Source organism: Lagenorhynchus albirostris, chromosome 11 (assembly GCF_949774975.1).
Source record: "Lagenorhynchus albirostris chromosome 11, mLagAlb1.1, whole genome shotgun sequence".
In the NCBI taxonomy this organism is placed as follows: domain Eukaryota; kingdom Metazoa; phylum Chordata; class Mammalia; order Artiodactyla; family Delphinidae; genus Lagenorhynchus; species Lagenorhynchus albirostris.
Genome location: NC_083105.1, coordinates 61,020,590 through 61,091,748, shown reverse-complemented (window position 1 = coordinate 61,091,748; position 71,159 = coordinate 61,020,590). Strand labels below are relative to the sequence as shown.

Below are 71,159 nucleotides of genomic sequence, written 5' to 3'. Positions count from 1 at the left end.
GCAGATGCAAAGCTGGGGTGTCCAAATGCCTGGGCCATCTCTCAGAGGCTAATATAAGCTAATTATTTTATCAGATGTTTTCACTGTTTTTGCTTAGGCATTTTATAGTATTCTCCCCATTTTCCATGCCCTTTTCTGAAGATGCCTTTTTGAGAATCCTGGACCCAAGCATCTTTATACAGAGTGAAAGAATTTAGGTTTGTTTTCATCAATGATTATCCTACACTCAAACATGTGGAAATAAGTAGCTAAGCAGGATAATTATATAAATATGTGAGTTTGGACATGCATGTGTTAATTATGTATATCCTTATGTATATCGAGTCACTTGGATCTGATTTTCCCACCTGCTAGTTGTGTGACCTTGAGCAAGTTAGTTAACCTCTCTAAGCCTCGGTTTCCTCATCTAGTAGCTCTCTGGATAAACTCTAAGAACGCTTCCACCCCTAAAACTCTGGTACTTACCCTCTTTGCTCTTCCATCCTTATTCTGCGTTCACACGGGGGCACTCATCTCCTTCCCAAAATGTCCTTTCTGTTCCTGCCCCTCTACTTTTGCCTTCACTGTTTCTGACGCCTAGGATTCCCATATTCTTCATCTCTATGCATTGAGAACAGCATTTGTCAAGGCTAGCTCAAGTGCCACTTCATCCAGGGGGCCACCGCCCCCAACTCATCCTGCGAGAAGACCCACCTTGAAAGCTGGAAGGGAACCTGGCCATTCACTCAGCCCAACCCTCTGATTTAACAGACAAGGAAACAGAGCAAAATGAGGCAGTGACCTAGAGACAGAGTCAAATGTCTTTTTACCTCTTCGCCTCTGGGTCCACAACCCTCAGGGCCACCCTTATAACTTGCACTTATTATTGCTTCTATAGGTCTCTATGCCTCCCTTAGATCACAAGACCTCTGAGGGCCAGAATCATATTGTATTCATTCTATTCCCTACCTCCACTCCTGCCCTGCACCAGCTCTCTCTCTCTCTCTCTCTCTCTCTCTCTCTATATATATATATATATATATATATAAAAAATATATATATATCTATATTTATATCTATATATATATATGGCATTAGCTCGCATGAATAGGGAGGCTGAGAAGTCCCAAGACCTACAGTGGCCAAGCTGGAGACCCAGGTGAGCCAGTGGTGTAGTTCCAGTCTGTGTTTGAAGGTCTAAGAACCAGGAAAACTAACAATGTAAATTCCAGTCCTAAGGAGAAGACCAATGTCCCAGCTCACATATTCAAGTTGGCAAATTTGCTTCTTACTCAGCACTTTGCTTCTGTTTTGGTCTTCAGCTGATTGGATGAGGCCCACCTACAGTGGGAAGAGCAAACTGCTTCACTCAACCTACAAAAAGGTTCAAATGTAAATCTCATCTAGAAGCATCCCCACAGAAACACCTGGAATAATGTTTGACCAAATGTATGGGCACTTTATGGCCCAGACAAACTGACACATAAAAATAACCAATAAATGTCTGTTTAGTTTAACAGAGAAAAGTCCCATTTTGATCCCTGCCCCAAACCCATATGTCTCATTTGAAAGCTCCTTTTGTTCTGATCTCTGACTAGTGTTGTGCTGGACCCAGTTCTGCTGGCTTACAATAGCCAATTGATAAATTTTCAAGAATTTTGTGAGCTGGTTTTTAAACATAGCCATAATTCAAATTAAATTATATCAACTTACAATTAATTAAATCAAAAGCAAAGGTAAGAAATGTTTAAAACTGATAACTTCCTATTTTACTGTTCTCTAAGCTCTTGAGGTTATTTACATCTATGGAATCTGTAGGGTGGAAATACCACACAATGATGGGCCCTTGCATATTTCTGCAACTCTGAGATCAGTGACATCGTGTTGGTAGCTTGAAACCACCACTATGGGAGCATCTATACCAAAGGAATCACCAAACACTGCAAATCAGAGCTTAATTTACTGTTTTTCTTTTTTTTCTTTTTGTATTTTTAAAATTGAGATATAAGTGACATATAACATTATATTAGTTTTAGGTGTACAATAAAATGATTCTATATACACATACATGTGTATACACATACATGTATATATGTATATATTTTACTGTTTTGTTGGTTGTCTAGAGCTACACTATCTATCACGGTTGCCACTAGCCCCATGTGGCTATTAAGCGCTTGAAATGTGGGAGGTCCAAAGTTAGACATGCTGTAAATGTAAAATACACATTGGAATTTGAAGACTTAGTATGAAAAAAGCATGTAAAATATATCATTAATCATTCTTATATTGGTTACATGTTGAAATGATAATATTTTGTATATATTGGGTTAAGTATAGTACATTATTAGAATGAATTTCACTTGTTTTTTTTTTTTTTTAGTGTGGCTACTAGAAAATTTTAAATTGTATGTCCAGCTTACATTACACTTCTGTTGGACAGCTCTGGCCTAGATTTAATGAAGTGATGGTGAAAATTGTTATGCAGATTAAACTTAAAAGTGTGTCCTGTCTATAGCCATTACATTGTGGACAGCAAAAAAAAAAAAAAAAAAGTGATCAAATAATCTTCCAGGATTCATAAGCTGTTACCTGATTCAGCCATGAAGTCACTCACATCACTGAGGAACAAGGGAAGCTCTAACAACCATCTTCATTGTTTCACTTTCGTCTTAATCATTAGCATGAAAATATGAACTAACGTTCCTGTCAGAGTTATACTTGTTTGTCAGTTGTAACCACAGGCTGGTGATAGATGTAAGAACTTAACAAAAATCAATTGAAAGCATTTCGTGAGAATCAGTAAGCTATTACAAAGTTTATAATAAAGAGTATTGAATATTTTATTATTATTTATAACTTCTGTGTTACACACCTTATATATCAGTAAAATGTAAAATTATGTATGTACATATATGCGTGTGTGTATGTGTATTTACACATACATACATTTTTCAAAGAGCTGATTAAGCTTTAACCAGCACACCACTGTCTCTGACCCTCTTGCACCCAGGCCCTGCTCTCTGTGGTACTGACTGTCCCTCCCGAACCTTCACTTTCCAAATCTGCAGGCTTCAGCGATGTGACTGGCAGCCCCTCCTCCCCCTTCCCCGCCCAGCTTTGTTCCACTCAGGACGTCTCTTTTTCAGCCTATTCTCCTCTTACCCATCCTGGCTCACACCCCAGTTTCCAGACACCAGCCCTGAATAGTCAATCACGGTGCCATGGAGATTCCGTTCCCAGGCTTGGTGCTTAACCCGAGCCCTGCCTGCCCACTCTTGCCCTGAGACTCTGTCAGCTGGAAGTCAGCTTTGACAGTGACTCCTGGCACACCTGGCCCTCGGGGATGAAAGGTGGCCATTCCCAGCCCCGTTAGACAGGTAGGTCCGCAGCGAGGCAGAGGGGTGAATGAGCGGTAGAGAAGGGAGACTGAGCGGCAGAGAGTGGCATGGTGCAGGGACGTGATGTTCAGAGCTCTTGAGACACGACTCTGCAGGTGTCTTCTTCCCACCATCATCAAAAACAGCGAGTTCAGTCCTGAACACCACACAAGAAGACATTGCACCTCCCAGGCTCTGCCCACCGAGGACCCTGGAGGAAAAGACAGCTCCACCACCGAGACTACTAATAAATAGGCAGGGGGTCCATGGGGGCAAAGTAGCAATCCTGGTTAAAGTAAACGACAAGCTGAGCAACATATACGCGTCAGGAGCCAGGCAGAGCTTTAGGAGGAGATTCCAGGGGTTTGGTTTCGGGAAAAGTCCAGGGGCAAAAGCTCCATTCTGGCAGGGAGAGACTGAGAAGGAAGCCGTGGGCTCTGAAGAACCGGGCTGGTTCCCTGGCAGAGGCAGTTTCAGAAACATGGGCTCAAATACATCAGTCTGGGGGACAAGCCAAAGATGAAGGAGATAAGCACTCTTGCTGCTGGGAAATCAAATCAGGACCGGAGTCCCAGTTAAACTCTAATTACCTGTGTTTCCTAGCTATCATTATCCCTAATAATAATAATAATAACAATAATAACAATAATAATAAAACTAACGTTTATTGTGGGCCTGGTATTTTATGTCTCAACTACAACAATGCCAGGAGGTGGTTATTATTATTCCCATTTTTGCAGAAGAGAAGCAGACACAGGGTATAAGGCACTTGCTGTGAGGCGCAGCCCTGCAGGGTGGAGTCTGGGACCAGTGCCCGTGCCCCTCCCTGCCCAAAGACATCCCTCTGCAGGATCATCACTGTTAACACTCCTTTCATTCCGTAGCTCATTTTTCTACAGGCTTCCCGTTTATTGTTCCTTTTGATGATTTTCTCAATGGCGTGTAGTTGACAGAGCACTTTTATTCTCATTGTTTGGATGAGGGTCTAAGATAGGAAAAGGTCGCACAATAAATGCTGAGACAGGGCCCACACTTGAAGCAGTTTTTACTGGTCTGGAGCTAAGGGAGTGCCAGGCAGTAAGTTTCTCAGGTGGCTAGCAATTTAAGCCTTGAGGATTGAACTTATTCTGAGAGCACGTCCTTCCTACTGTTAAATGGTCCTTTTCTTTTATGAAAGGATAAAGGCAGTGGATGGTACAATCTGATTTGAAATCCAGCTGGATCGTGGACTCTGAGCATGGCGCTCTCTCACCACACACCTCTTCCGGGCAGGGGAAATTAATCCAGTGCACTTAGGCTGCTTAGAAAATACGAAGGATCCCCGACCTCCATCATCCCTGACTGTGGAGGAAAGGGTGTCAGAGGAAACGCTGGGCCTAGGCTGCCCTGCCAGCTGAGGACGTGCAGAGGGAATACCCCGGTCTTTCTGGCTTCAGAGGGTGCGGTGTCCCCACCAACCCTTCTTTTCAAACCTGCCTCATCCTGCATGGGGCCCCTTGCCCTGACGCTCCATTTGCTGACTTGAGGTTGGCGATGGGGGTTGGGCAGGGGAAGTCAAACAGGAATCTTCCCACCATGCATCCATCCCTCAGGCAGTCAAAGCCATGATTCATCCACCTTTTATTTGCTTCGAGGATTTTCTATGGCAACCTAGAAGGCCCTCTTTCCTGATTTGGCTGGATGCCAGGACTATCTATGAGCTGTTCAAACAAAGAAAAAAATCAGGACCAAGTGAGGGGAGCTAGTTCCTAGAGGATAAATATATTTTCTATATCTTGTAATGGAAATAATCCTTGGATCATCTATGCTTCTGAATTATCTGTTCTGTGGCCTAGTCTTCATTTTTGGATTGCTTTTCCTCCCTCTTCCACCAGCACTGGCAGCGGCCAGTGATTGTATTCAGTCTAGAATGGGGGAGCAGAAAGAGCTAAGGCAGAGAAAGGGTTGACACCTAGACTTGAAAATATCTTGTCTCCTCGAGCTGGTGTTGATAAGCCCACAGTTGAGATTTGGGCCAGTGGGGTTAGGGTACAGGACCCGAGAATCTCCAGCCCTGAGAGGCAGCAGGTGAGTGATCCAGACGAGAAACAATCTTCACTGCCGGGCAAGGTAATGCACTCAGGGTAGGGAACCAGGTCCTGTGTGGCAGGAGGGGTGGCGGTCAGACAGGAAGCAGAACTTTTCTAAGGTCAGATTTTGAGACATGAAGACTCCAGAGTCTCCTCAGAAGGCGCTCAAGAAAAATGGGGATGCCTCTGTCGGGGGTGGTGACAGAGGTGATGGCCGTCTCCAGCTGGCTGCGCTGGCTACCACACTGATGCCTAGACAAAGGACAGTGCCCTGAAGAGCTGACTTGCTTGGCCGGGGCTGTCTCCTTCATGTATCTCCAGATTCTTCTTGCTGATCTAGGGTTTCATTTGGATGCTTCTGCTCGCAGAGCCCAGCCAGCCTCTCGGGATAAACGGCCCGCCCCCATCTGCTTCAGCCCCATTCCCTCCAAAAGCTCCCTCCACACCCCTCTCCTGGGCCCACCTCCACCACCTGCTCACAGCCTCCCTCCTCATCCACTCCTGCTCCAGGGGCAACACCACCCCACTGCCCTGGCCGCCTCTGGCATGGGAGATTAGGACTTCAGGAGGAACTTGATCAAGGTGCTGCCTTGACGATGCCCACTATTGAGGGGATGAGCTTCTGTGACTGACCAGTGACAGTGTGGCCACAGTCTCTGCAGGAAGCTTGCAGTATGTAAAACTGAGATGGCTTACACAGCAGTCAGGAGGTGGAAAGGGAACCCAGCCCAGTGCCTAGGACTCAGAGACGTCAGGCTTCGAATGACGGAATATGATGAAAGTTCCAACAAAGAGCAGGCAGGGAACCCGTGGGATGTCAGTGTAGGGCGGGAACAAACACACAGCAGCTGAGTGGGCAGAGCCAGACAGTTTCCACACCAGGAGGCATGGTGGCGATGTGCAAAGAGAGTGGGCTTTGAAGAGACAGAGCTCATGGAATCCTGGCTCCAGGTACTGGTTCTGTGGCCCTGGATTTAGCATGTCTGTCTTAGGAACAACACCTGCCTCAGAGAGGTGTCCAGCCAGAGGAGATTCTGATCCAGTAGTAGGGGCTCTGTAAACATTAGTTTCCAATCCCTCCCCTCAGACTCCCACCTGGTACTCCGGGCCTAAAGTATAGGAGAGGGTCTAAGGGATGAGGCTTCACAGATGGAGAAAAGAAGCTGGGCAGGGGTCAGTGTCGGGAGGATTCAGCCCCTCGGCAGGACCCCTGGGTGCAGCGTGGAACCCCTTTTCCTCTCCTTGCCTTCCAGAGTTGTCCAGAGGGTACCAACATCCACATCTACAGCCTGACTCCGAGCGGCCCCTGATAGTCCCCCCGCTGGGCCACTGCTATTCCTGGCCTTCCTGCTGCAGGGGCCTCCAGTGGGGTGTCCAAAAGGCTGGCGTCCGTCAGGAGCCATGATGGCAGCCCGGAGTCAGGGCCTGCGGAGAGGTGGGGGGTACGTAGTCCACCAGCTTGTGCTGAGTGCAAATGGTGTGCCAGGCACAGGAGTTCAAAGGAGTACGATTCCGTCCCTGTCACTGGTTTTGGGGGAGGTGATGAGTAAGGTGGGTAGGGGAGCAGCGACGATGTTTCAGAAAGCAAGGGACACTCACCAAGTATCAAAGGCCTTCACTATTAGCATTTGAGGAAACGAACACATGATGACTCCTCTCTTTCCTCTTCTCCCATAGTCACGGACAACCACAACCTCTATACCCCTAGGCTGCCATCCTAGCCCTGCCCTTGCCCCTCAGACCCACTCCAGGCTCCCTCTTGCACAAACTATCCTGTCCAGTGGAGCTTTCCAGCTGTTTCTAGGGCTGTCTTAGACCAGTCTCCAGCCTAAGAGCTGCCCTAGCAACTCTGTCACACCTGGTGATTGACCTTCTGACATTCCAGTTCCTCTCTGCAGGCTGAGGTATTGTGGGAGAGGTGTCAGGTGGGCCCTGTCACCCCCTTCCCACTGTGGGAGCCCACTGAAAGTGTCCTGGGCCCTGGACCTGGCCCTTTAGTCAGGGAGGGACACAGCTCTGTGCCTTATAGTGTTCTGTGTCTCCCACTCTCGAGTCAGTCTCTACAACCGCATCTCATACTTTAGTCATTTGCACCAGTTTTTCCTCCACCTGCGTTCTCCCTGAGTGGTTCTTCCTGCCTGTAGGACCAGAAGCTTCCTGGTGCAGGGACTATAAGTTTGCTTTCTCTTTCTCCAGCATCCATTGCACAGAGCATCCCATCAATGTGAGGAAGACAGCAAAGTGGGACAGATCTGGGGGCAGGACTTGAGGCCCATCACAATGCTCTTACAGCCCTGGGATCAGCTCCCTTCCTGCCCCTCACCCTCTGCTTGTGCCCACACCCTGCAACACACCGTCACTCGGCACAGGGCCATGCCTTTTACTTGACCCAAAAGGCTAGGCTATTAGATATGAGCTTTTTCAGCTTCCCAACCCCATGTCCCCTTCAGAGCTCATCCTTCCATCTCTAGTACCTTGATACCATCTCTACTCCCTTATTCCAAGACCTTGCTACATTGGCTGGAATTTGTTTTTGTTTTGTTGGTTTGTTTGTCGACATCTCAAAATCTACTTTATTTTTCTTGTTGATTTACTACGTTGTGTTAATTTCTGCTGTACAAAATCAGCTGGAATTTGAACCACTCTCTCCACTGAACACATTCCCAGAGACTATAAATATGCACCATGTGCTCCTTACCCTGTACCTCATACTTCCCCATCTGTCTCTCTCCCTTCATGGTCAAGTTGACTCCAACCCACCCCACTCCCACTTCAATAGGCCTTCTGCCCAACTCTTGCCTGAGCCCACTTAAGCCAGGTCTCCTCCCATCCCCATCACTAGACCCAAAGCTGTATTTTTTTGTTCTTTCCCTTTCCTGGCCTTTCTGCAATATTTGCCCCTCTTGATCCTTTTCTTCTTCAAGAATTTTTCCTTTCTTGACTCCTGAATGCCTTCTGCTGTTCTCCGCCTATCTCTCCAATCACTCCTCCTCAGTCTCCTTTGCTGGATCTTCCCCCTTTGCCCCAGGGCTCTGTTATAGACCCCCTAATTATCTCTCTGGGTGTCCTCTCTGTCCCCAAATTCTGATGCTTCCAAATCTGAATCCCAGGCCTGACCCTTTTTAATTCAGTCACTTACTGGACATCTCCATTTGACTGTACTACAGGTACAACTCAGCTTCTCCAAGCCTGAACTCCACGTCTTCCTTTCAGAACCTAATCTTCTTCCTATATTCCCTTTCCCTGTAAATGGTGTTACTGCCCAGTCACCTAAGCTAGAAACCTCAATGTCTCCCTAGACTCTTATCCATCCCCTACCCACAGTCACTATGGTGGGCAGATTCCAACGTGGTCCCTGTTGATTCTTCCCCTCCCTCCTCTCCCTGAGAAGAGTCCCAGCACCTCGGGAAAATACCCAACTGCCCAGATGGGCTTGTCCCACCATACAGAAACTTAACAAAGTTCCAATGATGAAACCAAAAGGAAAAGAAAGCCCAAATCAGAAAACACTACTCTAGATACAAATGCCCTTCATCCCTTTACTCTGGGCTTGGCTCTCTCCATGAAATCTCCTTCTGGGACTTAGTAGCCAAATTCAGGCAGAAACAGTTCAGTTATTAGGGAATTTAAAGCTCTCAGGTTGGAAGAGATGTCCACGGATCAGTAGCATGAGCTACACCTGCAAGCTCTGTAAAAATGCAGACTCTTAGGCCCCAGCTGGGCCTACTGAAGCATAAGGTGCATTTCAGCAAGATCCCCAGAAGATTGATATGCAAAAGAAAGTCTGACAAGCATTGGTCTAGTCAAACTGTCCATCCAATTCTTAAGTCCCCTATAAAACCGATCAAGAGTTGTTGAGTCTGTTCTTGAACATCTCTAATAATGGTGAACACCCTATGTCTTAAAGCAGCCCATTCCATCTTGAGTATGGTTCATAACAGTCCTCACGGCATGATTCCCCCACTTCGTTCTTGTCCTTGGCTTCCTCACTTCCCATCCCTTAGTGTCACTTTATCGTGGCTCCAGGGACTCAATACCTATAGCAAACACCCCAGGAATTCACCCCAAGCCCAAATTATAGGAACCCACTCTGAAGGTCAAAGGAGATCCTATTTCTGTGAATCTCCCTGCCCAATTTTTATTAACCTTCCTGCCTGATGTCATTTAAACCTGGATTTCAGCACTACAGACCTTTGACCTGGAGCTCTCAGAAGACAGAGGGAGCCCAGCTACAGAGCACTGCAGGGCCCCCTGGTCTTCCAGGGCCCGGGCCTCCCTCCTGCACACCCCCACCCCGACCATATTCTCCTACTGGGATGATGCAGCCCGGTCCAAGAGCCGCTTGATGCCCGTGGACAGGAACATGGATGTGTCTGAGGCCCAGGCCTGTTGGTCCCCTCCTGCAAGGCGGTGGGAAGCTCAGCTCCAGGCCAGCAGGCCAGCTCTCATGACACAGTAGCATGAGGGACTCCCTGACTTAGGGCACACTTCACACTCCGAATGCACATAACCAAGTCTTTACCCTGTTGGTCCCCACACCAGATGGATTTGGGGATCCAGCAGGAATTGTTATGACAGGTAGGAACCCTTCAGGAGCAATGAATTTGGAGTCAGTGGCCTGGGCCAGTCTCCATCACTTACCCCTTCTGAGGTTCAGTTTTGGGGTGTGTAAGTGGGAAACGGACATGAAATGTGGTCCTGGGGGTGGGGGAAATGGAAACAGCTCAGTATCTGAGGAAAACCAGGCCATGTTACCTCCAAGGGCACCTTTAGCCCCATGTCAACCGACTCAGTTACAACTCTGACCCGCAGGGCCAGCCCCGATGGGATCCCCTGGGAAGCAGCTCTCCTCACAGCCCTTCCGTCTGAGCCTCCAGCTCCCTGAAGGCCCCTCCACATGGGCCTCATCTCTATTACAGTGAGCCCACACCTCTTTTCCTTGCCTTGAATGTCTCCAGAAACCCTGTTCCTTCCCTCTGCTCCTCCTGGGCTTCAGGGAGCAGAGGCTTGAGTGGGGAAGAGCCGACTTGCTACACGTGATGTACTTCCTGCTTCCCCAGACAGCCTCTGCCCTGCCTCTCCCTTGGCTGCCCACTCCTGAGCCTCCCTGAGTTGCCGCAGACCCACCTGCACTCCTCCACCCACGGACGCCACTGAAGGCTGTAAAGTGCTCACCTCTCTATGACTGTCCAGCATCCCCTCTGCTCCCGAGGCTACCCAGGTCCCTAACCCGCCAACCTGAAAGGAACACCCCCCTCACCCATGTTGGAGATCAATGCCATTCTGCCATGGATGTGATGGAAAGAGCACCGGGCTTTGGGGTCTGAGCCTGGCTCTGCCCCTGACAACCTAGTTCACCTTAGACAAGGCCCCTGCCGCTCCCTGTGTCTCAGTTCACTGGTGAAATAGAGAGGTTCCTGCTATGTAGCACAGAACGGCCACCACATTAGGACCATGGGAGGAGTCAGGGCAGCACCGTGCCCTCTTCCACATTGACCCTGAGGTTGATCTCCTCCCGGAACCTGCCAGGAGGGAGGAGCCGGCACGTGGCAGCACTGCCAAGGACAAAATATCCAGATTCACGCACTGGAGCCAAAGCCCTGACCCCACTCTCCCCTCAGCCCTCTAAAATTAGGCAGGCAAGAGACAGGGTACCTTCAGGGTCTTCTCCAGCCCAGGGTGGTTGTTGATAGACAGGGGATCTGAGCCTCAATTTTTTTTTCTGTAAAATGACAACAGAAGCATTCCCTCACACTCAGTGCTGTTCAGACAGTGGGTGTGAAAGTATTTGGTAAACTGTGAAGCGACAGGTGGGCACCAATGAGAGAGGGCATCGTGTGCTGTGACTCACTCCACCTGCAGCCATGGCAGGCATTACTAATCAATCACACCCTTCTTCCCTTCTGGATGGTTAAAGTCACACCCTAGGCCTATAGTTCTTAGCTATGGCCACTCCCTTGAACCACATCACTAACTTTCAAAAGATAACAGTGAAACTTTGGCCTCATCCCAGTAGCCTGACTTAATAGGTTTAGAATAGCGGCTCAGACATCAGCATTTTAAAAAAGTTCCCAGGTTATTTTTCAGCCCATATTGCTCTTGGCAACCACAATCCGATGACCACGTAGACTCATGTAACATAGTGGCTACCCTGCTTGCTAGTCATTTTCCTTAGTCCCTTCCCCAGAGCACTGTCTTTTTTCCCAAACTGTCCACCAAGTCCTGTCTGGTCTGTAATGCACATCCAGCCCAGCCCTCTCACCCTCAGACCTACCAAGCTAACTCAGGTCCCAACTGTGGGCTTCAGTGTGGGGCTCTTGACTGTCTCCTGCAGGAAGCTCCACTCAGTCTCCAGCACCTTGATCTGCTGTTCTAAAAAAGAGACGCAGTACCCAGAATCACCTTCACACCCAGGAGACCGCTGGGAGCCCTGAGGCAGAAAGGGCTGTGGGAGAGTTCTTAATTCCACCACAACCACCAACCACAATATGGGTGATAAAATGGCAGCATTTAGAGAAGCACCCTCGATCCCCATATTTGAGAATCTAGCATTTCTTCTAAACCTCTCAACTGGGAAGTTCTTTCTGATATCCCACCTCAGTCCTTACTGCTGCAAAGGGAACAGGGTGGCAGGGGCAGCAGGTGTGTGTGCATCCTTTGCTGAAGAAATGGCAGGGTCTCAAACCAGTTCTGGAAACACACACACACACACACACACACACACACACACACACACACCGGCTAACCGTACCTAAACAGGTAGGGTTTAGGGTACAAGTTAGGGTACGACAATGGGTTTAGAGTTACTGTACAGTTTAGGGTAAGGGTACGAGATAGGGTAAGGGTTAAGGTCAGGGTTAGGGAATGGGTATGGTTTAGGGTACAGGTTAGGGTATGACAATGGGTTAGGGTTAGGGCACATGTTAAGGTACAGGTTAGTGTTAGTGTACAGGTTAGTATTAGGGTACGGGTTAGGGTAAGGTTTAGGGTTAGGGAACGAGTACGGTTTAGGGTTCAGGGTAGGGTACGACAACGGGTTAAGTTTAGGGTAGGTGTTAGGGTACGGGTTAGTGTTTGTCTATGGTGTAGGATTAGGGTACGGTTTAGGGTAAGTGTTAGGGTTGGGTGTAGGGTTAGGGAACGGGTACGGTTTAGGGTACAGTTTAGAGTACGACAAAGAGTTAGGGTTAGGGTACGTGTTAGGGTACAGGTTAGTGTTAGTGTATGGTTTTGGATTAGGGTTAGTGTTACGGTAAGTGTTAGGGTTAGGGTTAGGGTTTGGGAATGGTTACGGTGAAGGGTACAGGTTAGAGTATGACAACGGGTTAGTCTAAGGGTATGGGTTAGTGTACGGGTTACTGTTAGTATAAAGGTAAGGATTAGGGTATGGGTTAGGGTAAGGTTTAGGGTCAGGATTAGGGTGAGGATTAGGGTTAGGGAATGGGTACAGTTTAGGTTTAAGATTAGGATATGAGAACGAGTTACAGTTACGGTATGTGATAGGTTCCAGGTTAGTGTTAGTGTATGGGTTAGGATTAGTGTATGTGTTAGGGTAAGTGTTAGGGTTATGGGTAGGGTTATGGTTAGGTAAGAAGTATGGTTTAGGGTACAGGTTAGGGTACGAAAATGGGTTAGGGTTATGGTACATGTTACGGTATGGGATAGTGTTAGTGTACGTGTTAGGATTAGGGTACAGTTTAGGGTAAGGGATAGGGTTAGGGTTAGGGTTAGGGAGCGGGTATGCTTTAGGATTCAGGTTAGGGTAAAACAATGTGTTAGTGTTGGGTACGTGTTAGGGTACGGGTTAGTGTTCCTGTACAGGTTAGGATTAAGGTACGGGTTAGGGTGAGGTTTACGGTTAGGGTTAGGGTTACGGTTAGGGTTAGCGTTAGGGTTAGGGTTAGGGAAAGGGTACGGCTTAGCGTACAGGTTAGGATACGACAAGGGTAGAGGGTTAACATACGTGTTAGGATAAGTGTTAGTGTTACTGTACGGGTTAGGATTAGGGTTCGGGTTAAGGTAAGGCTTCGGGTAAGGGTTAGGGTTAGGGTTAGGGTTGGGGTTAGGGAACGGTTATGGTTTAGGGTACAGGATAGGGTACGACAAAGGTTTAGGGTTAGCTTACATGTTAGGGTACTGGTTAGTGTTAGTGTATGGGTAAGGAATAGGGTACGGGTAAGGATAAGGCTTCGGGTAATGGCTAGGGTTAGGGTTAGGGTTAGTGTTAGGGAACCGGTACGGGTCAGGGTAGAGGTTAGGGTACGACAACGGTTTAGGGGTAGCATACGTGTTAGGATAAGTGTTAGTGTTACTGTACGGGTTAGGATTAGGTTTGGGTTAGGGTAAAGGTTAGGGTTAGGGTGAGGATTAGGGAACAGTTACAGTTTAGGGTACAGGTTAGGGTATGACAATGATTTAGCGTTAGTGTAAGTGTTAGGGTATGGGTTAGTGTTAGTGTACAGGTTAGGATTAGGGTACAAGTTAGGGTAAGGCTTCAGGTAAGGGTTAGGGTTAGGGTTAGGTTTAGGGTTAGGGAACGGGTATGGTTTAGGGTACAGTATAGGGTATGACAATGATTTAGGGTTAGTGTACGTGTTAGGGTATGGGTTATTGTTAGTGGATGGGTTAGGATTAGGGTACGGGTGAGGGTGAGGTTTTGGGTAAGGGTTAGGGTTAGGGTTAGGGTTAGGGAACGGGTACGGTTTAGGGTACAGGTTACGGTATGACAAAGGTATAGGCTTAGCGTACATGTTAGGGTACAGTTTAGCATTAGTGTACGGGTTAGGATTAGAGGACGGGTTAGAGTAAGGCTTCAGGTAAGGGTTAGGGTTAGGGTTAGTGTTACGATTAGGGAAAGGGTATGGCTTAGCGTACAGGTTAGTGTATGACAATGGTATAGGGTTAGCGTACGTGTTAGGATAAGGGTTAGTGTTACTGTACGGGTTAGGATTAGGGTTCGGGTTAAGGTAAGGCTTCGGGTAAGGGTTAGGGTTAGGGTTAGGGTTTGGGAACTGATACGGTTTAGGGTACAGGATGGTGTATGACAAAGGTCTAGGTTTAGCGTATGTCTTAGGGTATGGGTTAGTGTTAGTGTATGGGTTAGGATTAGGGTACGGGTAAGGATAAGGCTTTGGGTAAGGGTTAGGGTTAGGGTTAGTGTTAGGGAACGAGTACAGCTTAGGGTAGAGGTTAGGGTATGAAAACGTTTAGGGGTAGTGTACGTGTTAGGATAAGTGTTAGTGTTACTGTACGGGTTAGGATTAGGTTCAGGTTAGGGTAAAAGTTAGGGTTAAGGTTAGGATTAGGGAATAGTTACACTTTAGGGTACAGGTTAGGGTACTACAAGGATTTAGCATTAGTGTAAGTGGTAGGGTATGGGCTAGTGTTAGTGTATGGGTTAGGATTAGGGTATGTGTAAGGGTAATGATTCGGGTTAGGGTTAGGGATAGGGTTAGGGAATGGATATGGTTTAGGGTACAGGTTAGGGTACTACAAATGTTTACGGTGAGTGTACGTGTTAGGGTACGTGTTAGTGTTAGTGTACGGGTTAGGTTTAGGGTACGGGTTAGCATAAGACTTAAGTTAAGGGTTAGGGTTACGGTTAGTGTTAGGGTTAGAAAACGGATATGGTTTGGGGTACAGGTTAGGGTACGCCAACGGTTTGGGGTTAGCATATGTGTTAGGGTATGGGTTACTGTTAGTGTACAGGTTAGGATTAAGGTACGGGTTAGGATAAGGTTTCGGGTAAGTGTTAGGGTTAGGGTTAGTGTTAGGGTTAGGGTTAGGGAATGGGTACGGTTTAGGGTACAGTTTAGGGTACGACAACGGTTTAGTGTTAGTGTACGTATTAGGGTACGGGTTAGTTTTAGTGTATGGGTTAGGATTAGGGTACAGGTGAGGGTAAAGCTTTGGGTAATGTTTAGGGTTAGGGTTAGGGTTAGGGTTAGGGAACAGGTATGGTTTAAGGTACAGATTAGGGTATGACAATGTGTTAGGGTTAGTGTATGTGTTACAGTACAGGTTAGTGTTAGTGTACGGGTTAGGATTAGGGTACGGGTTAGTGTAAGGCTTCGGGTAAGGGATTGGGTTAGTGTTAGGGTTAGGGTTAGGGTTAGGTTTCGGGAATGGGTACGGCTTAGGGATCAGGTTAGAGAACGACAATGGTTTTGGTTAGCGTACGTGTTAGGGTACAGGTTAGTGTTAGTTTAAGTGTTAGGATTAGGGTACAGGTTAGGGTAAGGGTTCGGGTAATGGTTAGGGTTAGGATTAGGGTTATGGTTAAGTTTAGGGAACACGTACGGTTTAGGGTACAGTTTAGGGTACGAAAATGATTTAGGGTTAGTGTAAGTGTTAGGGTGATGTTTACTGTTATTGTATGCATTAAGATTAGGGTACGGGTTAGGGTAAGGCTTCTGGTAAGGGATAGGGTTAAGGTAAGCTTTAGGGTTAGGCCTACGGAATGGGTACGGTTTAGGGTACAGTTTAGTGTGCGACCACAATTTAGGTTTAGCGTACGTTGCAGGGTACTTGTTAGTGTTAGTATACGGGTTAGGATTAGGGTACGGGTTAGGGTAAGGATTCGGGTAGGGTTTCATGTCAGGGTTAGGGTTAGGGTTTGTAATGGGTACGGTATGGGGTACAGTTTCGGGTACGACAACGGTTTAGGGTTAGTGTACGTGTAAGCGTACGGGTTAGTGTTAATGCAAAGTTTAGGATTAGGGTATGGGTTAGGGTGAGGCTTCAGGTAAGGGATATGGTTAGGGTTAGGGTTAGGGTTAGGGAATGGGTACGATTTAGGGTATAGGTTAGGGTATAACAATGGTTTACAGTTAGCGTACGAGTTAGGGTATGGGTTAGTGTTAGTGTGTGGGTTAGGTTTAGGGTACGTGTTAGGGTAAGGCTTCAGGTTAGGGATAGGGTTTGGGTTAGTGTTAGGGTTAGGGTTAGGGAACAGGTACGGCTGAGGGGACAGGTTAGGGTACGACAACGGTTTAGGGTGAGCGTACGTGTGAGGGCATTGGTTAGTGTTAGCGTACGGGTTAGGATTAGGGGACCGGTTAGTGTAACACTTCGGGTAAGGGCTAGGGTTAGGGTTAGGGTTAGGTTTAGGGTTAGGGTTAGGGGACGGGGACGGGGATGGTTTAGGGGACAGGTTAAGGTACGACAACGGTTTAGGGTGAGCGTACGTGTGAGGGCACGGGTTAGTGTTAGCGTACGGGTTAGGATTAGGGGACTGGTTAGGGTAAGGCTTCGGGTAAGGGTTAGGGTTAGGGTTAGGTTTAGGGTTAGGGTTAGGGAACGGGGATGGTTTAGGGTACAGGTTAGTTTACGACAACGGATTAGGGTTAGGGTACGTGTGAGGGCACGGGTTAGTGTTAACGTACGGGTTAGGATTAGGGGACGGGTTAGGGTAAGGCTTCGGGTAAGGGTTACGGTTAGGGTTAGGGTTAGGGTTAGGGTTAGGGGATGGGGACGGTTTAGGGGACAGGTTAGGGTACGACAATGGATTACGGTGAGCGTACGTGCGAGGGCACGGGTTAGTGTTAGCGTACGGTTTAGGATTAGGGGACGGGTTAGGGTAAGGCTTCGGGTAAGGGTTAGGGTTAGGGTTAGGGTTAGGGTTAGGGGACGGACACAGGGACGGTTTACGGGACAGGTTATGGTACGACAACGGTTTAGGGTGAGCGTACGTGTGAGGGCACGGGTTAGTGTTAGCGTACGGGTTAGGATTGGGGACGGGTTAGGGTAAGGCTTCGGGTAAGGGTTAGGGTTAGGGTTAGGGTTAGGGGACCGGGACGGTTTAGGGGACACGTTAGGGTATGACAACGGTTTAGTGTGAGCGTACGTGTGAGGGCACGGGTTACTGTTAGCGTACGGGTTAGGAAGAGGGGACGGATTAGGGTAAGGCTTTGGGTAAGGGTTAGGGTTAAAGTTAGGGTTAGGGTTAGTGTTAGGGGACGGGGACGGTTTAGGGGACAGGTTAGGGTACGACAACTGTTTAGGGTGAGCGTACGTGTGAGGGCATGGGTTAGTGTTAGCGTACGGCTTAGGATTAGGGTATGGTTTAGGGTAAGGCTTCGCGTAAGGGTTAGGGTTAGGGTTAGAGTTAGGGTTAGGGTTAGGGGACGGGGACGGTTGAGGGCACATCTTAGGGTACGACAACGGTTTATGGTGAGCGTACGTGTGAGGGCACGGGTTAGTGTTAGCGTACGGGTTAGGTTTAGGGGATGGGTTAGGGAAAGGCTTCGGGTAAGGGTTAGGGTTAGGGTTAGGGTTAGGGTTAGGGGACGGGGACTGTTTAGGGGACAGGTTAGGGTACGACAACGTTTTAGGGTGAGCATACGTGTGAGGGCACAGGTTAGTGTTAGCGTACGGGTTAGGATTAGGGACGGGTAAGGTTAATGCTTCGGGTAAGTGTTAGGGTTAGGGTTAGGGTTAGGGTTAGCATTAGGGTTAGGGGACTGGGACGGTTTAGGGGAGAGTTTAGGGTACGACAACGGTTTAGGGTAGCGTACGTGTGAGGGCAAAGGTTAGCGTTACTGTACAGGTTAGGATTAGGGGACGGGTTAGGGTAAGGCTTCGGGTAAGGGTTAGGGTTAGGGTTAGGGTTAGGGCATGGGGACGGTTTTGGGGACAGGTTAGGGTACGACAACGGTTTAGGGTGAGCGTACGTGTGAGGGCACGGGTTACTGTTAGCGTACGGATTAGGATTAGGGGACGGGTTAGGGTAAGGCTTTGGGTAAGGGTTAGGGTTAAGGTTAGGAGACGGGGACGGGGATGGAGACTGTTTAGGGGACAGGTTAGGGTACAACAACGGTTTAGGGTGAGTGTACGTGTGAGGGCACGGGTTAGTGTTAGCGTACGGGTTAGGATTAGGGGACGGGTTAGGGTAAGGCTTCGGGTAAGGGTTAGGGTTATGGTTAGGGTTAGGGTTAGGTTTTGAGGATGGGGACGGTTTAGGGGACAGGTTAGGGTATGACAATGGTTTAAGGTGAGTGTACGTGTGAGGGCATGGGTTAGTGTTAGCGTACGGGTTAGGATTAGGGGACGGGTTAGGGTAAGGCTTCGGGTAAGGGTTAGGGTTAGGGTTAGGGTTAGGGTTAGGGGACGGGGACAGTTTAGGAACAGGTTAGTGTACGACAACAGTTTAGGGTGAGCATACATGTGAGGGCACGGGTTAGTGTTAGCGTACGGGTTAGGATTAGGGGACGGGTTAGGGTAAGGCTTCGGGTAAGGGTTCGGGTTCGGGTTAGGGTTAGGATTAGGGTTAGGGGACGGGGGCGGGGACGGCTTAGGGGACAGGTTAGGGTACGACAACGGTTTAGGGTGAGCGTACGTGTGAGGGCACGGGTTAGTGTTCGCGTACGGGATAGGATAGGGGACGGGTTAGGGTAAGGCTTCGGGTAAGCGTTAGGGTTAGGGTTAGGTTTAGGGTTAGGGTTAGGGGACGGGGAGGGTTTAGTGGACAGGTTAGTGTAAGACAACAGATTAGGATGAGAGTACGTGTGAGGGCATGGTTTAATGTTAGCGTACGGGTTAGGATTAGGGGACGGTTTAGGGTAAGGCTTCGGGTAAGGGTTAGGGTTAGGGTTAGGGTTAGGGGATGGGGACGGTTTAGGGGAAGGTTAGGGTACGACAACGGTTTAGGGTGAGCGTACGTGTGAGGGCACGGTTTAGTGTTAGCGTACGGGTTAGGATTAGGGGACGGGTTAGGGTAAGGCTTCGGGTAAGGGTTAGGGTTAGGGTTAGGGTTAGGGGACGGGGACAGTTTAGGGGACAAGTTAGGGTACGACAATGGTTTAGGGTGAACGTACGTGTGAGGGCATGGGTTAGTGTTAGCGTTTGGGTTAGGATTAGGGGACGGTTTAGGGTAAGGCTTCGGGTAAGGGTTAGGGTTAGAGTTAGGGTTAGGGTTAGGGGACGGGGACGGTTGAGGACACAGGTTAGGGTACGACAACAGTTTAGGGTGAGCGTACGTGTGAGGGCATGGGTTAGTGTTAGCATACGAGTTAGGATTAGGGGACGGGTTAGGATAAGGCTTCGGATAAGGGTTAGGGTTAGGGTTATGGTTAGGGTTAGGGTTAGGGGACGGGGACAGCTTAGGGGACAGGTTAGGGTATGACAACGGTTTAGGGTGAGCGTAAATATGAGCGCATGGGTTAGTGTTAGCGTACAGGTTAGGATTAGGGGACAGGTTAGGGTAACGCTTCGGGTAAGGGTTAGGGTTAGGGTTAGGGTTAGGGGATGAGGACGGTTTAGGGCACAGGTTAGGGTACGACAACGGTTTAGGGTGAGCGTACGTGTGAGGGCACGGGTTAGTGTTAGTGTACGGATTAGGATTAGCGGACGGGTTAGGGTAAGGCTTTGGGTAACGGTTAGGATTAGGGTTAGGGTTAGGGTAAGGGGACAGCGACAGGGATTGTTTAGGGGACAGGTTAGGGTACGACAACGGTTTAGCATGAGCGTACGTGTGAGGGCACGGGTTAGTGTTAGCGTACAGTTTAGGATTAGGGGACGGATTAGGGTAAGGCTTCGGGTAAGTGTTAGGGATAGGTTTAGGGTTAGGTTTAGGGTTAGGGGACGGGGACGGTTTAGGGGACAGGTTAGGGTACGACAACGGTTCAGGGTGAGCGTACCTGTGAGGGCATGGGTTAGTGTTAGCGTACGGGTTAGGATTAGGGGACGGGTTAGTGTAAGGCTTCGGGTAAGGGTTAGGGTTAGGGTTAGGGTTAGGGGATGGGGACGATTTAGGGGACTGGTTTGGGTATGACAACGGTTTAGGGTGAGCGTACATGTGAGAGCACGGGTTAGTGTTAGCGTACGGGTTAGGATTAGGGGACGGGTTAAGGTAAGGCTTCGGGTAAGTGTTAGGGTTAGGGTTAGGGTTAGGGGACGGGGACGGGGACGGGGACGGTTTAGGGGACAGGTTAGGGTACGACAGCGGTTTAGGGTGAGCGTACGTGTGAGGGCATGGGTTAGTGTTAGCGTACAGGTTAGGATAAGGGGACGGGTTAGGGTAAGGCTTCGGGTAAGCGTTAGTGTTAGGGTTAGGGTTAGGGGACGGGGACGGGGACGGGGACGGTTTAGGGGACAGGTTAGGGTACGACAACGCTTTAGGGTGAGCGTAAATGTGAGGGCACGGGTTAGTGTTAGCATACGTTTTAGGATTAGGGTACGGGTTAGGGTTTGGGTTAGGGTTAGGGTTAGGGTTAGGATTACGGTTAGGGGACGGGTATGGTTTAGGGGACAGGTTAGGGTATGACAACGGTTTATGGTGAGCAGACGTGTGAGGGCACGGGTTAGTGTTATCGTATGGGATTGTATTAGGGGACGGGTTAGGGTAAGGCTTCGGGTAAGGGTTAGGGTTAGGGTTAGGGTTAGGGTTAGGGTTATGGGACGGGGACGGTTTTCTGGACTGGTTAGTGTACGACAATGTTTTAGGGTGAGCGTACGTGTGAGGGCATGGGTTAGTGTTAGCGTACGGGTTAGGATTAGGGGACGGGTTAGGGTAAGGCTTCGCTTAAGGGTTAGGGTTAGGGTTAGTGTTCGGGTTAGGGTTAGGTTATGGGGACGGTTTAGGGGACAGGTTAGGGTACGACAACGGTTTAGGGTGAGCGTACGTGTGAGGGCACGGGTTAGGGTTAGCGTACGGGTTAGGATTAGGGGACGGGTTAGGGTAAGGCTTCGGGTAAGGGTTAGGGTTAGGGTTAGGGTTAGGGTTAGCGTTAGGGTTAGGTGACGGGGACGGTTTAGGGGAGAGTTTAGGGTACGACCACGGTTTATGGTAGCGTACCTGTGAGGGCAAAGGTTAGTGTTACTGTACAGGTTAGGATTAGGGGACGGGTTAGGGTAAGGCTTCAGGTAAGGGTTAGGGTTAGGGTTAGGGTTAGGGTTAGGGGACGGGGACGGTTTAGGGGACAGGTTACGGTACGACAACGGTTTAGGGTGAGCGTACGTGGGAGGGCATGGGTTAATGTTAGTGTACGGGTTAGGATTAGGGGACGGGTTAGGGTAATGCTTCTGGTCAGGGTTAGGGTTAGGGTTAGGGTTAGGGTTAGGGGACGGGGACGGTTTAGGGGACAGTTTAGGGTATGACAACGGTTTAGGGTGAGCGTACGTGTGAGGGCACAGGTTAGTGTTAGTGTACGGGTTAGGATTAGGGGACGGGTTAGGGTAACGCTTCAGGTAAGGGTTAGGGTTAGGGTTAGAGTTAGGGTTAGGGTTAGGGGATGAGGACGGTTTAGGGCACAGGTTAGGGTACGACAACGGTTTAGGGTGAGCGTACGTATGAGGGCACGGGTTAGTGTTAGCGTACGGATTAGGATTAGCGGACGGGTTAGAGTAAGGCTTTGGGTAAGGGTTAGGATTAGGGTTAGGGTAAGGGTTAGGGGACAGCGACAGGGATGGTTTAGGGGACAGATTAGTGTACAACAACGGTTTAGCGTGAGCGTACGTGTGAGGGTACGGGTTAGTGTTAGCGTACGGGTTAGGATTAGGGGACGGGTTAGGGTAAGGCTTCGGGTAAGGGTTAGGGTTAGGGTTAGGGTTAGGGTTAGGGGATGGGGACGGTTTAGGGGACAGGTTAGGGTACAACAATGGTTTAGGGTGAGCGTACGTGTGAGGGCACGGGTTAGTGTTAGCGTACGGGTTAGGATTAGGGGACGGGTTAGTGTAAGGCTTCGGGTAAGGGTTAGGGTTAGGGTAAGGGTTAGGGGACGGCAACAGGGATGGTTTAGGGGACAGGTTAGGGTACGACAACGGTTTAGGGTGAGCGTACGTGATAGGGTACGGGTTACTGTTAGCATACAGGTTAGGATTCGGCGATGTTTTATGGTAAGGCTTCAGGTAAGTGTTAGGGTTATGGTTAGGGTTAGGGTTAGGTTTAGGGAAAGGGTACAGTTTGTTGCACAGGTTAGTGTATTACAATGGTTTAGGTTTAGCGTACGTGTCAGGGTATGGGTTGATGTTAGTGTACGGGATAGGGTTAGTGTTCGGGTTAGTGTTAGGGTAAGGGTTAAGGTTGGGGTTAGGTAACGGGTACGCTTCAGGGTACAGGTTAGGGTATGACAATGGTTTAGGTTTAGCATATATGTTAGGGTACGGGTTAGTGTTAGTGTTCGGTTTAGGATTAGGTTACAGGTTAGGGTAAGGCTTCAGGTAAGTGTTAGTGTTAGGGTTACGGTTACGGTTAGGGAACGGGTACGGTTCAGGGTACAGGTTAGGGTACCACAACATTTTAGGGTTAGCGTACGTGTTAGGGTAAGGGATAGTGTTAGTGTACGGGTTAGCATTCGGGTACAGGTTAGGGTAAGGCTTCGTATAAGGGTTAGGGTTATGGTTAGGGTTAGGCTTTGGATTAGGGAACTGGTATGATTTAGAGTACAGGTTATGGTACGACAACGGTTTAGGGTGAGTGTACGTGTTAGAGTACGGTTTAGTGTTAGTGTACGGGTTAGGATTAGGGTACGGGTTAGGGTAAGGCTTCGGGTACGTGTTAGGATTAGGGTTAGGGTTATGGTTAGGGTTAGGGTACGGGTACGATTTAGGGTACAGGTTAGTGTACGACAATGAATTAGGTTTAGGGTACCTGTTAGGTTACCCATTAGTGTTAGTGTACATTTTTGGTTTATTGTACGGTTAGGGTCAGTTTTAGGGTTAGAGTTAGGATTAGGTTAGGGAGTGGGAACGCTTTAGGGTACAGGTTAGGGTATGACAGCTGGTTAAGGTTAGGGTATGTGTTAGTGTACAGGTTAGTGTTATTATACGGGTTAGGATTAAGGTACGGTTTAGGGTAAGTGTTACGGTTAGGATTAGTGTTAGTATTAGGAATGGGTATGGTTTAGGGTACAGTTTAGTGTACGACAGCGAGTTAGGTTTAGGATACGTGTTAGGGTACGGATTAGTGTTAGTGTACGGGTTAGGATTAGTGTCTGGTTTAGGGTAAGTGTTAGGGTTAGGGTTAGGGTTAGGGAACGGGTACTGTTTAGGGTACATGTTAATGTATGACCATGGGTTAGTGTTAGAGTATGTGTTAGGGTTCATGTTAGTGCTAATGTACGTGTTAGGATTAGGGTATGGTTTAGGGTAAGGGTTAGGGTTAGTGTTAGGCTTACGGTTAGGTAACGGGTACTTTTTAGGGTACAGGCTAGGGTACGACAATGGGTTATGGTTAGGTTACGTGTTATGGTACAGGTTAGTGTTAATGTATGGGTTAGGATTAGGTTACAGGTTAGGGTTAAATTTAGGGTTAGGGTTAAGGTTAGGGTTAGGCAACGGTTACGGTTTAGGGTACAGGTTAGTGTACGTCAACTGAATAATGTTAGAGTATACGTTAGGGTACGATTTTGTGTTAGTGTACAGGTTAGGATTAGGGTACAGGTTAGGGTAAGGATTAAATTTAGGGTTAGTGTTTTGGAACGTGTATGTTTTAGGGTACAGTTTAGTGTACGACAACAATTTTTGTTTAAGGTACGTGTTAGGGTACGGTTTAGTGTTAGTGTACAGGTTAGGATTAGTGTACGGGTTAGGGTACGTGTTACGTTTAGAGTTAGGGTTAGGTTTAGGGAATGGGTACGTTTAGGGTACAGGTTAATGCATGACAACGGGTTAAGGTTAGGGTACGTGTTAGGGTATGGGTTAGTTTCATTATACAGGTTAGGATTAGGGTACGTGTTAGGGTAAGTGTTAGGGTTAGGATTAGTGTTAGGATTAGGAATGGGTATGGTTTAGGGTACAGGTTATTGTACGACAACGGGTTAGGGTTAGGGTACGTGTTAGGGTACGGGTTAGTGTTAGTGTACGCATTAGGAATAGGGTACAGTTTAGGGTAAGGTTTACAGTTAAGGTTAGGTTTAGGGTTAGCGTTAGGGAACGGGTACGGTTTAGGGTACAGGTTAGAGTGCGACAACGGGTTAGGGTTAGGGCACGTGGTAGGGTACGGGTTAGTGTTAGTGTACAGGTTAGGATTAGGTTTCGGGTTAGTGTAAGGGTTAGGATTAGGTTTAGGGTTAGGAAATGGGTATGGTTTAGGGTTCAGCTTAGGGTACAACAACGGGTTTTGGTTAGTTTACATGTTAGGGTAGAGGTTAGTGTTTGTGTACAGGTTAGGACAGACACTGGCCTCACCCTGTCAACCGGGGAAGCAAAACTTGCTTCTGAGTCTTGATCTGCTAGCCCTCCTCTACCGACACCTACTGAATGGTGGTGTTGACTTCCTGGTTGAGGGCAGCTGATGGTCGCCTCCTGGAGTGGGTTGCTCAAGCCTGGCCCTGCAGCCTTGTCTTAAGCCCCAACCACTACTCTCAGGTTCAATCCTTCAGCGCAGCCCTTCCATCCCATCCTCCAATCCCTCCACCTCCATCTCTGCAAACCCTTTGGACTCCCAAAGACTTCCCAGCTGAGTTTTGCTTGCTCTTGCTGGTCACTGGAGAATCTGTCCATCTCTCGTCCTTCCAGCCCTCCTCACCACAGGGCAGGACTGGCCACCCCAACAGTAGTTCCAGGGTGAACAGGTGTCTGGAGAGGTACCAACTGCATAGTCACTAAATTTCACAATCTGCCCCTCCCCCATCTCACTCCCCCTCAGTCCAGGCTCAGGTTCGCAGAACTCTGGTTCCCTATCTTAGATTTTCTAACAGTGGGGCCAGCATGTGTGGTTCCCACCAGCTTCACCCTTCCTTGGAGACACGCCCCCCCCCCCGGAAGGCCAGGATGGTGAGAGTGAGGAACAGGCTGAACAAAGGCAGATACCTGTCCACCAAGCCCCTACCTTCCCTCTAGGAAAGATCCAGTTCTCCAGAAGAGGCCAGGACCCCTGTCAGGAGCAGGACCGTTTCTGCCAGTGGTCACATATAACACTTTTGTTGAAAACAACAAACCAGACTGTACACACCCCCTCTCTATGGTTTCCTTTCTTCTCCCCACGCCTTCTCCTGCCCTCTTCCCAAACTCTCCGCGCTTCACCTCCCTGCAGCCCCAGAAGTGCTTCCAGCCCCTCTGCTATGTGTGGTCTGAGAACGTCTTCTTTTTCTGCTCTACAGAGAAGATTAACCTGGAAATACAGGCTGCACAGGCGATATGCAGTGGTGTAGTGTGTCCGTGTGGGTTTGTGGTGTCTGCTCACATGAGCATCTGGACTGAGGTCCTTGTGCACACCTTAACTACTCAAGAGGCCAAGGCATCAGATCATTGCTGTTTATTGAGGATGCAGAGGGAGGGCCTTTAAGAAGAAAGGAGAAACGAACAGGCCTCCTCTTCCCTGCTTGTGCGTGCAGGAGAATGAAGAAAGAGACCCTGAGTTGTACTTGGTCCACTCAGAATGAGTCATGAGCCAGCCAGGGAGGGGCGGGGATGGCCTCGCTTGGTCGTTTGTCTTTCATTTGCCTTTTCCTGAACACAGAGCCACTTCTACCACAGGTAGTTAGTAGGAGCTGGGACAAAGGCCCCAGTGTGAGAGGGGGGCCTCAGTCTGAGACCCACGGGGCCAGAGAGAGTAATTAGTGACTGAGCCAGAGGCTGTGCAGAGGATCGAAGACTGGGAGTTGGTGGCATGGCTCGGGGACCACAGCCAAGGAGGCGAACCCCAAGCATGTGCAGGGACGAATTTCACCAGGCTTAGTCATCCACACCTGTCCAGGTTCAGGACGACACAGGTGGGTGGCCAAGTCCAGCACTGGAGGTACAAAAGCAGGGCCAGCAGGGTGGGAGTGGGGCTGAGAGCAGGCTAGGGAGATTGCACGTGGGAGCCAGAGCTAGGACGAAGAGGTGGCGGGAGGACAGCCCTCTCTATGGACTGGCTTTCTTGGAGGGGGCACTCGGGCTGGAGCCCTTCCCCAGGGCATCCTTGTAGTCAGTGGTGCTGCTCTGGTTCTGGCCCTCCCTGCCACGGATGCTGCACACTCCAGAGATGCAGCTGCTGCCGTTGACCACATAGCCTCCGCTGACCGAGTTGGGCCAGAAGCCATAGCCACTGCTGACGCTGGTGCTGCTAATGGTGGCTGCAGGGGGAGAGCAGGGTCAACACCCCACAAGCACAGCTGGGAGTGGGACCGGATGAGGCCGCCTTTCCCCAGGACAGGTAGGGCTCTTCTTGGAACAATGGGTTTGGTGGGGGACCCAGTCACAGCCAACCCCGTCCCCACTGGGGAAAATATCTCAGAGACAGCTTCCTCCATGCGTTGCCCTTGACTTGTCCAGCTTACATCCAATCTAGCTGATTCTTAACTTTCAGAGGTCCACCTCTTTGGTCCAGGTACCAATGGACCCACCTGTCATTCTGAACACTCTGCCTTCTATTAGTCTTTTTCCTAAACTTCCCAGCTTCCAACCTCTACCGTCTGTCCTCCAGATGGCATCTTTTGGAAGCTATGATTTAACTCTTAGCCCTGATGAGAAATCCAGAGATCTAACACTTTCAGCTTGACCTCCGAGGTCCCCCATTTACCAATTCCCCAGCCCAGGTCTCATCATAACTTGCAACCTGGCTCCCCAGGCCTCACACACACCCATACTCACCTTCCTGCACTGTGTCCTTTGGTTCCCCATCACCATGGTGATAACCTTCCTAGCTGCCCTCAAAACAGGGAGACAGAATGATAAAAAGGAAGGAGTGCTGGGCTGGGAGTCAGAAGGCCTGATTGCTGGACATGCCCTGCCATCTGGCTGTGTGATCTCAGGCAAAGTTTTTCCCTCTCTGGTCCTTAGATTCCTCATCTCCACACACAGGGTATAACTAAGGCCCTTTCAAGTCCACACATTCTACAATTCTAGGTCCAAGAACACAAGTACTTACAGATGCTGACAGGGGAGGGAAATTCTCATGACATCCTGTTAGGGGAGAAATAAAATAAGAACAAACAGTCATTCAAGCCACAAGATATTAACCTCAAAGCTAGTGCCCCCACTGGCCTAATGTGGGTTTCTGAACTCAGTAGGCACCTATGGAAATACCAGGGCTCCTTTGGCACAAGCAGAGCTCCAGAAGCTATGGGGGCCACCCCTGAATCTTTGGGGTAACCAGGCAAAAATCCATCAAACAGTAGCTCTCATGAGGAGTACTTGTGGGGATGGCATGCACACCTCCCAAGGGTCAGCCTCCCAGGCATCGAGGCTTTCCTTCTCCCAAGGGCATTGGTGATGCTGGAGTGGCTGCCCTGGGACAGCACTCACAAGCTCATCTTTTACCTGGACAATTAAGCAAGAGAGAACAAGAAGGCCTAACAGAGTAATGTTTTTTTTTGGGCGGGGGGGGTTGGGTAGTGTACCCAGGTACAGGCAGGGAAGTGGTGAGGACTGAATGAACCAATCAACGTAGCACAGTGCCTGGTATGAAGTAAGCACTCGTGTCTGTGTCGTATTATTAATTCTATTATGATTCTTAGCATCACCACCCCTTCTTTCCCCAAGAATTCATCTCTTCTGGATTAAGATGTGTTAGGCTTTCTCCTTTGGTCCTTCCCAAACCCCTGTGGCCTTCCTGCCAGAGCATCACTCCCTCACCGGCACTCCTTGCTCTCCAGCAGCTTGCGGTAGGTGGCAATCTCCATGTCCAGGGCTAGCTTCAGGCTCATGAGTCCCTGGTACTCGTGCATCATCCTGGCCAGCTTGTCTTTGGAGGAGCTCATCCAGCTTGGCCCAGGCATCCTTCAGGGTGTTGTCCCCACGCTGCTTAGCAACAATGATGGCCGTCTCCAGGTTGGAAGCCTAAATGGGGAATTACAGAGGTTGGAAACTGGAAGTGCTCACTGGAATCATCCACATCCAAGTCCCACTCATTCTTTGAGATGCTGGAGCAGAGATGCCCACCTCCACCCTTCAGACTCCCTGTTCCTCTTCTAGTTGGAGCCCCTTCTGGGGTCGGCAAGTCCTTTCTTAGCTTTATCTCCACTCTGTTTAGACACTGGTGGTGATGAAAAATAGTGCATCCTGCCCCCCTGAGTTGATGGCTAATTCAGTGCCACTGAGTAACTTTCAAAGTCATTTATTTGGCCACCCTGCTCTGAGGATACAAAATGAGTAAGAGTAAGCTCAGCCTTCTGCTCTTGAGTTGTTTAAAGTCTAGGAGGACAGATCACTGGAATATGGTATTGCAGGTACCACAACAGTGGCTGCTCAGGTGCATGGAGTCACAGATGAGGGAATGGGGAAGGAGATACCCCAGGACAAACAATTTCCCAAATGCTTACCATATGCCCGGCACTGTGCTCAGCCCTACACATGGCTTTTATATAACTTGACTCATCCAGTCCTCACAACACCCTGTGCAGTGCAGACAAGTAACTTGCCCAATGTCCCAGAGCTACTAAGTGTTAAAACCCATGGGAGAGTGGAAAGAGGACTGGACCAGGAGTCAGGAGACCTTGGTTCAGATCACAACTCCACCACTTACCGCAGTGCAACACTCTTAACCTCTCTGAACCCGTTTCCTCATCTGTAACAACAGGTAAGCCTTGCCTCACAGGGTCTTTGGAAGGATTCAGTGTGATAAAATGACAGGAGATGCTGCTATTTTTAATGTATATGAGAATCTTGTCTCCCCACCTACTAGAACTGAGACTGCTCCCTATGTTCCCAGGAGCAGTACTCCGAGTAAGGCCTTAATAGATATCCACAGATTTGAAGGGGTGCTCTCTGAACCCCCTTCTCCTCAATCCCTGAATCAACAAATGTTTATTAAGCAGCTACTCTGTGCCAGGCACTGTACTAGACGCTGGGCAAACAACAGGAGCAAAGTAGCCAGCTCTCTGCCTCCCTCTGGTCCAGTGGAAGAAAGGACATGCAGGTGTCTGGCAATTACAGAAGCCTGACAAGTACAGGGGAGACACAAGTGCCAGGAGAGCACATTGATCAGGGCAGGAGGGGCAGAGGGATGTGGTCCTAGCCCACCCTGTCGGGTGAGAGAAGTCTTCTTAGGGGAGGGGTCTTCAAATCAGGGGTCCTTGGGGCGAGTTGCAGATGAGATGCCCCAGGGACACCTGTTCTAAGGGTTTGACACAGTCACCTCTTTGGTCCCTTTCCTCCCCTGGGCAGAGATTTGGGAGGCTGACACTCTCGGCCCACTCATCCCCCTCCAACTGTGCCTGTCCACCCCGTGCAAAGGCAACCAGCCACCTCACCTGCTTCTTCACATTCTCAATCTCTGAGCAGATTCTCTGGATGAGCCGGGTGAGCTCTGAGATCTCATTCTTGGTGTTTTTGAGGTCGTCCCCATGCTGGCCAGCTGCCAGCTGCTGTTCCTGGAACTGGGGACCCAAAGGGCGGAGCCATGGATGGGGGTGATGAGCGTGTCGTGGGAGTACATGGTGGCTTGGGGTTGGTGATGTCATGGGAGCAGGCCACGCTGGACATTTAACTAGACATTCCGGCCCAGCCCTCATGCCTACTGGGGTCACCCTCCCCGGGCCGGCCTCAGCCCAGCTCACCTTGGTCTGGTATAGCGCCTTGGCCTCAGCCTTGCTCTGCAGGGTGATCTCCTTGTACTGGGCATGAACCTCATCAATGATGCTGTCCAGGTTCAGGTCGCGGTTGTTGTCCATGGACAGGATGACAGACATGTCACTGATGTGGGACTGGATCTGAGCGATCCCTTGAAGGGGAAACAGTGATGGTCTCAGGACTTGACTGATGGAGGCCAACAACCTCCCTCCCAAGGTAAGCAAATCCTGGTGATGCCAATTTAGAGGCTCCAAACCAAGGCTGTTGCTCTCTGGGCAAAGCGAGTTCCCTCCGGGCCCCAGACAGAGTCCTGCTGCTATGGAGATAAGGCCAGGACCATTTCCTTCCCACCCAGAGAGGAGATGAGGAGCCTCTGAGGGCTGAAATGGAGATGAGTGGTTGAGAGCTGGGGCCTGTGTGCCCCTCCCGGCCCCAGAATAGAGTTTTACCCGCTGGCAGCCCTCGGAGGGGTGGAATGAAGAGACGGACTTACGGCTTCATAGAGACACTGGAAGAACATGATCTCCTGGTCCATGGAGTCCACCTTGGACTGCAGCTCCACCTTATTGGCATAAGCTGCAACCATGTCCTGAAAGATATCCCAGCCATCCCCAAATCACTGCCAGTGCAGCCCAGAAGGCAACACACACCCCAGCCTGGGTCCCCTGCATGGGGAAATAGCCACCTCTTCTCTGTGGGAGGTTCGTGGGAAAGGGGAGGAAGGAGCAAAAGGCCCAGCCCTGCTCCATCCTGAGAATGGGCTCCCTCGGCAGTAGGGATGGGGTGCCCCTCTAAGGAAGGGAACCCATCGAGGCTGCTGTCAGTCATCACTGTGACATCCTAGCCAGGCCCGCAACTGCAGGGAGAGCCCCTGTGTGTCACCCTCCACTGTTCTTCACTGTGGACAAACCCCGACCCCATTAAACACTCAAGAATGCCATCATCCTCTCTGCCGGTTTTATTCCCTTCTCTGGATACTCTTGCATCGCGGTTTTCCCCTGCCTTCCCCTCACTATTTTTGATTCAGTTCACTTTCTTTGAAAGCAGAGCACACTGGCAGACTCAGCTCCTCCAGGTCCCAGGCCAGCTCCAGATCCAAGACCTGCCTACCCCTCACCTTTCTGAGAAGCACAAATTCATTCTCTGCTGCTGTCCGCCTGTCGATTTCTTCCTCATACCTGCAGGAATGCCAGTGCTCTGTCAGTTAATATGTCTCACTGAGAACCCTCGTTTGCCCAGGGAAGACCCTGAGCAAGGGCACAGATGCTGCAGGGCTGCAGAGTCCAGGGCCAGTAGGGCCAGCCAGGAAAGGAAGCCTTCCTGGAGGAGGAGATGTGATCACCAATTTTGGAAGATTATTGAAGATACAGCTTCAAAAATGAGGAAGGAGGGCTTCCCTGGTGGCGCAGTGTTTAGGAATCCGCCTGCCAGTGCAGGGGACACGGGTTCGTGCCCCGGTCCGGGAAGATCCCACATGCCGCTGAGCGGCTGGGCCCATGAGCCAGAACTACTGAGCCTGCGCGTCTGGAGCCTGTGCTCCGCAACGGGAGAGGCCGCGGCAGTGAGAGGCCCGCGCACCGCGATGAAGAGTGGCCCTCACTCTCCGCAACTGGAGAAAGCCCTCGCACAGAAACGAAGACCCAATACAGCCAAAAATAAATATAAAATAAATAAATTAATTTTAAAAAATGAGGAAGGAGCGTGTGGCATGAATGTAGGAAATCTCACATCGTCCTAAGTGCCAGGCTGGAGGAGGAGAGCAAGTTTCCTTTTTCTTGGGGGTGATTCTGCTTGGGATGACAAGGAACACTGCCTCCCTCCACCTCCAAAAATGTTAAGCTGGGGTAGCTGCCCACTCCTGCTTAACAAGCTCAAAAGGGACAGGGACAGTCATGTAGCTACAGGGGGTCCCCTCCCAGCTCACCTCTTCTTGTAGTCCTCCACCACATCCCGCACATTCCTCAGGTCCGAGTCCAGACTCATCCGGCCCCCCGGACAGCGTCTGCAGCTGCTTGCGCAGGTTGCTGGTGCAGCCCTCGAGGATGGGCTCCACGTTGTTCTTACAGTTGTTCAGGTCCAGCTGCTGCAGCAGCTCCCACTTGGTCCCCAGCACCTGGTTCTGCTGCTCCAGGATCCACACCTGGAGCCCAACACCCAGAAGTGCTGAGCCACCACGAAAACAGTCACACCTGTCACTCCCAGGGAGCTTTGCAAAGCGCTCCCCTGCATTTTCTCCTTTACCCCTCACAACATCTGCATGAGGTGGGTGCATCATTGACCCTATTTTGTGTAAAGAAAACTGAGGCATAGAGAAGTTGGGCTTCTTTCCAAGGTCCAATAGTTTAATAAGTGGCAGAGCCCAGAACTGAACACAGATATGTGTCCCCATAACCCATGCATCAGATCGCTCTGAACCCGCTGTGGCCAAACCAGCCCAGGGCAGGGGTGAGCTTGAAAGTACTGGAACAGAGTCAGGCAGGGTTCATCTTTGAAAAGGTTGACCACTCTAAAGAAGGGAGTCTGCTCTTCATTTTCTAACATCTCAAGCTCAGTGAGGCTCAACGGACCAAGGACTTCTGGGTGTTCTAAATTCCTGCATCAGCCTCCAACTGCATCTCTGCTCATGCCTCCTCCTCCTCCCTTTGTCCTGCTCCTCAGAACCATCTTCCCTAGAGCAAGCATGGCTTATGGAGCCAGATGGACAGACGGAGCTCCCCACGCCACTGTGTCCTCACTGGGCCGGGAAACTGACCAGAGCTGGTGGGTCTGCATACACCTCTCTTGTTCGGTTTGGGACTTTTCTTTAACGTGACTTCTCTTAATCGTACATGAGTGCAGCTACTGTTTAAACAAGGTTGTGTCCCTTAAAGTCAGAAGCACAGGACATTAGGAAACTGTCTGGTATTCAGTGTTGAGATGGGATTGGTCACCAAAGAGCTTGCGTCCAGCAGATCTTCCAGCATTTGGTTTGGTTTAACCAGTCCTGACTTTTTCATGTCTACTCATAAGACTAAGCATTGACCAAAGAGAAAACCCTACACCCAGGACACCACAATACACATCTGAACTCCACATCTGGATGACCGATAGGATGCACCCATCTTCTCCGGCTGCCTGGGGTTATGGGATTATACTCCTCTAGAGAATAAAATTATTTAGGAACCCTCCAGGCTTTTGAGCCTGTTTCCCTCTCACCCCAGGCAGACCACAATTTTCACAGAGGTGACTGTCTTCATGTTTGTCTTTCTCTCCATGTCTCCAGACTTTACTCCTTAATGAGGTTTGATCAGCCCAGCCAAAAGTCAGTCCACTCCCATCCCCCCAGACCTCAAATTTCAGAACACTTTGATCTCCTAGAGGTAAAAGGCTTAGAGGTAAGAAGCCACAGAGAAGGTGCCAGCCCCTGAAGAGAGCAGAGGCAGCAGGGAATCCTCCGAGCCAGGGTCCAGAGCTGTGGGCAGGTGAGACTCTGATGGCCACTGACCATCACAACATAGGATTTGTCCTGGGCTGACTTGTCCTTGGTGCCCCACTGTCATGTGGCCAGCATAGCCCTCCAGTCCCCAGTACTAGGTCTGGAGGCAGGAGGCTGGTCATCCAACCTCACCTTCCCTACCCTGGAGATGATCTTGGGCACGGCATTCCTTCCATGCTTATGCCGACCCGCAAAATGGGAGCGATCATTTCTTATCTATGGAAAGTCAGGGCCTATCTGGACTGGATGATCCCTTGAGGCCTCTTCCAGACCTTTGATTCTTCTCCTTCTCAACACCCCTACCCTAGCTCTCAGAGATAAAAACGACAATAACAATAACGGCCATTTGGGGAGCACTTAGTATGTGTCAGGCATCGTGCCAACATCTTCACATGCATTTTCTTTCGTGAATCCTTCAATGACCCCAAGAGGTAGGTTAGTATCTCCATTGTAGAGATGAAGAAACAGAGGCGTAGACAGGATGAATGACTCTCCACGTGTCCGCATAGATGGCTTAGCCACACAAAGTCACACAGCTGGTAAGTGATGGGGCCAAGGTGGAAGCCAGGTCTGACTTCACAACGCTGTGGAGACCTCTTCCCCACCACACTCTTCTGCTTCTCAAGAGAGTCCTTAGCCCACCAAAACTAATGCCCGTGGCCAAGCCGCCTGTGAATGACCACACACTGATGCTCCCAATCCACCTGTCAAATGACTAGCGGAGAAATCAGCTTAAAATTGATGGGAGGAGGACAGCTTCCCTGACCAATCAGGGGCAGACTCCCTCTCACTGGCTTTCCCTGTGCACAGCCTGCATGGACCCAGGTTTAGCAATAGCACCAAGCTGGCCTTCAGGAGTAAGAAGCAAGGGTCTGTCTTCTCTTTGGAGCTCCTGCCAGTAACCCTGACAAGCCTCTGCCAGTAGAGATTGACCTACCTTCTCTCGGGAAAGACTACACAGCCCCATGCTAGCTGGTTGGAGCACAGTCCCTGGGGGACTTGGCCACAATCAGAGCCACACATCTGGGGGCAGGACAGCTGTTCAGCAGGTTTGCAGCTGGCAAAGCTGAAGGTGAGCTCACCCCAGAGGAGCTGGGATATAAAGTCCAAGGAGGACTGTCCTGCCAGACACTCAGCTCTGCTCCCATCCTGCTGTTTGGCTACCAGAGAGGTGCCTTCCTGGGCAGCCCCATTCCCCTCGCTTCCTCCTTGCTCAGCTCCGTGGCCGGGACCATCTCCTTTGAGTTTTGCTAGCCATCTCCTTCCTCCAGCCCCACCCCAAGCCTCTGGCGAAGTGTGTGGACTCAGGACTCTGAGGACCCAGGTGTTGGTCCTGCCATGTGACCATGGGCAGGTCTCCCAACTTCCTAAGCCTATGTTTCCGCATCCCTAAAAAGGGGGGTGCTAATACCTGCTCCACCTACTCCCAGAGGTGTATGGGAGGCACCTTGTAAATAATAATGATGATGGTAATGATAATAGCTAACACACAGTGTGAGCTCTGCTGGGCACTGCTCTAAGCACTACACATATATTAACTCATTTAATGCTCACAGCGGCCCTGTGAGGCAGGTACTGTTGTTATCCCCATTTTACAGATGAAGATACTGAGGCACCAGGAAGTTAAGTAACTTACTGGTGGTTGCACAGCTAGTGAGTAGCTGAGCCAGGATTTGAGCCAGGGTTCAGCCCAGGCAGCCTGGCTACCATCTGTGCTCATAGCCTCTACACTGTCCTGGCTTTCTCATGTGCAAATGTCCAGTGCAGATGCCTGCACGGTGTGAAACACTGAGCTCACCAGCACTCACTTTTCCCTCACTCTTCTTCCTGTCCCAGACTCTCTAGGCAGCGGAACTGACCCCCCCCTCGCTCCCCTTCTCAGCCTGCTTTACTCTTTTGAAGACAATTGTAACTTCGGGACTTGGGTAGGTGTGCTTATGAGATGACTGCATGTTTCTCACATGCATCATGCTTTTCCCTGATGACATGCTCTGGGCTGTTCTTCCAGCCTCCTGCCCACCAGGGCAGGCTTGTCCTATCCTTTAAGACAAACCAAGACACCCCTCCTCTAAGAAACCTCCCCCAAGCCCTCCCTGGGTCAGCTGCACCTTTCTTCACACAACCCTATTGCCTAAGGGCTGTGTGCATTCCTCCAGCCTAACAGTTCCCTCCGAGGCCAGGTGATGCTCTCTGCTCCTTGGACCCAGGCTCGGGATCATGATATGAATTGTGAGCACTGCTCACCAGCTGAAAGATGTTCTCCCATATGTGTCAGAGGCCACGTGGGGGTCCACATCTACATGCGAGTAGTCGTGAACACGAACTTAAGCAGAATGGTGCCCAGGGACTGGCATGGCTGTCTCGGTTGTCTGTGGCTGACAACTACTTTGATGAGTTGGTGCCTGATTATACCAGTTAAGTATTTTGAGTATCTTCCGTAGACTTGAATCTGTGAGCCAATGAGCACGTGTCTATGCATGCTCGAAGAGGGACCAAATATACAAGGGGCTGTGGTGTGGAAGTGCACCAAGCAGGGAGGGAGGACCAGGGCAGTGGAAATTGGCGTGCAGGAGAGGAGAGACCCTCAGTGCCTCTCTGATCTGTGCAGCACTTGCCGGATATGAGTCTAAGGGCTGAGGGATGGAGGGTTAGTCCTACAAGTGGTGTCGCCCTGAGATGGCAGGAGTGGTGGAGGCCCTGGGAGGGAAATAGAGGCAGCTGGCAAAGGGCAGCTCAAACCTCAGAGCAGCTGCCAGATGAGACCTAAAACGTCTTAAGACACTCCCGTTCTCCAACAAGTCATGTCCCCTTCACCTTCTACAGGAAGCCTTCCCAGGCTGTCTGTGTTCAGCTGTGATCCCTTCCTTCCTCTGTAGCCCCTTGCCTGTGTCTCACCAGTGCCTCCATGCCCAGATCATCTACTGCACTGGGGCAGGGGCGGGGTGTGGTATTGAGATCTCAGAGTGTCCCCCTTGCAGCCAGGGCAGGAGCTTACCTACAGTGCAGGTGAGGCTAGAGGACAGTATTGCTGAGGGACGGGGGCTCTCACTCCCCGGACTTCCTGACTAGCACCAAGATTTTCAGGTGCCTGTCAAGGAAGGTCCTGAAAGGGGTTTGGGCTGCAGCAATGCCAGCACTACCACAGTTCCTAACCCCCACTCCTGTGAGAGGAGAGATGGGAAAGGAGAGGGAGGGGAGACAGAAGCCAGGGCCTGGGCAACAAGGAGGCTGGGCCAGCCTGGGCACGCCAGGGAGCGAAACAGCATCTCCTCCAGCTGGCAGCTCCACGGTGGTCACAGAGCCTGTCCAAAATCATCCCACACCCTCTCCGTTTTAGGGAAGAGTCTTTCCTCCAAGGGCACTGGGCTGGAAGGTGCAGTACCCGGGGCTGATGGCAGAGGGCAGTGTATGCACAAAAATACCAGCACCGGGGCTTCTCCGGTGGCGCAGTGGTTGAGAGTCCGCCTGCCGATGCAGGGGACGCGGGTTCCCACATGGCGCGGAGCGGCTGGGCCCGTGAGCCATGGCCGCTGAGCCTGCGCGTCCGGAGCCTGTGCTCCGCAACGGGAGAGGCCACAACAGTGAGAGGCCCGCGTACCGCAAAAAAAAAAAAATACTGGCACCGAGGAGTTACTCTTCCTGCTTGCAAATTAGCAGTTGGTGACTGAATGGGACCGTGTGTCAGTGAAGAGAGCCAGTGTTCGCCCAGGCCCTGCATTTAACCCGCCTGAGCCAGGTCTCCGGGCACAGTCCTGCTGTGAACTGACTGCTCAGGAACCAGTGCACAGCTGGCAAAACACAAAAGGCCCAAAGAACATGCATTAATAGTAATTATTATAATAACAACTAACATCTATTGGCTGCAAATTATATTCCAGGCACTGTATTACTTCCATTATCCCTTTTCATATTCTCAACTCTCCTCTACGGTGAGAACTTTGACGGGTAAGGAGGTATCGTGCCTGGAAGCATGGACTCTGGGATTGGACTGTGGGTCAACTCCCAACTCTGCCACTTACTAACTGTGGGACGTTGGGTGGGTTATTTTACCCTTTTGAGTCTCAATATCTTCACGAGTGAGATCTGTATTATTAGAATTGCACCTTATAACAACTATACCTACCAGGTTGTTGGGAGAATTCATCGTTGCCAGACATAAAGTACTGAGAGAAGTACCTGGCACATAGAAAGCACTCAGTCAAGGCCAGCTTGTATCGACCCTATTTTGTAAGGGCAGGATCTTGCAGCCAGTCACAACTAGCCATTAGAAGAGCCAGGATTTGAAGCCAGGCATATGACACTCAGCCAGGACACTAGACCTACGACAGCATGTGCCTGACAGAGTCCTGGCTTATGCCTGCTGTCTGCAGATCCAGCTTAGCATGTGTCCAGAATAAAGGTGTCTCCGTTTGGTTGATAAATTCTATAAACTGCCTACATGTGGATGCATGTAAAGCACAAATTTATTAACACAAATGTGTTTCATCACTTGCACACCAACTCATCAGGACACATGTGTGTTCCATGAGCTCGTTCTCCCCAGTGAGGGTCGGTGAGACTGAGCCATGCATATCTGTGGCAAATGTTACATTGAGTGCCAACCGTGAGCCAGACTGAGGGCCCCGGAACAGAACACGGGGTTGTGAGTGGTGGGGGGGAGGGGACAGACATGTGCGCAGCTAACGTGACACCAGGAAAATAAAGCAACAACTGTAATACGGGTTCAGGAACAGTGCTGTGGATGTGCAGGGCTCCGGTCCCCAACCTGCTGCTCACCAGCACTGTGAACATGGGCAGAGCACTTAGACATCCAGGCCTCCATTTGCTGACCTATATAGTGGGGGTACCAGGGGAATTGTTGCCACCAGCTCTAATGTTCCTTCTCATTTAATGCTTGATGACTTGATGGAGTCCACCTGGAGGGACCAGAAAACGCATGTCCATGGGAGGTGGCATTTCAGCCGAGCCACGAAGGATGAGTGGGCTTTCAGGAAATGGGTCATGGGCATCAAGATTGGAAGTCAGATTTGCCATGGTCCTGGGGTGTGAAGAGTCCTGGCCTCTGGGAAGAAAGACTGGAGTGTGAGGCTGGGGAATGACAGGGAGGAGAAGGGGTCATGGGCATCCTGAAAGTCACCCTCGACTGACACTCATCCTTGGAAGGTGGCCTCACCCTGGAGGACTCTGCCCTTCCGCACCTTGATCAAGGCGACTGTGCTGCTTCTGAGAGAACACTAACAGAAACACACATGTTCTTCAAAGGGCACCCTTCTTATTCCACTTAATTTTTCTTCACAGCAGTCATCACTGCCTGACAACGTATCCTGCGTTTGTTAGTTGCTGATTTTTATTCTCCCCACCAGACTGTGAGCTCTCTGAGGACAGGCTCTGTGCACCCGTTCGCTGACTCCACAATTCCCGGTGCCTGACAATGCCGGGTTCACCGAAGCTCTGTCTAGTGAGCCACTGCTTTGCGGACACTGTAGATACAGATGCATCTGTAAGCAAGTGGGCATGCTGGCCTCAAATGTGAGGGTGGAAAAGAATCGGCTGGAAGAAGAGGAAAGCAAGGCTGGAGTGGGGGAGTAGGACTGGGGGTGGGTTGGCAGGAGTGAGGAGGAAAGAAGGAGTGACTCTCTGGCAACAAGAGGCAGTTGCGGGTGACGCTGTGGGAGCTTTTTTTTTTTTTTTTTTTTTTGCGGTACACGGGCCTCTCACTGTTGTGGCCTCTCCCGCTGCGGAGCACAGGCTACGGATGTGCAGGCTCAGCGGCCATGGCTCACGGGCCCAGACGCTCCGCGGCATGTGGGATCCTCCCGGACCCGGGGCACGAACCCACATCCCCTGCATCGGCAGGCAGACTCTCAACAACTGCACCACCAGGGAAGCCTTGTGGAAGCTTTTGAGAAGTGCAGCAGGAAGCCGCGCTGAAGCTCAAACAGCTGACAGTCTGGGGGTGATTTGGTTCCTCGATCACAGAGGCCTGAGCCTCTCTATAATGGTCGGGGGGTGGTGACTGTGCCCATCTGGCAGGTCCATTGTGTGCAATAGGTACCCCAGTGCACTGGAAGCCCCAAGCCTGCCCAGAGGCGCATCAGTAACAAATCTCTGCTGTTTATACGGAACACCTCTCACACAAAGCCTACCTGGCCAGGACCAGACGGCAAAGATCCATGTCAGCGCAGGGACCCAGAAGGAAGAAAGAGCTGGACCGAGCAAAACTGTTCAGGGCAACTCAGATGTCGACATCCCGGGCAACATATTCACACTCAGAATCAAATGATATCAATCGTTTATTGTGGGGGAAGCAGAGACCTGGACACAATCCCAATAAGAGGACAATGAGAGCTCCTTAGCTGTGAAGGCCCAGAAAGGCACAGGGACAGATGAGCTTTCCCCTGGTCGTAGGGAAGCATCCTGGATATGTGTGTTATCTCTGCATTTGGGGCAGTGACCCAGTGAAAGGTGACCAAGGAGAGAGTCACCGAGCAAGTCCGTGGCTGGACTTCCTGCATCAGAGCATTGCCCTGCTGAGGACAACAGGGAGGGGGGATGGGCTGGGATTGTGGTTCCGGAGGAAGCATTTCCTGACTTGCAAAGGGAACCTGCGGGAGGAGATGAGGACACAGGGAGGAGATGGATGAGGTCTGCAGCTTTCTGCTCACAGAGCCAGCCTTCACTTGCCCTTCATCTCGAGGCCTTTTTGCTTGCACACCTGCAGCCTGAGGTTTCTGGCAGGGGGATCCTTGAACTCACTGCCACAGCTGCCTTTGGGTTTTTGGTTTTTTTGTTTTTTAAAGGATTGAACAAATGTTTAACCAAAGAAAATATATGGGTGACAAATGAGCACATAAAAAGTTGTTCATCATGATTAGCCATCAGCGAAATGGAAAGTAAAGCCACAAGATACCATTATACAACCTGTTAGAATGGCTAAAATAAAAATATCCTTTTTTTTTGTTTTTTCAGCGGTACGCGGGCCTCTCACTGTTGTGGCCTCTCCCATTGCGGAGCACAGGCTCCGGACGCGCAGGCTCAGCGGCCATGGCTCATGGGCCCAGCTGCTCCGCAGCACGTGGGATCTTCCCGGACCGGGGCACGAACCCGTGTCCCCTGCATCGGCAGGCGGACTCTCAACAACTGCGCCACCAGGGAAGTCCATTAAATGGGTTAACTTATGTATAAAAAAGAAAAAGAAAAACTACAGAAAGGAGAACAAAGAAAACCCAAAGTCAGTAGAAGGAAAGAAATCATAAAGATCAGAGCAGAAATAAATGAAATAGAAACAAAGGAAACAACAGCAAAGATTAATAAAAGTAAAAGCTGGTTCTTTGAGAAGATAAACAAAATTGATAAACCCTTAGCCAGACTCATCAAGAAAAAAAGGGAGAGGACACAAATCAATAAAATTAGAAATGAAAAAGGAAAAATCACAACTGACACTGCAGAAATACAAAGGATTATAAGAGACTACGACAAACAACTATATGCCAATAAAATGGACAACCACGAAGAAATGGACAAATTCTTGGAAAGGTACAATGTTCCAAGACTGAACCAGGAAGAATTAGAAAATATAAACAGACATATCACAAGTAATGAAATTGAAAATGTAATTAAAAATCTTACAACAAACAAAAGTTCAGGACCAGATGGCTTCACGGGTGAATTCTATCAAACATTTAGAGAAGAGCTAATACTGATCCTTCTCAAACTCTTCCAAAAAATTACAGAGGGAGAAACACTCCCAAATTCATTCTACAAAGCCACCATCACCCTGATACCAAAAGCAGAAAAAGATATCACAAAAAAAGAAAATTATGGACCAATATCATTGATGAATATAGATGCAAAAATCCTCAACAAAATATAGCAAACAGAATCCAACAGCACATTGAAAGGATCATACACCACGATCAAGTGGGGTTTATCCCAGGGATGCAAGGATTCTTCAGTATAAGAAAGCAATCAATGTGATACACCATATTAACAAATTAACGAATAAAAACCATATGATCATCTCAATAGATGCAGGAAAAGCTTTTGACAAAATTCAACACCCATTTATGATAAAAACTCTCCAGAAAATGGGCATAGAGGGAACCTACCTCTATGTAATAAAGGCCATATATGACAAGCCCACAGCAAACATCATTCTCAATGGTGAAAAACTGAAAGCATTTCCACCAAGATCAGGAACAAGACAAGGATGTTCACTCTCACCACTCTTATTCAACATAGTTTTGGAAATCCTAGCCACCGCAATCAGAGAAGAAAAAGAAATAAAAAGAATACAAATTGGAAAAGAAGAAGTAAAACTGTCACTGTTTGCCGATGACATGATACTATACATAGAAAATCCTAAAGGTGCTACCAGAAAACTACTAGAACTAATCAATGAACTAAATCAATGAACTAAAACTACTAGAACTAATCAATGAATTTGGTAAGTTTGCAGGATACAAAATTACTGCACAGAAATCTCTGGCATTCCTATACATCAACAACAAAAAATCAGAAAGAGAAATTAATGAAACACTCACATTTACCATCACAACAAAAAGAATAAAATACCTAGGACTAAACCTGCCTAAGGAGTTGAAAGACTTGTACTCCGAAAACTATAAGACACTGATGAAAGAAATCAAAGATGACATAAACAGATTGAGAAATATACCATGTTCTTGGATTGGAAGAATCAATATTGTGAAAATGACTATACTACCCAAAGCAATCTACAGATTCAATGCAATCCCTGTCAAATTACCAATGGCATTCTTCACAGAATTAGAACAAAAAATTTTATAATTCGTATGGAAACACAAAAGACCCCAAATAGCCAAAGCAATCTTGAGAAAGAAAAATGGAGTTGGAGGAATCAGGCTTCCCAACTTCAAACTATACCACAAAGTTACAGTAATCAAGACAGTATGGTAGTGGCACAAAAACAGAAATATAGATAGAAAGCCCAGAGATAAACCCACACACATATGGTCACCTTATCTTTGATAACGAAGGCAAGAATATACAATGGAGAAAAGACAGCCTCTTCAATAAGTGGTGCTGGGAAAATTGGACCGCTACATGTAAAAGACTGAAATTAGAACACGACCTAACACCATACACAAAAATAAACTCCAAATGGATTAAAGACTTAAATGTAAGGCCAGACACTATAAAACTCTTAGAAAACATAGGTAAAATGCTCTTTGACATAAATCACAGCAAGATCTTTTCTGACCCACCTCTTAGAGTAACGGAAATAAAAACAAAACTAAACAAGTTGGACTTAATTAAACTTAAAAGCTTTTGCACAGCAAAGGAAACCATAAACAAGACAAAAAGACAATCCTCAGAATGGGAGAAAATATTTGCAAATGAAACAACAGACAAAGGATTAATCTCCAAAATATACAAACAGCTCATGGAGCTCAGTATCAAAAAACAAACAATCCAGTTTAAAAATGGGCAGAAGACCTAAATAGACATTTCACCAAGGAAGACATAGAGATGGCCAAGAAGCACATGAAATGATGCTCAACATCACTAATCATTAGAAAAATGCAAATCAAAACTACAATGAGGTATCACCTCACATTAGTCAGAATAGCCATCATCAAAAAATCTAAAAACAATAAATGCTGGAGAGGGTGTGGAGAAAAGGGAACCCTCTTGCACTGTTGGCGGGAATGTAAATTGATACAGCCACTATGGTGAATAGTATGGAGGTTCCTTAAAAGACTAAAAATAGAACTACCGTATGACCCAGCAATCCCACTACTGGGCACATATCCTGAGAAAACCATAATTCAAAAATAGACATGTACCACAATGCTCACTGCAGCACTATTTACAATAGCCAGGACATGGAAGCAACCTAAGTGTCCATCGACAGATGAATGGATAAAGAAGATGTGGCACATATATACAATGGAATATTACTCAGCCATAAAAGAAACAGAATTGAGTTATTTGTAGTGAGGTGGACTGACCTAGAGTCTGTCATACAGAGTGAAGTAAGTCAGAAAGAGAAAAACAAATACCGTATGCTAACACATATATATGGAATCTTAAAAAAAAAAAAGTTATAATGAACCTAGGGGCAGGACAGGAATAAAGACGCAGATGTAGAGAATGGACTTGAGGACACGGGCAGGGGGAAGGGTAAGCTGGGATGAAGTGAGAGAGTAGCACTGACATATATACACTACCAAATGTAAAATAGATAGCTAGTGGGGAGCAGTTGCATGACACAGGGAGATCAGCTCGGTTCTTTGTGACCACCTAGAGGCGTGGGATAGGGAGGGCGGGAGGGAGGGGCAATAGGTAGGGGATATGGGGATATATGTATGCATATAGCTGATTTACTTTGTTATACAGCAGAAACTAACACAACATTGTAAAGCAATTATACTCCAATAAAGATGCTTAAAAAAAAAGAGAGCTATAATATTAACAATGTTTAATAGCAGCCATTTATTGAGTACGTACTATGTGCCAGTCACTAAATTAAATAATTCTCCTACATTCTCTAATTAAATGTAATTCTCATGGCAATTTCTTTAGGGAATACTATTATTAACTCCTTTTTACAGATGAAGAAACTGAGGGTCATCGAGCAGAAGTAGCTTGCCTAAGTCACACTGAGTGGCAGAGGAGGACTCCAGTTGGGTCCATCCGACATCCAATGTGTAGGCTTCTCCCACGAGCTCTACAGCATGAAATCCCAGCTCCTTAGCAGACTTGAAAGGGCCCTTCTGATGTGGCTGTTGCCAACCTCCCCAGCTTCAGGTGCCACTGCCCCCTCCATCTCCACCTGCAGAACTTCCTCAGCCTTCCTCTTCACACTCCAGCAACCATGACCTACTTACACCATGCTAGTGCCTCTGGGTACCATGCCCACTCCCTCCTCTTGTCTGCCTAGTAAACTCCATCCTCTCGAAACTCTGCACATGTTGCCTCCTCTGCCAGCCTTCCCTGACCTCCCTGAAGTTCCCCACTCTCCTCTGTGCTGACTGTCATTTCTTGTGTTGCCAATATCTCACCTGTGTTATAGTTACATTTTTTGTGATTATGTCTCCATTAAGAGCATGGACCCGTTTCCATATCACTATCCCGAACACTAACTCATGTCAGGCACATGATAGCTACTTACTAAATATTCCTTGAATTGACCACCATTTCTTTACTGGCCCCAAGAGTGTCTTCCCTGAGACTAGTTATTTGGCCAGCCAGTTCTCCTTTGGGCAATAAATAAACTGCATGTAGTTTATAAGATGGTTTCTTTAAAGCTTAGATTTTGTGGATTGCTTTACTAGCAGCTAAACACCCCTTTCAGTGAGCTAATTTTGTTTTTGAACCACAAAGATTAAGAACAAGATTCTGTTTCCATTTAACATTTGTTAAGCATGAACTTTGTACCAGGAATTGCACAGAACATCTTCATGCTGTCTCATAGCCTAACAGCAAGCTGGGGGTTAATTCTGCTTATTTTATAGCTAAAGAAATGACTCTCAAAAGGGTTGAGAGCTTCACTCATGATCACCACTTAGTCACAGGGACTGGGTCTGAATTCAAGGCTATTGACTTGAACTGTAGGACTCTGGACCCACAATGACCCTGTTCAGATGCACCTGTGAGCCCCAGCCTCAATGTGTGCTGGCCTCTCACTTGCTTTTTGCTTCCTGTCATATCCTGCCAGCATAGTCATGGCCTAGAGACCTATGAGAAAGGTCTCAAACGTACATCTGAGGGACTTTCCTGGTGGTGCAATGTTTGAGAATGTTTGAGAATCTGCCTGCCAATGCAGGGGAAACAGGTTCAATCCCTGGTCCGGGAAGATCCTACACGCCACAGGGCAACTAAGTCCGTGAGCCACAACTACTGAAGCCCGCACGCCTAGAGCCCGTGCTTCACAACAAGAGAAGCCACCATAATGAGAAGCCCACACACCACAGCAAAGGGTAGCCCCTGGTCGTCGCAACTAGAGAAATCCTGCGCGCAGCAATGAAGACTCAACGCAGCCAAAAAAAAGAAGGCTCTGAGCACAAGAGTGTTTGGAAGCTGAGTGGCGTGTAACAGAGATGCCCCCCATGCTTAAAACACAACTCGTACATATACATCCACAACCATGTTCAACCCAGTGAACCTTCCCCAGGCACCAAGAGAACATGGCTCATTACTTGAAACAGAATCTACCTTTGACCTTTTCCCAGAGAACAAGGAACAGCTATAACTTGAGCCCCAGGTTTTCTGGAACTGGCCTTCTGCTGCCTCTTGGCCAGTTTTAAATTTTGCCACAAGACAAATGTTGACTCCCTCTCTCTGCTGAGAATCTGAATGTTCTCAAAGGTTTTCCATTCACCGGTGCATTCACCTGAGAAAAGCATGACTTCAAAGGTGCATCTGGGGCTTCCCTGGTGGCACAGAGGTTGAGAGTCCGCCTGCCGATGCAGGGGACACGGGTTCGTGCCCCAGTCCGGGAAGATCCCACAGGCTGCAGTGTGGCTGGGTCCGTGAGCCATGGCCGCTGAGCCTGCGTGTCCGGAGCCTGCGCTCCACAACGGGAGAGGCCACAACAGTGAGAGGCCTGCGTACCGCAAAAAAAAAAAAAAAAAAGATGCATCTGCTGGGGATGGGGGACAGAGATGAATCCTGAGTATCACAAAATCCAGCGGAGGTGATGGTGGGGTCCTGCCATCCATGCAAGGATGTCTTTCACTCAGATCAAAGGATACTTCGGGTCTCTATGGAAGAGAGATGCGCCTCAGATGCCCTGGGCTCCAGGTCATTGACCTCTACATACAGGAGAGACTTGGCCTAAGATGAGGATTCCCTTAGGAGAGAAAAGCATCCTGGGCCTGCACGAGTTGTATAAGTTTATTGGTGAGACGAGGAAGCAGGGACAGAGGCCTGAACCAGGACAAAAACGTACATGCTGAGAACACAGATCCCTTCATTGATGGGATCAGTCTGCAGGGGTGCTCCCAGCTATAGTCTGCAGGGACCATGCAAGATACAACAAATAACCAGGTGTTTCCCCAGAGCTGACGTTGCTCTAGCAAGATACAGTCCTTGCAGGTCTATCAGTGGACCTGTAATCTCCTGTACCCATGGAGCATATGGCTGAATAACTACCTAAGCCGGGGCATGGAAGGAGCAACAGGAGGCCTGGGATGCCCTTTAGAGAAAACCTTCATCTGCAAGGGGGCATGCAGCCAGAGAAAGGGTCAAGTCTTTATCCTTGGCAATGCAGCAGGAAGGGGAGGCTGGGTTAAGAGGCCTCTTGGTGTGAAAGCAGAAGGATGGGCTAGAATCCCTATTCTTAATTAAGAAGGACTAAGGCAGAGAGTTGCAAGAGAGGACATGTCAGTGGAGAAGAAAAGCAAGGAAGAGATGATGACAAATGTGACGGAGGAATTTCCTGGAGCAGGGAGTCCAGGAGAAACCAGAGCAAGATGTCTGGACAGCTGTCTTGCACTTTATTTTGTGGTTTTCTTGGTGGGTAAACTCAGAGCTGGGGGCTTGCCCAGCAATCCTTAAATTCACGTGCACTCCCCAGCCTAGTTTTGGCCACCCGCGGGGGCTGCAATTCCCACTGCCAGTGACACAGCCCCCAGACAGGATGTCATAGCCCCTGCCGACAGAGCTGGGCCAATAGCCATAGGTGTTGGCACCACTGAACCCAAAGCCGACTCCTGCGCCTGCGGTCCTGGCCATGGAGCTGCTGATGACCGCTGTGGAGGACAGAGGGAGGGATGATAAGGGTGTGTCCCAGGACAGGGCTGACCCGAAGTCCTCTCCAACCTCCCAGCCCCAACTAGCTTTAATGTGTCCCTCTTACACAAACACTCCACATCAACAGTGGACTTGAGTTTAGTGATATATGCTCAATTCCTGGGCAGCTCAAGCACTGGGAGAATCAGCCCAGATGCCGCAGGACCCCCAAACCCAGAACCTCCTCATTCTAGTAGCAGGGGCTTCCCCCAAAGAACAGATGATGCCCAACTATCGCATAAGCCAAAAAGTCTTGCATTTAACTCAAGGAGACATCCTTAATTTTTTTCAAAGCAGTTCCTGATTGCTCGTCCCAGGGGAGTTTTTGCCGGCTCACGCAGTGTTTCCGTGCGCAGGTCCCAGTCTGATTGAGGAGGTGCCCCTCTTCCTACTCACAGCTTCCGTCATGAAGGAAAGCCGGGATGGGAGTGACACAAGAGGGTAGGACTGAGAGTCTCATCCTAGCATGGGTGAGGTTTCTGGGGAAGGGGTCAGTGTGAAATGTCAGAATGTGATGGGAAGCTGACGCCACAGAGGAAGAGGCCGAAGGTCTCATCAAAGGAGGCGATTAGGACAATGATGCTCTACCAGGCAGAGCCCAGGCTCTTCCAGGGGGTCCTGGTGGTAGGGGACTGCTTACTTTGTGTTCATTAATGGGTTAAAAATACTCTTTCAGGGAATGAAATACTCACATATGCTCACAGAATTGGTATATTCTCCAGACATCCTGCACAGGGAGAAAAGCACAGGTAAATCTCCTTTACATGGAATCCAAGTTACGCTCACCCCAGCCTGGAATCATCAGCCAGGCTACTGCAGCCTCCACAAGCCCTCTAGCTGGCCAGGTGGCATGAAGTGTACCTGTGTGACTCTAACCACCTCTCTTTCCCTCCTCATCTGCTCTTTCCCCTTCAGAGATGTGCGAATTTCAACCCTGGAGCGCCCCCGCCCCCCGCCATGGCAACACCACCTCCCAGAGGCCCTCCTGCCACGCTTCTCTTCAGCCCATTTCTTCATCCCTGTGGGGCTACTGCCTGAATAAATACACGTGTAGAAACGCTAGCATCAGGAGTTGCCGCTAAGGAACCAACTGTATGATTTTAGGACCAATAACTTCTCCTCTCTAGGTCTCATTTATAAAATGGTGCTGGGTTAGAACAGGGTTTTTCAAATGTCAATGCTTCATGTACCACCCTTCCAATTGTTGCTACGACCACGTATAACTCATACTCTTATATATTTAGTATTTTCCATTGATCCTGCCTTTTATAATAAAAAATGCATTTCTCTTAAAAGGAAGTCTTATATCACCAGGGTAAACAGAAAACCAGTATTGCTGGACCAAAAAAGACAAAAACTGTAGCAGTAAAAATAATATAATGAATGAAACAATTTTTTTAAATTTTGGCTAGATATTTTTGTCTGCCCAGAGGCTGTGAAGCTGAGATCTACCATCTCTTTACTAACTGGGACATTTGCAAGTGTCAGAGCAGCAGTGTTAAAGATACAACAGCACTACACTGAAACTTTCTCCCCATCACAGTCTGAAGACTGGAAAGAGAACCCTAAAGGAAATCATCATCTTATTATCTGACCAGATTCTGTATAAGGCTACGTTTGTGGGTGACCTAAAAAAGCATCTCCAACCCCTCCAGCAGCCTGCCCCCCCCCATCTGGGAAATTGAGTCAGAGGATTCCAAAAGTCCTTCCAGCCCGAACATTCTAAGACCCCTCCCATCACCCACTGGCACTCCTCACCCTCCAGCAGCTTGCGGTAGGTGGCGATCTCGATGTCCAGGGCCAGCTTGGTGCTCATAAGTTCCTGGTACTCATGCATCATCCGGGCCAGCTCCTCCTTGACCTGGAGCAGGGTGGCCTCCAGCTCATCCAGCTTGGCTCAAGCATCCTTCAGGGTGCAGTTGCCCGGATGGAGCACTGAGGGCCAGGAGGTGGCATTGCCCCCTCAGTTCTAAGGCAGCCTGAGCCTCCCTTCCCGCCCCCCGCCCCAAGTGCTTACTGTGGTTGGACCAAGCCCTGTCCTGCCCCACTTCCCAGAGCAAAATCCCATGCATGGCGTTAGAGTCCTGTCAACCTGGGACTGGGGGGCTTGTTATTCCCAGCCCCTTGGCTTTCTGAAAAGGCCCTTCCAATTGTTCCAGAGTTCAGGTGGGAGCTACGTGCAGGCGATGAGAGCAGGGGCTCCATTTGAGGAAGGGGTTTCTGAGATGGAGGACCCAGAGAAGGAGAAGGGGCATGGGGGAGTGTATATGATGGACAGTTCACCCCTCCCTTGGGATTGAGCCAGGAACCCCCAAAGCCCCTTCACCGGCTTCTTCACACTCTCGATCTCCGAGTGCAGCCTTTGGATGAGCCGGGTCAGCTCTGAGATCTCGTTCTTGGTGTGTTTGAGGTCATCCCCATGCCAGTCAGCTGCCAGCTGCAGCTCCTGGAACTACGGGGAGAGGGGTCAAAGCAAGGAGCCGAGCTCAGCCTGGCAGACTGTGCCTTTGCCTGGGGAGTGTGGCAGAGGTACGTATCTGTCCAGCTTCGCCAGGCCTATCACCTGCCTCCCACTCAACCATCCGTTCATCGGCTTGATTTATTTGCCTTAAACACAGTTGATCTCACTGATGGTTGGATTCGGCCTTAAGGTCAGTTGAAATTCCCATACTCTCCACACGGCAGCTTTACAACACACAACTTAGATTATGATACTCCCCTGCCTATAGCCCTTCAAAGTCAAGGTCAGATTCAAACTCCTAGCCTGGCATCAAGGTGCTTTGAGATCTGAGATCCACCAAGATCTTCAGACTCAGTTCTCACTGCCCCTGCCCATCACCTACTTGGCTCTTCACCTGTGCCAAACAGTTCCAGGTTCCAGAAAGGGCCCATGTGCTCTCAAGTCTCTGACTCTTTGCGTGAGCCTCTCCCTCCAGCTGGAAAATATCCCCCCACCCGTCCTCCCTCTTTCCCTAACCAGCTCCAACTCAGGGCAGAGTCACTTCCTCCAGGAGGCCTTCTCTGATTCCCTGCTTGGGTACACTTCTGTGCCCAGAGCCCCCGGCACACCAGTCTGTAGGTCTTACCACGCTGTACTGTGATCACACGTTTCTATGTCTTTTCCATCAGGCTCAGAATGACAGGATGGCAGGGACGTTTAATTTTATTTCTACCATCTAACTTTGAGTGTAAGTCATTAAATTCAACGAGGAGGCCCTGAGAGACCCGACAGTGATACTCAGGCTGGCTACTCCCCGCTCCCGCACTCCGCCCGCTCAGAGGGCACTAAAAAGGCAGTAACCTGCCCGGCTTCTGGGCTTCGGCTTCTCGGCGTGGCCCGTCGCGACCTACAACTTCCCGGTGGGTGAACTTGAGCAGCCCCTCCCCTGCTTCCAACCCTTGACTCCTCCTCCCCACCCCAGAAACTCGGAAAAGAGCCGATTCAGCATTCTCCCAGGGGAGGGGTGCAGTGATGGAAAGAAGTCAAAGACTTCCTGCTCTGCCACACGGGGTGAGCCCCAGGTCTATGGGGAGATTAGCTTTTGGAGGACCAGCTGGCCAGCCCAGGGAGCAGGAAGCAGCTGCTTCTGGCAGGAGGCCCCTGCCTGGGAGCGCAAACCCCTGAGGTTAACATTTCGCTGCTCTGCCCTGCTGCGCTGAGCCTGCCTGCATGCGGCAAAGGGCCCATGGGCAGAGACCAGCCTTGGGCAAACGGCGTGCCCTTTGTTCTGCACATAGTAAGGGCCCGTGGGAGGCACCATGAGGAGGGATTGGAGTCTGCATGCACTCCCTGGCAGTCGAGGGTGGGAGGCACCAACTGACGGCCCGGGGAGCGAGTGCAGTCTGCAACCGTAGTAGGAGGGATTTAGGTCAGACTGCACAAGGGGAGCTGTGCGGACTTCCTCTGAAGAAGGGAAGATTGTGATGCTCCAGGTGTCTTGGAATCGGTCCAGTATAAAAACAGTATGTCCACAAAGACTATACCCAGACCCCCACCTCTGAATATCCAACCGGAATCTCCAGGGCTGGCCCCAAACAGGAAGCTACACCCTCCAGTGCCCCCAAAGACCTGCCTCACACCCCCCTCTCTCCCACCACTCAGGGACAGCCACTCAGACATAACTTCTGACACAATCACCTGAGGACAAGGGCAAGTGAGCTCAGCACGAAAGCTCTGTGAGAGCAACATGTTTTCATTTCTCCATCCGACAGTCGTGACCTTGTTGATTCTGCGAACAAGTTCCCAAAAGCCTTGCTGGCTTGGTGGGAAAGCCCATGCCTGGAGTTTCGTGAAGACAGGGACTTGCTAGACGCTGAGCATAAGCTCCCTGACCTCTTGTTCTATATTCAGTGGAGACCTCTGACTGCCTGTCCCCATACCTGCCCTATATCCCCCACCTCCAGACTTGCACCCCTTCCCACCAGATACTCCTGGGTCTCAGCACTGAGACGGCCCCACCCTGATGGCCTGCAATGCGCGATCTTTGGATAACTGTTGGTTGCTTTGAGACTGTGCTCCTGTTCTGTAGGCAGCCTTCAGGCTCCACACATGACCCTTCTGTCCTAATAATCTGGGCAACTTAGAAGTAGAGATTTGAGAAATTAGCTGATAACCTTGATTTGGACAGACAGACAGACCCTTCAGGCCCCAGCCTCCTTCACTTTCACCTGAATTCTTGAGGCTTCTCCCCAAGGAACAAACACGATTGCTCAAAGTGAATGACAAAAGCTTTTTATTGAAGATTCACCCAAAGATGGACAGAGGGAAGGAGAAGAGGTGGACAGGGTACTGAGTGGCTCTTGTCCTGACCTTGCAGGGTCAGAGGCCGCCAAGTGATGGAGAAGGAGCTTGGTCCTGCTGCAGAGGGAGATCCGGGATTTGGTAGGAGGCGGCATTGGGCTGGGTGGGGATATATGCGACCCTAATAATTCTGGAGATGAAGCGCCTGGCTGGATTCTCCTCTGTCCGTGGGAGGTGAAGAGTCAGCTGACACCTCTCCCATTCCAGCTGGGTCAGCAAGCCCAAATTAGGAAGAAGCTACCAAACTCCAAGAGAGCAGAGTCCATGCCCTGGCACTGAGGCGGCATTGGTAAGATAAGCCCCAGGAAGGGAGGGTGGAGGTGGAGATGAAGGAAGCAGAGACACCAGGAATGGACCAGGCTGGCCTCAGGCGGCTGCAGGGACCTCACCTCCTCTATCGGTGGGATCTCTTGGCCAGGGTGGTGGTAGAGATGATCTTGCTGCTGGAACTACCGCCGACACCAACACTACCACCAAACCCAAAACCACTTCTGGAGCCAGAACCCAGGCCAAATCCGGAGCAGCTTCCTAACCCTCCACCAACGCCTCCTGCACTGGCAGCACCCCCAGCTACAGCTGTGGGAGAAAGACAAGGACATGGTCGTTCCAACAGTGCTGGAAACCAGGAATCTCACCCCAAACCGGGGTGAACAAATGGCCACAGCGGGGGCAGATGGTACTTACAGATGCTCACGGCACTCTGGCATTCTCCAGACATTCTGTGGGCAACAGAAAGAGCAGTGAACCGCAGCAAACCTGGGGCCACACTTCGTTCAGCAGCAGGTATCAAGCACCCTCCCATCCTTCAGCAGCCAGATTTGAGGCCTGAATGTGAACCTGTTATGTAACACCGTCCTGATTCATAACACACCAGCACAGAAGCAAGTGGTCCAGCAGAGGTGTCCCGGACTGGCCATGGCTCTGGACCCTCTCCCTTCCTCCTGTTCCCACCCTGCCTTAGCCCCCCTCACCGGCACTCCTCGCCCTCCAGCAGCTTGCGGTAGGTGGCGATCTCAATGTCCAAGGCCAGCTTCACACTCATGAGCTCTTGGTACTCTTGCAGCATCCGGACCAGCTCCTCCTTGGCCTTCTGCAGGGCGCCCTCCATCTCTGTGCGCTTGCCGTGGGCATCTTTCAGGGCCGCCTCCCCACGCTGCTCTGCACCAGCCATGGATGCCTGCAGGGTCTGGCACTGCAGACAGGGGCGCGGGACAGGCGATCACCAGGGTCCTGCTGTCAAGACCTCTAAATCTGTCCCCTCTCCCGTAGCAGCTTTGCTTGGGTTAGGATGTCAGGATTCTGTCTGTCCTTCTCCCCACCTTCCCTGACTCTTATGTATTTTATTCAATCCAGCTAGGGTCCACCGATGCCCCCACCAGACTGATTAGATAAAATGAGCAAAACCAATGAAAAAGAGCCAGGAAAACGTATCTGCTGAGGTTATCGTGTCATGTTAACTAGGATATTGCTGAAAAGATCTGGGTATGACTTATGCAAAGAGCTACAAATCCCCCGCAGACTAGCTCAGGATCTTCTGGGCTGATGCCTTATCTGCTTGTCTACTGTGGAGGCATCTGCCACAGGCCCCTGGCCCTGTACCGAGGCCGGGTAGAGGTGACACATACTTGCTTCTTGACATTCTCGATCTCAGCCTGCAGCCTCTGGATCATCCTGTTAAGCTCTGAAATCTCATTCTTGGTGCTCTTCAGGCTGTCACCATGTTGTTCGACTGAGGCCTGGAGCTGCTGGACCTGAGACCCAGGAGACACAGGGAATCAGGGGTCAGGGGTGTTTGGGTAGAGTCTATTCTCAAGTGGACTCAGCAAGAATAGCCACAGGTGGCAGGAATGATACAAAATGTCATGCTATCTCCAGGCAGACCAGGATCAGTGCCACCCAGAAGAGCCAGTTTTACCCCTCACTTCTCTTGGGCTCGAGCTGATGCTCATCTGCTCACAGACATCAAAAGCAGAGCCCCAGAAGCCACTCTCGGCCCCTGAGAGACCCCCGACACCCACCTTGGTCTGGTACAAGGCCTCGGCCTCGGCCTTGCTCCTCTGAGCGATGTCCTCGTACTGGGCCTTGACCTCGGCGATGATGCCGTCCAGGTCCAGGTTGCGGTTATTGTCCATGGACAGGACCACAGACATGTCGCTGACATGGGTCTGCATCTGGGACAGCTCCTGCAGGGAAAATGTCTCACATCAGGCCTCCTGGAGAGTCTTCCCTAATCTCTGACACCAGAGACCTGCCATCACCATGGAAATGGCCATGCCACAGGCTCAGATGGAAGCCAACTTGGCATTGCATACAGAGAAGGAGGAGGGGTAAATTTCTATGTAGAAATCAAGTGGTTGGCGATATCTCAAGTCAGAAAAGCAATGCTTGTAGTCCCTACTGCTCCCTAAGCTCCTCCAGGTCAGGGGGCCCTGAGTATGTTACATGGAAGGGAAGGGAATGGATCTATTTCACCAGAGAAATGCTAGACAGCAATAACTTCTATCCCATGCAATCTTTAGACCTAATCTTCTAAGACAACCTCTGGTTTTGAGACCACTCAGTTGAATCTCTCACTTCAACCCTTTCTATCCATGACCTTGCTGAGAGCCCACGGCCCTGAAGTAAGGGAGCTGGAGTCCTTTCAACGAACTGTCAGTTCCGACCAGCAGCCTCACAGATGGAGGAGTCCCTTCCCTGAATGGGGGGGTGGGGTGGGGGAATGGAGTCCTCACCGCAGCATAGAGGACCCTCAGGAAGTTGATCTCATCATTACGGGCCTCCACTTTGGCCTCCAACTCCGCCTTGTTCATGTAGGTGGCGTCCACGTCCTGCAGAGGAAGGGGGAGGATAAGAGACAAGGTACAGGCATTCCAACAGGGGGCAGGGAGTGTTATGTGACACACAAGGTAGCACCAGGTGAGGTGGCGGGGGACTAATCATTTGGCCTATTCTGCCCCTAAAGCCACCTGCAGACATGGAAGTTAACTATCCAAATGGGCTTTTTTTTCACAGCCTTAATTCATAGTTCAGTGAGATCTGGATAGTACCAAGTGGGGTGGAGATGAGAGGGATGGACCGAACCCATGATTCAAGCCAAAGGCCACTCCTGAGGGAAGTGGGAGCACATCCCTACCCGCCTTCAACCCTTACCTTCTTTAAGACCACAAAGTCATTTTCAGCAGCTGTACGTTTGTTGATCTCATCTTCATACCTGGGGATGGGAAGATGCAAAAAAAAAGACAAGGGCTTCCCTGGTGGTGCAGTGGTTGAGAGTCCGCCTGCCGATGCAGGGGACACGGGTTCGTGCCCGCGTCCAGGAGGATCCCACATGCTGCGGAGCGGCTGGGCCCGTGAGCCATGGCCGCTGAGCCTGCGCGTCCGGAGCCTGTGCTCCGCAACGGGAGAGGCCACAACAGTGAGAGGCCTGCGTACCGCGAAAGAAAAAAAAAAAAAAAAAAAAAAAGCCCCACAGTGAGCTACTGTTTCTCTCTCCTGCTGGTTTTCAAACATCTAACTACCTGGAAAAATCCATCTAATTGGCTACATTTTCCCACGTTCATACAGATATTCATTCCACCTACATTTATTGAGTAATTACAGCATATGAGGTACCAGTCTAGACCCTAGTTTACTCAGAGAAGTGAAACCCAAATTTTAAAAAGACTGTTTGCAAGAGATAAGATGTGAGGAGGAGAACCAGCAATGATCTGGTCGACTTTATTTCCATAGAAGGGCTGTCCTTTGGCCATTGGGTGGATTAAATTCTCAGGAGGGTTGCCAATACTCCAGTTCTTTTTCTTTGGTGTGAGAGTGAATTGAGAGAGGGAGCTGGTATTTTTCTCAGCTCCATCCCATAATGAGCATAATAAGAGTTACTCTGCATTCAATGTTCATTTTATGTCTGGCACTATGCTACTAGCTCTCTCTATCTCATTTAATTTCATTTAATTCTCACAACCTATAAAGTAGAACTACTATCCCCATTTTAAAGATGATGAAAACTAAGGTTCAGAGAGGTTAAGCAAGTCACCCAAGATCACACAGCTAGTAAGTGAAGGAATCAGTATGCCAAGCAAGTCCATCTATCTCTACAGCCTGTATTCTTCTAACCCTGCTGTATTACTTTCCATCTGTTTGGTTTTTTATCTTATTTGTATATGGCAAGCCCAGCTCTCTGAATACATCACTCATTTTCTGTTTGGGGCAACTTAGGGTTACTAGACCTCACCCCATTAAAAAAGTGACCATGTAGAAGCATGGGAACAGACTGGAGGTCCTCCCTGACCCTTTGGGGTCTCTCCAGAGCCTGAGATTCTAAATGATGAAGAGGAACCCGGGGGTCCTGGGGCATGGCTGGGCAGATTGTCACATCCCCTCCCCAAATACTTGGCCTTGAAGTCCTCCACGCTGTCCTGCATGATTTTCAACTCATACTGCAGGCCTCCTTTGTTGTTGGTCAAGGTATCCAGCTGCTTCCTCAGGGCACTGAGGTAGGCCTCAAACAAGGGATCAAGGTTTTTGCTGGATGTGGTTGTCGCCTGCTGCTGAAGGAGGTTCCACTTGGTCTCTAGAACCTTGTTCTGCTGCTCTAAGAACCGCACCTGTATTTAACACAGGGACCAACCGACAGATGAGGGCCTGAATCTCTGGCAGGAGGGCTGGCCAACACCATCCCCGTCAATCCAAGCTAACCAGGGAGCCCAAGAGCCATCCGAGTAGGGCCACCACGTTGCAACTCCAGGCATTATCTGCTGGGGTCAACATGGCGGCCCCGCTCCACAGCAGCAAGTGGGCCACGTGTGTTGGGGAGAGCAGAGCAGAACCCAAGCATCGGGGCCTGACTGTGCAGCAAGAACAACTTCCCGACCACAGGGATCCAGAGTTACTGAGAAGGGATGAGTTGCTGAGAATACTGAACCTCTATGAAATAATAAAATAAAACAAACTTAGGAGATACAACCACAGCCTAAGGGCTATTGCATTCAAAGTGATCCTGACCCAAGGCAAAGGAATGATAAATTCACTGAAGATGTCTTAAACAAGCTTTCTTCTAAATGGACCTGGTGTGTCCCTGTGAACCTGTGCACAACTGAGTATAAATACTTAAGATCAAGCCCTAGACATATTCTGAGTCTCATAGACTCACTGCCGCAAGAGGACTTCCCTGAACTTTCCCTCTAGGAAGAGATCTAGCCAGATAAACCAGGGTTTGGCATGATACTTCCACTTTAGGTGCTTCAGAATTGTAAGAAAAGCAGGTAAGGGTGACTGATCACAGTTTGAACTTAAATTGATGATGGGAGATTAGACAAGGAAGCACCCAAGCCTTGGTCTTACTTTCACATCTATAGGTCCTAGAGTCACAGTAAAGCCCTTTTAAGCTGCTATGGGTTAATTCAAACTAGCAAGAAGAGCAAATATTCCCACTCGATCTACTCCCAGATTGTTCATTCTTGCCCCATCATCTAAGAGAAGTAAGACTTCGATGCACAGAGAACCAGGGCACCCTGGGCCAAACGTGCTACAGCCATCTATTCAGTCATTCATCTTTGGATTAATGACTCTCTGGAACTAATCTCTTTGCTATCATCCATCACACAGAAGCACAGCATACAGCAGAAAAGACTTGAACCTCCAGACCTTGCATGGAGTAGGGAAGTGGACTACAAAAAGGAAAATCAGAGAGCCATCCCCTATCCTCTTCAAACAGACCCAGAAATGAGCAATTTTGCCCAGAATCAGGAGGATGAACACAATGACCTTCCAAGGTCCTACCAGGAACTCTAATCTGCCATTAGAGTCACTCCCTTTCTCATTTGGGAAACCAGCCTGGTTTTCTTCTGCTCTGACAACAGAAGTGTCAGTCGTTAAGCTATTATATTAACTATAATTAATTAACTATTAAATTATTAGCCATATTATTTATGAAACCAAAATCTGAGAAGAAGCAGGGAAACAAGGAACCCACTTTATAGCTGGGGTGACTGGACCCAGAAAAGCTGAATGATTTGCCCAGTAACACATAGCACGTCAGGAAATCCAAGTACTGAACTGCTTTGAGCAGCCTGTTTGCCCACCAGTCACAGGACAAAAGAGAAAGAGTAATGACTCTTCTTAACCGGGTGGGAAACAGCGGCCCAGAGAAGTTCACAGTTTTCCCAAGTCCGCAGCAGGCTCAGGTCTGAGATGCCAGGACTCAGAAACCCTGGCTTCTACCACCTTATCTGACCAAGGGGCCGGCTCACCTTGTCAATGAAGGAGGCAAACCTGTCGTTGAGGGTCTTGATCTGCTCCCGCTCCTCGGTCCGGACCTTCTGGATCTCAGGGTCAATCTCCATGTGGAGTGGCGTCAGCAGGCTCTGGTTGATGGTGACCTCCTGAATCCCTCCAGCAGGGCAGACAGGGAAGCCAGCACCGCCCCGTCCACCAAAGGAGCCACCGAATCCAAGGCCAAAGCAGCCAGCCCCCAAACCTCCAGCAGCCCCAAACCCAGCGCCTCGCCAGCAGCCAGCCGTGCCGATGGAGATGCTCTTGTTTCCCCCGAGGTTGCAAAGGCTTCTGCTACTGAAGCCCCCGGAGCAGGAGCCTGTGCCCCCAGACATGGAGATAGAGCTGAAAGCAGGCTTCTTGCCTCCACCTACGATGGCTGAGCCACAGCTAAAGCCCTGGGGCCCGCCTCGGACACACTGCTGTCTGATGAGCATGGCTGGAGAGAGAGGAACACGCTCAGAGCTGTCAGGGAGAAGCGAGAAGGGCCAGGCCACTGACTGCCACAGCCGTAGCCTGGGTCTCTTATATGTGCAGGAGAGCAGGGCTTGGTTGCAGGGGCATAAAGGGAAAACTCTGAAACACCTCTGGGCTTGGCCTTTGGCACTGGCCCATCCTTCTTACACCTGCTGAACATGTCACAAACACACCTACAGAAGTCATTCGGAGGGCATGCTCTCTGCCGGGAGAAGCTGAACCGGTGATGCAGGGCCTCCTGGGTCACAGGCCCCCCACCCACTGTACTCCCATCTCACCAGCCTCCAGGGGCCTCCCTGCTCCAGACAAGACAACCCATCGCTCTGTCGCTCACTCCACAGAATTTGGAACCTGCAGGCCTGACTTCACCTGCATACTCTGCAAACCTGAAGCAAGTCATTCTCTGGGGCTCAGTTGCTTCACCCATAAATTGAAAATACTACAAATATTTTCCTTCACCTCTGTCAAGATCCTGAGATTAAGAAGAATGAGTGCTTTGTAAACCGTCAGAGGCTACACGGTCATTTGTCAATTTCATTACTCTTCTTCCATGTGCACTTGGCCCCATGTAGTCACACAAAAGGGGAAATCCATATTCCAGCCTTCTGGCCTTCCAAACCTAGATCAAGACTCACCTCGACTTGACACACAGTTATTGAGAACCTACTGTGTGCCAGGCATGGAGCTGGGGACAGAAGAAAGCTGACTCTGCCTTGGGCCGTCAAGACTCGCATTCCTTCTCGGGGCTTCCAGTCTGGGTTGGCAGGATTCTAGGTCAGCGTTCTCCAGGCTGGGTCCTTATTGTGCGCGCCATGCTACTCAGTTTGCTGCCCAGTTGTTTTCTTGGCTCCACCGGAACAGGTCATGTTCTGTTTTCCCATGATGGTCCCGGCATTCAGGGTAGGAGCTTGGAACTTTTTGTTCCAAGGTGCTGGGGACCCCTTTGGCAGAATGGTGAAACCTATGAGCCTCTGCCCAGAGCAATGTTTTCAAATACAAAACCCTAGTTTTAAGCTCAGACTTAAATTCTTCCCCACTGAGTGCAACAGATCTGTCTTCAAATCCCATCTGTTGCCACTAACTGGCTGTGCAGTCTTGGGCAGGTCACCTAACCTCTCTGAACCCATTCAACCCATCCTCTCATCTATCATATGGGACGCCTGCCTCATAGATCATGAGATGAGGTATCTACAGTGCCTGGTATGTAGTAGGTCGGTAGGCATTCATTCTTATCCTGCCCGGGCTTTGCCATTGCCACTTCTGAGGAGAAATTAGATGAAACCTCACCCCTCTTCTCAATCCCTAATGAGACTGCTATTCTGAATCTGGGGAACAGCAGTGATGAGGGCCTACATAATTCCCACAGGCCTGAGCTGACTCTGACCGAATGAAAGCTGGCCACCCCAAAAATGATCAAGCCATCCCATGCAAAGAGAGAGAGCAGGGCGGGCCCATGGGGGGAGAAGAGGGTGGTCAGCGGATGCAGGTCTTGGGGATCGGGCTGCAGGGGAGGCTGGACTGGCTGGGAGCTCTCTCCTCTGGCCAGCTCCTCTCTCCCCACCTCTACCCTCATTGCCTCTCCCTGCCCTCCTCTTCCCTCTACCTCTGAGCTGCACCCCACCCGCTGTCCCCATCTACTTCAGCCTTTGCTGGGCTCTCCCTGCCCCTGCCTAGGTGGCCTCTAAGTAAATGGAGAGTGGGTGGAAGTGCTGTGGCAGGGAGGACAGGAGACCCCCTGGGCCCCGTCAAATGTCCATGGGAGAGAGCCCAAGGGATGGTCCATCCACCTGTAGTAAGTGAGCGTTCTAGAGCCAGGACTATCTCCTACGAGGGACAAGGTTGAACATCCTCTCATCCTTTCAATGAGTATTTATTGAATGCCAACTTCATGCCAGGCACTGTACTGAATGCTCTATATACGTGTGGTCATGTAATCTTCCTAAAAGCTCTCTGCAGTCAGTATCACAACCGTGTTTACAAATGATGACTTGGAAGCCCCGGGGAGGAGAAGTAGCCCCCCAGGGTCACACAGTAGCCTGTGGTGGAGCCAGGACCCGAACCCACATCAGTCTGCTCGCAAAGACTCTGCCCTCCCTGGGGGTTGATGAGGACTTTCATGGGCTAGGAGGAGGGTTTGCATCTGCAGGGTGCAGCCTCAAGGCATCTCGTGATGTGTCCATTGTGTCTTGTAGTCTATAGCTGTGACACCCCAATACTAGGAGAAAATGCTGTGTCCTTAAGTTGTGTCCAGTGCCTAAAACAGAAAGCCAGCAGGGGTGGAAGGGACTTTAAGGGAAATAATCTATAATATACAATCAATCTTATTTTGTGCCTGTGGGGCACCCAAACCAAGGATCCCCAATTGATGTACTTCTCATCAAGCTAACTCTAAGTTGAGGCAGACGCCATTCCTAAGATAAAAATTTAGATGAGGGAAAGCCCGCCTTGCTTTCCATGTAGAAGGAACTCTCGTATAGAGCTGCCATCACGTGCTGGACACCGGGTGCTTTTTAGGTAGGGGTTCCCCTCCTCACAACAACCCTGCAAAAAAGAGGAGTTGCTATGCTCAGTTTAGAGCTACAGCCGCTGAGGCTCAGAGAGGTTATGTAGCTTGCCTGAGATCACATAGCTAGGAAGTGGTGGAGGTAGGAGGCCAGTCCTGTCTGTCTAACATCAAAGCTTGTGACCTTAACCTCTGCACCACAATGCTGTATATCAGAATCTGTAGGAAAAACAACTATACAGCAACTTAGACAGACTTGTAGCTCATGGTGCATCAGAGTAGCCGCGGGGTCTCGGCCAGCACTCTGCTTGTTCTGTCCTTGCTTTTGCCACAGGACTGGTTGTTTGGATCATGTGGCCCCGTCCTTCCAAGTATCCAATAATATAGGACACTGTCCTGAGGGGCCAATTCTGTGTCCTCCAACTAACTAAGTCCAAATTAACTAAATGACAAATCCTATAATAAACCCAAACCAAACAGGAAGAAAGCTCTGGACTAGAGCCATATTCTGTGGCTCTATTATGAAGTCAGCATTGCCAGAAGTTCACAAAATCCTCAAACGGCAGCCTGAGGAACTGAAGGCAGGCATGTCTTCAGTGTGCAAGAGAGCGTTGACCCTCGAGGGAGAGAGACAAAGAAGAGTTTCCATCCCTGAGAAAGGGAAGGTTTCCTCCTGCAGCTCCTGGGCCAGCTCCTGGGTGACTCCCCCTGGCAGTGACAGCTAAAAGCAGGTTCCCACCCCACCTCCACAGTTCCACTCTTAACCTCTGTGACCCTTCCTCAACTGGCAGCCGTTCCCCATCTTGTCAAAGAAGGATGAGCCGCTGACAGGGGTGTGGAGCGGAGCGGAGGGTGTGTTTGCCTAGGGTTTTCTGGGTCAGGGAGGCAAGCCCTTGCATTCAGTCCTGGGATTACAGGGATCCCAAGTCTTTTAGCCCCAAACCTGGTGTGTGGTGTGGGAAAGCACCTCCGCCTGTCCTGACCGGGTTGTGCCCTCACCCCGTTCAGTCAACCAGCCTCAGCAGCCCCAGAGTCACTCTGTGGGGAGCCAGAGCCAACTTGGGGATCAGAGACTCTGCAGAAGAGGACCAGTCAGCATTTCGGCAAGGGGACAGTGAGGGCAGAGAGAGGGTGGGGAGCCCTTAGAATCGGGAAGGGGAAGTCTGTACACAAGGTCCCCCCTTTCCCAGGGGTAGAGAGCATTCTTGGTCTCCCCCCACTTCCCGGGCATGTGTCAGCAGGGGTTACCCAACATGCTTTGACAGCAAAACCATTCTTGTCATCCAAAACATATGCACACGGGCTTCCCTGGTGGCGCAGTGGTTTAGAGTCCGCCTGCCGATGCAGGGGACACGGGTTCGTGCCCCAGTACGGGAGAATCCCACATGCCTCGGAGCTCCTGGGCCCGTGAGCCATGGCCGCTGAGCCTGCGCGTCCGGAGCCTGTGCTCCGCAGCGGGAGAGGCCACAACAGTGAGAGGCCCGCGTACGGCAAAAAACAAAAACAAACAAACAAAAAAAAACATACGCACAGCCCCATTTGAAAACCAAGTAAAAGAAGAGATGCTCTGATTGGTGCAGAGGAGGGAACCGTGAACCTTCTTACATGCTGGCCGCTCCCTGGACCCCCTGAGAGCAGCCCCTGGGGTCCTGAGGCTCCAGGAATTCAGCATCAAAACCCCGTGTCCAGGCCATTCCCAGCTTTACACAAGTATTTCTAAGTAACATATACATCATTAGTGGATCTTCATGGTCCATAGTATAATCTTTGAGTTTTGCTACTTGATAAAACTGCTTCTATTTTTTAAGCCGTAAATATAATTTCAATAAAATTGTTTCTCTGTTAAGATATATATATATATATATATGTATAACTGAATCTCTTTGCTGTACACTTGAAACTAACACAGAACTGTAAATTAACTATACTTCAATTTTTTTAAAAAATCTGATTACCACCTGAAAAAATTTGTTTCTTGTTCTACTTTGTCATTAGCAAGTTCTTCCCCTCTCTCAGCTCATTTTCTCACCTATAGAATGAAACGTTTGGGGAATTCCCTGGGAATCCAATGGTTAGGACTCCATGCTTTCACTGTCCGGGGCCCGGGTTCAATCCCTGGTCAGGGAACCAAGATCCCACAAGCTGTGTGGTGTGACCAAAAAAAAAAAAAAGAGAGAGAGAGAGAGAGAAAGAAAGAAAGAAACGTTTGGACTAGATTGCCTCAGATATCTCTCCAGCTCCAGTACCCCTGCTTCTCAATTTCTTTTTCTATAAAACAGCATAACCCAGTAGTTGGGCTCTGGAACCAAGCTTCTTGGATTGCATACCCAACTCAGCTACTTACTAACTGTGTGACCTTAGACAAGTTACTTAATCACTCCGTGCCTCCGTTTCCTCATCTGCAGGATGGGGATGAAAATAGTACTTCTCTCATAGGCTGCTGTAAAGAGTGAATCAGGTAGAGAGTTGACAGTAGTACAGTAGGCAGTGAGCACTCAGTAAATACTAGTTATTATTCCTATCAGGGGTGCTCTATACTCCATCCCCCTGAGAAGAGAAAGCTCACTGAAAGTATGACTGCCTCCCCAAGCTGGGGACCACCTAGGTGGTGGAGTTAATTTTGCTAAGTGCTAACCTTTGTGTTCCTAAGCTGTGGTTAGCGTTTGGCTCAAAATCCCTGTGCTGGCACTCCCACGACCCTGGTGGAAGTTTCGTGGGGCTTGTCTGGTCTCTTTTAGGGAGACTGAGTGACCAGGCTAAGAGTGGAGGGAACATCAAGAAGGGTCCCTTCCATCAGGAACTCTAAGGCTGCCGGAGAAGGGAGGGGCACATTGATTTGGCAGCAGGGTTTGGGGTGTGGCAGGGCACAGGGCTGGGAAGTCAGTCAGTTGGGGAATTACTTGGGTAATTAATTGACTGAGGCTCAGAGTAGGGAAGTGTGGAGAGGAAGAGGGACAGGGGTGACTCCTAGAGACACAGTGGAGGAAGGCTCCATATGATTTGGCGAGTGACGGAAACAGAGGTAGGACGGAGGTTGCCACTGTGAAGAAAGGGTGGAGAGCTTGAAATTGGCAGCCCTGGCTACCACTCACCAGCTATACCACTGCAGGTGTGAAAGTTAACTTCGGTGAGCCTTAATTGCCTCACCTGCAAAAAGGGGTATCATTTGCCCCCTACTAAATTCTGGGGCTGCTGTGAAGGTCATAGACAAAGTAACATATTTGTGAACCACAAAGTCTAATTAAAATGTGGATTTTTTTCCAGTTTTATTGAGATGCAGTTGACATTAAACACTGTAAAAGTTTAAGGTATACAGCATAATGACTTGACATATGGATATACTGCAAAATGATTACCATAATAAGTTTAGTTAATGTCCATTACCTCTTACAGCTACAAAAAAAATTTTCTTCCTTGTGGTGAGAACTTTTAGGATTAACTCTCTAAGCAACTTTCAAATATCCCATACAGCATTTTTAAGTATAGTCAGCAAGTTGTATATCACATTTCCAGAACATATCCTATAACTGGTAGTTTGTACCTTTTGACCACATTCACCCAATTTCCCCACTCCCTATACCCTGCTTCTGGTAAGCACAAATCTGATCTCTCTTTCTATGAGGTTTTGGGGGGGGGGGTTTGGGTTTGTTTTTGTTTTTAGATTCCACATATAAGTGAGATCATACAGTATTTGTCTTTCTTTGTCTGAGTTATTTCATTTAGCATCATGCCCTCAAGGTTCATCCATATTGTAGCATTGGCAGGGTTTCCTTCTTTCTTATGGCTGAATGATATTCCATTTTCTATATAAACCACATCTTCTTTACCTGCCAGTGGGCACTTAGGTTGTTTCAAAGTCTTCCATGTATTGTAACTAATGCTGCAATGAAGATGGCACTGCAGATATCCCTTCAACATAGTGATCTTGTTTCCTTCATATAAATACTCAAAAGTGAAATAGCTGGATCTTATGGTAGTTCTATTTTTAATTTTTTCAGGAAGCTCCACACTGTTTTCCATAGTCGGCTGCACCAATTTCCATTCTCACCAACAGTGCACAAGGGTTCCCTTTTCTCCACTTCCTCACTAGCATCTGTTACTTCTTGTCTTTTTGATGATAGTCATTCTAACAAGCATGAGGTGATACCTCATTGTGGCTTTAATTTGCATTTCCCTGATGATTAGTGATGCTGAGCACCTTTTCATCCTTTTCATGTACCTGTTGAATATCTTCTTTGGAAAAGATGTTTTTTTTGGTCCTCTTCCTTTTCGGATTATTTGGAGGATTTTGCTATTGAGTTGTATGAGTTCTTTATATATTTTGGATATTAACCCCCTATCAGGTATGTGGTTTGCAAATATTTTCTCTCATTCCATAGGTGGAACTTTCATTTTGCTGATCATTTCTTTTGCTGTGCAGAAGTTTTTTAGTTTGATGTATCCACTTGTTCATTTTTTAATTTCTCTCTTGTGCTTTAGGTGTGACACACCTCAAAAATTATTACCAAGACCCATGTCAAGAAGGTTTTTCCTGTTTTCTTCTAGAAGTTTTATGGTTTCAGGTCTTACATTTAAGTCTTCAATTAATTTCAAGTTGATTTTGTGAGTGGTGTAGGATAGGGGTCTAGTTTTATTCTTTTACATATGAATATCCAATTTTCCCAGCGCCATTTATTGAAAAGACTGTCTTTTCTACATCGAATATTCTTGGCTCTCTTGTCAAATATTAGTTGATTATACATGCATGGGTGTATTTTGGGCGCTCCATTCTATTCCACTGGTCTATGTGTGTCTGTTTTTATGCCAGGACCATACCGTTTTGATTATTATAGCTTTATAATATAGTTTGAAACCAGGACTTGTGATGCCTCCTGCTTTGTTCTTCTTTCTCAGGATTTCTTTTGCTATTTGGGTTCTTTTGTGGTTCCAAAGGAATTTTAAGATTGTTTTTTCTACTTCTATGTCAAATATCATTGGAATCTTGACAGGGATTTCATTGAATCTATAAATGGTTTTGGATAGTATGGATATTTTAAATATTAATTTTTCCAATCCATGAGCACAGATATCTTTCCATTTATTTGTGTCTTCTTCAATTTCTTTCATGAATGTCTTACAGTTTTCAATGTAGAGACCTGTCACCTCCTTGGTTAAATTTATTCCTAAGCATTTTATTGTTTTTGATGCTATTGTAAATGGGATCATTTTCTTTATTTCTTTCTCAGATAATTTGTTGATAGTGTTTAAAAACACTATAATTTTTTTTTTTTTTTTTTTTGCAGTATGCGGGCCTTTCAATGTTGTGGCCTCTCCCATTGTGGAGCACAGGTTCTGGACACGCAGGCTCTGCGGCCATGGCTCACAGGCCCAGCCACTCCATGACATGTGGGATCTTCCCGGACCGGGGCATGAACCCGTGTCCCCTGCATCGGCAGGCGGACTCTCAACAACTGCACCACCAGGGAAGCCCCACTATAGATTTTTTTTTTTCCACTATAGATTTTTGTATGTTGCTTTTGTATCCTGTCACTTCACTGAATTCATTGATTAGAGCTAACAGTTTTTTTGTGGAGTCTTTAGAATTTTCTACATATAAAATCATGTCATCTGTAAATAGAGAAAATTTTACTTCTTCCTTTCCAATTCTAATGCCTTTTATTTCTTTTTCTTGCCTGAATACTCTGGCTAGGACTTCCAGTACTAGCTGAGTAGAAATTATGAGAGTGGGCACCCTTGCCTTGTTCCTGATTTTGGAGGAAAAGCTTGTGACCTTTTACCACTAAGTATAATGCTCTCTGTGGGCTTGTCATACATCGTCTTTACTATACTGAGGAACATACTGAGATATGTTCCTTCTATACCTACTTTGTTGATAGTTTTTATCATGAATGGATGTTGAATTTCATCAAATGCTTTTTCCACATCTGTTGAGATGATCATATGATTTTTAATCATATGATTTTTTTATTTTTCATTCTATTAATGTGATGTATCACATTTATTGATTTGTGTATGTCAAACCAACCTTGCATCCCAGGGTTGAGTCCCACTTGATCACAGTGTATGGTCCTTTTAATGTGCTGCTGAATTCAGCTTTCTAGTATTTTGTTGGGAATTTTTTTGCCTCTATATTCATCAGGGATATTGGCCTGTAGTTTTTTTCCTTGTAGTGTGCTTATCTGGCTTTGATGCTAACCCCATAAAATGAGTTTGGGAGTTGTCCTGCCTCTTGGGTTTTGGAGAAGTTTGAAAAGGATTGGCATTAAATTTACCAGTGAAAATTTACCAGTGAAGCCATCTGGTCCTGGAATTTTCTTTTCTGGGAAACTTTTGATTACTGATTCAATCTCCTTACTAGTAATTGATCTGTTCAGATTTCTGATTTCTTCCTGATTCAGTCTTGGTAAGTGGTATGTTTCTAGGAATTTATCCATTTCTTCTAGGTTGTCCAGTTTGTTGCATATAGTTGTTCATAGAAGCCTCTTATGATCCTATGCAATCTCATTCGTGGTGTCCCTCAGGTTGTCCCCATGCTTCCCAGCTGTCACCTGCAGCTCCTTGTACTGGAGGCAAAGAAATGACAGTGAGCTGTCAGATCGTTCCAGGCCCCCATGGGTAACCACTGACCCCTGGGCCCACCCTCACAGCAGGATGTGTAGGCTGCATGTGTTTGGCCCCGGACCTCCGAGGAGCCCAGTTGCCCAGGCCTCTCACAATGGGGGAAGGTCCTGGTGCGGGCCTAGCCCACATCCTTGGACTGGCCATTCTCTCACCTTGGTCTGGTACCAGGCCTCGGCCTCAGCCCTGCTCTTCTGGGCAATCTTCTCATACTGGACCTTAACCTCGGCGATGATGCTGTCCAGGTCAAGGTTGCTATTGTTGTCCATGGAGAGGATGACACTGGTGTCAGACATGTGAGTCTGCACTTGACTCAGCTCCTGCAAAAACAGAAATAGCTGTCACCAGTGTCCATGCTCCAGGCCAGGGGTCCCCAGGTGGCATCAGGAGGCCTGTGCTCTCCCCCAGGCTCCGCCCTAGAAGGAAGCTACAACTGCCAGGAAAGGCCTCAATCTCTCCAGCTGGAATGGGGCTCCCAGTTTTATAGACATCTTTCTTTGTGTGGATTTGCAGGCTTCCAAGAGCTTAAAGAAGGGGAAAGGGAATGTGTGCTGACTGGACTCCAGCTGGTACCAGGCCTGAGCCAGCACATTCACCTTTAATTCTCAGAACACCCTGTGAGACAGGCAGGGCCACAGCTGGCCCACAGGGCGCTTCTGTGAAAATTAGAAAACAGCACTCCTCTGGACAGAGGCAGCCAAGTATGGGCCTGATTCAAACGCCACTCTCTGCTCAGGCATTTAACAACTTGCATCACCATTCACAGTGGTCCTGACATAGGCAGGTGAGAAACAAGGCTTGGAGAAAAGAAGTGACACATCCAGGGTCACAAGATCCAAGGTCATCCAGTCTGACCCAGCAGGGCCCAGCCTGGAACCAGTCAGGTGAGTGCCCAAAGCCCAAGTGTTTTCCTCTGGAATACACTAATTATCTACAGTCCATGCTGATGTTCTGGACCCTCCCGTGTTTCCAGGACCATCAGCTCTCACACCTAAAACGACGTTTAAAGATGCCGAGAACGGTATGTTGGGCTTTGAGACCAGCTCTTATCACTAGGTCATGACTGTGTTGACTCCCAGTTGGGCTCTGCCTCTGTCTCTCCCGTGGTCCTTCCTGCCCTGGGCTGCAGACAAACTGCCCCAAACCCCAGCTCCGATCAAATCCCTCATCCACTCAGTGCTCCTCAGTGGCTCCCAAAGGGAAGAAAATCTTCCGCCTCAAAGTCAGTACCTTCCAACATATTCTGGTCTTGTCTCCAACTTTGCTCACACGCTGCCCTTCACTGCTGCCAGTGGGATTACAGTAGACAGAAGAATGGCAAGAACAATCCACATTAGTGGACGTTCCCTGTGATCAGGCACTTGACAGGTACTAACTCATTCCCTGCCCTTTCCCAATGGCACAGAGAGCAACTTGCCCAAAATCACAAACTATTAAGCAAGGAGCTCAGTCTCAAACACAGGGAGTTTGACACCAGAACCTGAGATGATACAGACTAAGATGGAGATGGGCATAAAGAAAGAAAGAACTACCTCTTGTAATAAATTACAATGGAAAAGAATCAGGGAAAAAAGAATATATATATATATATACCCGAATCACTTTACTATACACTTGAAACTAACACAATATTGTAAATCAACTATACTTCAATTAAAAATAAAATTATAAAAAAAGAAAGAAAGAACTAGCAAAGCCAAAACTGACATCTGTATGGACATAGATTTAAATTCTCAAATTATATTCTCTTTTAAAAGGTGAAATGGACAGAAAATCCAATCACAAATGGCAGAAATCCAATCACTAAAATATTTATGGTTTAGTGAAAAGACCTGAGCTCTAGGGACTTCCCTGGTGGTCCAGTGGCTAAGACTTCGCGCTTCCACAACAGGGGGCGCAGGTTCGATCCCACATGCCACGTGGCGTGGCCAAAGTGTACTAGAAAAAACTAAAACTTTTCTCTTAAAAAAAGACATGAGCTCTAAAGACAGACAAAGCTAAGTTCAAGTCCCCAGTCTGACATCTACCAGCTGTGGGACCACTGTCATCACTAAGCCTCACGAGGCCTCAGTCTCCTCTTCTGTAAAATGGCCGTGATAATACCTTCCTCATGCAGTTGATCTGAGGATTCAGATCCATACGTGGCCCATGGTGGGAGCTCAGTAAAATGAATCATTTGCCCAGATTTCTCCAAAAGTCAGTCAGGATGCCCGTGAGGCATGTGCCACAGAAAAAATCATTCTGTCACAGTCGTGCGTTGCCAGCATCATCTTGCAGCATCACCCGTCACCCTCCCCAGCTCAGGGTCCCTCTACAGTCCCATGCCAGAGCGTGGTCCTGAGGAAAATTAACTCGGAATTTTTAAGACAAGGAGGCAAACACTATCTACCAGACACCATCAAGAGTGGATAAAGGTGTTCTTGCTAGGACTAGAGGATAAAAAGGTCAGGCTTTCCAAAGAAAGAGCTAATGCTAGTGAAGAGAGAAGAACTCTGTGGATTAAAGGTGTGAGCTCCTTAGACATCTGGGGCCCTGAGGGGAGGGAGCACCCACGCATGGGAAAAGGAGCCAGAGGGGCGAAGTGAGGGTACTGGAGCTGGATCCCGGAGGGAGCCCCCGGACCAGAGGGAAGCCACGAGGTAACTTTCCTGCCCTGTACAACACACCAGGGATTGGTGGCTGGCCTTCTGGATTTCCTTGAGATCTGGCTTGACCAAAACCTGACCATGAAATCGATTACCGAGTGCAGTGTTAGCCATCACGCCTGGTATGCAAGCAAGGGAATGACCGCTCTGGCCTTCACTCTTCCCCCCGCAAGGAGGTGCCCACAGACATGGGGAACTCTGACAGGAAGTGACCCTGGCTTGGTCCCAGCTCGCCTTCCCTGTTCATCTCCTCACCCATTTCTCCCACACACTTGACGCCAGGTCACCTGCTGCTCCCCAAACACACCGTGCTCTTCGGTGCCTCCACGTCATGGCGCAGGCTGGGGCCCTGGCTGGCAGACCCTCGCTGCTCCTCCTTCAGAAGTCCCGCCCTTCCTTCAAAATCCAACACGAATGCTGTCTCCTCTGAAATGCCCCCAGACCTCCCAGGGAGGGTCAGCCACAGCCTGCCCCATGCACCTTATCCCTGTCCCAACATGGCTCTCGTCACATGGTAACCCACAAAGGCAGACTGTCCTTCTGTGGTCGTGTGGAAGGTATTCAGCCACATGTGTCAAACGGACAGGGAACAGCAAAGGAAGGGAAAGCTTTTTGAGAGAGTAGGAAAGCTAGTTCCTACCCATTCAGAGAAGAGGAGCTAGGCACCCTTGACCTGTCCTAAAGGAGAGTCCACCCTAAGAGAGGAGAATAAGGAAGCTCCGGATGGTGAATGCCCA

The 71,159-nt window shown here is 49.1% G+C and overlaps 3 protein-coding genes across 3 annotated transcripts in view; all 3 read right to left on the bottom strand.

Moving 5' to 3' along the window:
* Window positions 1-26,212: 26,212 nt before the first annotated feature.
* LOC132529956 (keratin, type II cytoskeletal 71-like) lies at window positions 26,213-34,302 on the bottom strand. The gene is given in 11 exon segments (XM_060167044.1): window positions 26,213-26,424; window positions 27,219-27,253; window positions 27,926-28,042; window positions 28,044-28,129; window positions 29,542-29,667; window positions 29,848-30,011; window positions 30,350-30,449; window positions 30,978-31,038; window positions 31,785-31,850; window positions 31,852-32,000; window positions 34,273-34,302. Coding segments are annotated over 11 exon segments (1,146 nt in total).
* A 12,514-nt stretch (window positions 34,303-46,816) lies between these two features.
* Window positions 46,817-58,616, bottom strand: KRT4 (keratin 4). Its single transcript, XM_060164894.1, is given in 11 exon segments — window positions 46,817-46,869; window positions 46,872-46,910; window positions 46,913-47,071; window positions 47,804-47,838; window positions 52,884-53,104; window positions 53,538-53,663; window positions 53,931-54,095; window positions 54,645-54,740; window positions 55,063-55,123; window positions 56,299-56,513; window positions 58,158-58,616. Coding segments are annotated over 11 exon segments (1,629 nt in total).
* Window positions 58,617-67,650: 9,034 nt separating this feature from the next.
* KRT79 (keratin 79) overlaps window positions 67,651-71,159 on the bottom strand; it is a 10,593-nt gene continuing 7,084 nt past the window's right edge. The window contains 2 exon segments of the mRNA XM_060166148.1: window positions 67,651-67,722; window positions 67,933-68,097. Of these exon segments, the coding sequence (XP_060022131.1) occupies window positions 67,651-67,722; window positions 67,933-68,097 (237 nt within the window).